Source organism: Hyla sarda, chromosome 12, assembly GCF_029499605.1.
Source record: "Hyla sarda isolate aHylSar1 chromosome 12, aHylSar1.hap1, whole genome shotgun sequence".
In the NCBI taxonomy this organism is placed as follows: Eukaryota; Metazoa; Chordata; class Amphibia; order Anura; family Hylidae; genus Hyla; species Hyla sarda.
Window position 1 is genome coordinate 58,664,186 of NC_079200.1, and position 72,089 is coordinate 58,736,274.

Here is a 72,089-nt window from a genome sequence, read left to right on the forward strand (position 1 = left end):
AAAGAATTAATCAGGTTCTTGGTGACTATTTGCGACATTTTGTTTCCTCCCACCAGGATGACTGGGCCGATCTTCTACCATGGGCCGAATTCTCGTACAATTTCAGAGTCTCTGAGTCTTCCTCTAAATCTCCATTTTTTGTGGTGTACGGCCGTCACCCTCTCCCGCCCCCCTTCCCACTTCTGGTTTGCCCGCTGTTGATGAGGTGACTCGGGACTTCTCCACCATCTGGAAAGAGACTCAAAAATCTCTCCTACAGGCCTCATCCCGGATGAAGAAACATGCCGACAAAAAAAGAAGAACTCCCCCTGTTTTTTCTCCCGGAGACAAAGTATGGCTCTCCGCCAAGTATGTCCGCTTTGTTGTCCCCAGTTATAAACTGGGACCACGTTATTTTGGTCCTTTTAAAATCAAATGCCAAATCAACCCTGTCTCCTACAAACTCCTTCTTCCTCCTTCTCTCCGTATTCCTAATGCTTTTCATGTCTCTCTCCTTAAACCACTCATCCTTAACCGCTTCTCTTCCAAGGTTGTTGCTCCTCTTCCTGTTTCCAGGTCCTCTGACATCTTCTCGGTTAAAGAAATTCTGGCATCCAAGACGGTCAGAGGTAAAAAAAAATATTCTTGTAGATTGGGAGAATTGCGGCCCAGAGGAGAGGTCATGGGAACCCGAGGACAACATCCTTGACAAGGACCTTATCCACAAATTCTTGGGTTCTAAAAAGAGGGGGAGACCCAAGGGGGTACTGTTACGCCGAGCGCTCCGGGTCCCCGCTCCTCCCCGGAGCGCTTGCAGCGTTCTCCTGTTTGCAGCGCCCCAGTCAGACCTGCTGACCGGATGCGCTGCGATAATGTCCCCAGCCGGGATGCGATTCGCGATGCGGGACGCGCCCGCTCGCGATGCGCATCCCGACCCGCTTACCAGACTCGTTCCCCGTCTGTGCTGTCCCGGCGCGCGCGGCCCCGCTCCCTAGGGCGCGCGCGCGCCGGGTCTTTGCGATTCAAAGGGCCGGTGCGCCACTGATTGGCGCATGGGTTTTTATCAGTATCTTCACCTGTGCACTTCCCTATTTATACCTCACTTCCCCTGCACTTCCTTGCCGGATCTTGTTGCCATTGTGTTAGTGAAAGCGTTTCCTTGTGTGTTCCTAGCCTGTGTTCCAGACCTCCTGCCATTGCCCCTGACTACGATCCTTGCTGCCTGCCCTGTCCTTCTGCTACGTCCGACCTTGCTCTTGTCTACTCCCTTGTACCGCGCTTATCTCAACAGTCAGAGAGGTTGAGCCGTTGCCGGTGGATACAACCTGGTTGCTACCGCCGCTGCAAGACCATCCCGCTTTGCGGCGGGCTCTGGTGAATACCAGTAGCAACTTAGAACCAGTCCACCGACACGGTCCGCGCCAATCCCTCTCTGGCACAGAGGATCCACCTCCAGCCAGCCGAATCGTGACAGTTCCAACCTAATCACGTGACCCGCAGGTCCTGCCACGCTTGAACAGGTAGGCAATTAAATATATACATGTTTATATGCTTATACTTATATTTATATTGATAAGAACTTCTATACAGTCATTGACTACTGAGGGGTGACAAATGGAGAACTACAGAAGAGGGACCCCGACGTCCTAGGGACTCTGACTATGGGGTCCTCTATAAAGGTAACGTATACAATAGGGTACCAGGACACCACAGTACTTTGGAGAGAGTTCATAGAAGAGCTACTAAAATAGTACATGGATTGCAGGATAAAACTTACCAGCAAAGGTTAAGGGATCTTAACATGTATAGCTTGGAAAAAAAGACAGGACAGAGAGGATTTGATACAAATGCAGTGAAGGAGTATAAGCATGCATAGGATAGGCATAAGGCTATCCTTCATGTAACATAGGGCCAGGGACTATTGATAGTATTCAGAATATTGGGCAGACTAGATGGGCCAAATGGTTCTTATCTGCCAACACCTTCTATGAGAGGAAAAGCAGGGCTTTGTGCACTGAGTGCAGAAAAAAAGAAACAAAAAAAGAGACTCCAGCTCATCATAAGAAAGTCCCGGAAGGAAGGTGTCATATTCCTGGGAGCACGAGAACTTATCCTTCTCGAGGTAGCCGAGCCATATCCTTGGGAGACAGCAAAACTTCATGGAAGGAACATAGGGGGTGGGGGAAACTCAGCTCCTCTTGGTGTAAAAATATAGTTTTATTAAGGTTCCATTAAAATTGAAGAAATAGGACAATAAACAAAAAACACCCGTGCATAGTGAGTTAAAAAACGCACAGACCAACGTGTTTCGGGCTGTTGCAAGCCCTTACTCAAGGTACATGTTGCTACTGACGCTGCCTTTTTATATCTGTTACAAGATAAGTAATTTACCACGTGACCAGCAGGTCACGTGAGCTCAGCACCTGGTTAATCAATGGACCCGGTGCAAGCCCTGAGAAACCAAAAAGAATATAGATAAAAAATACAAATCAAAACTTAATATATATAGGCTAAATCACTACGGAAATTCATCCCAGCCGGGAATCGGGTCTCAAGTATAAAAATCCAATAAGCTTCGCGCTTTAACAACAAACGGGACCAGTCCCCGCCTCTTCGTGGAGGATGCACCCTTTCTATGCCACACACTTCAATGCAGTCACTATTGCCTTGATGGACCTCGGCAATGTGCTTAGATAAGCCGGATAGAGAACGTGAGTTAAAAGTCGCATTATGTGAATTGTAGACATGTTCGTATATGCGTTTTTTAAGCTTTCTAGTTGTGCAGCCTACATATTGAAGCCTGCATGTTTTGCATGTAACTACATATACGACATTAGTAGTGTCACAATTCCAGAATGATTTGATGGGAAAATGTTTACCATTGGATATTGAAAAAAAATTATTTGTTTTTGTAGCAAATCTACAGAGATTGCATCTATTTCTGGCACATTTGTGAAAGCCTTTTTTTGTGTAACCAAGTACTGTTGGTAGGCGTATTCACAAAATCACTTGGTGACAACCTGTTGCCAAGGGTTTTGCCTCTTTTCGCCACTATGTTCAAACCTTTGGATAATATTTCATTGAGACTATTGTCATCATTCATAACAGGTAAATGCTTGAGTACAATGGTTTTAATTTTAGTGAACTGGTTGTTATACTGGGTTGAAAAAGTGACTTTTTCACTGTAGTGTGTATTGGTTTTTGTGGTATCACTTAGCAACAGCTCTCTATCTTTGTGTTGAGCAATTATTTTTGCTCTTGTGAGTGCAGAGCTTGAATATCCTCTATCAAGCAATCTCCTGTCAATATCCCTGCATGTTTCACTGTATGTATTACTAGATGAAGCTGCCCTTTTTGCCCTAATATATTCTCCAACTGGGAGATTATGCGTAACATGGCGGGGATGGCAACTTTTGGCATGGAGGGTGCTATTTCCCGAAGTGGGTTTTCTGAAAAGTCTAGTGCTTATTCTTTCTTAATAAGGTTCACCCCTCAGTGTAATGTCAAGGAAATTAATCTCAGTTCCTCCCCACTCAAGTGTGAATTTAAGATTGAGATTGTTGTCGTTAATGAAATTCAAAAAAAGTTTGGCTTCCTCCTTATTGCCTGACCACACCAGAAGGAGGTCATCTATATAGCGTCCGTACCAACATAACCTGTGTGCAAATGGATTGGTGTACTTTTTGATGTGGTGACTGACTGCTTTGATTGCCATGTTATGTGGTATACATGAATATAGGGTGACAAAGCCCTATATTCATGTATACCACATAACATGGCAATCCAAGCAGACCTCTCATTCCACTGTAGTTTGTCTATGGTGTTAAGTAGAGCCTTTGTATCCCTAATGTACCCCGGGGCACGGACCACTAAAGGTTGTAGTAGATGGTCCACCCACGATGCCAGTCTCTCATGCACAGAGTCAATCCCAGCCAGAAGCTACTAGAAAGCTTAAAAAACGCATATACGAACATGTCTACAATTCACATAATGCGACTTTTAACTCACGTTTTCTATCCGGCTTATCTAAGCACATTGCCGAGGTCCATCAAGGCAATAGTGACTGCATTGAAGTGTGATGCATAGAAAGGGTGCATCCTCCCCGAAGAGGCGGGGACTGGTCCCGTTTGTTGTTAAATCGCAAAGCTTATTGGATTCTTATGCTTTAGACCCGATTCCCGGCTGGGATGAATTTCCGTAGTGATTTAGCCTATATATATTAAGTTTTGATTTGTATTTTTTATCTATATTCTTTTTGGTTTCTCGGGGCTTGCACCGGGTCCATTGATTAACCAGGTGCTGAGCTCACGTGACCGGCTGGTCACGTGGTAAATTACATATCTTGTAACAGATATAAAAAGGCAGCGTCAGTAGCAACATGTACCTTGATTAAGAGCTTGCAACAGCCGGAAACGCGTCGGTCTGTGCGTTTTTTAACTCACTATGCACGGGTGTTTTTTTTTATTGTCCTATTTCTTCAATTTTAATGGAACCTTAATAAAACTATATTTTTATGCCAAGAGGAGCTGAGTTTCCCCCACCCCCTATGTTCCTTCCATGAAGTTTGTGCACTGAGGACAAGCAGGGCTCCGTACATTGAGGACAAGCAGGGCTCTGTACACTGAGGACAAGCATGGTTCTGTGTACTGAGGACAAGCAGGGTTCTGTACACTGAGGACAAGCAGGGCTCCATACACTGAGGACAAGCAGGGTTATGTGCACTGAGGACAAGCAGGGTTCTGTACACTGAGGACAAGCAGGGCTCTGTACACTGAGGACAAGCAGGGCTCTGTACACTGAGGACAAGCAGGGCTCTGTGCAGTGAGAAAAATCAGTACTCTGCGCACTGTGGATAAGCAGGGCTCTGTACACTGAGGCTCTATAACATGCTCCCCACTCACACAGCAGGATTATTGACAAGACAGGAGCCTGCCCAGAGCCCTGCTTGTCTTACCCCCACTTTTTGTATTCTGTCTCCCCACAGAGACACACAGACAATAGCTGCAGGGACAGCATTTTTCACCCAAAAATATGCACATTTATTAATCAATGTATATTACAAATATACATATAATGGTTTTATCTACATTATATAAAAAGTTTTTGCTAACGACCGGGACACTTTAACCCCACTGTATCCCAAATTGTTGGCTAGCATGTGCATAGCACCTTTTCGACTCTGCTCTAGTTTAGGATGAATTCTCAAAGCCAGGCTCTGGTTAATAGAAAGAGTGGGTAAATTAATGTAGATCAGAAAAAGACAAGGGAAAGGAGGAAAAGAAAAACTGGACAGAATGTAGAACCATCAGTTACATTTTATTGTTATAATAGAATGGGGCTACATTCCAAGTTTTGCAATGGGGCCCATGGTAACCTTATACATCTGGCCTTGCAGATTTTCCAATATTTCACCTGTGGTATTAACTACTGAGCCACCAATCTAGCTAATGGTTTTCTACTTCTGCTGTTTACTACTGCTACAGCTGTATAGCAATATCTAAAAAAAATATGGGTATCTACCCACCACATAAACAACTTCTCACAGTCACTAGAAATATAGAAGGGTAGGGGGAGTGAATAAAACTTAGCTTTTAATATCTTGCTTAAAAAATAAGTTAGACAAATTATGGAGAAGAGCTGATGTTTTCTCTCCACTACAAAGACGCAGTATCATAGACTCAACTGTTAAATGAAAATAGTGTCACAGTGTGTCATAGTAGAATGCAATTATCCCCACAATATCCAACGTGTTTCGGTCACTGTAGGTGACCTCCTCAGGGACTAATGGGATATCAGAGCAACCAAATATATCTACAGAAAAAAATCTATTCCTGCGGAAAAAACAAACACGCACTCTTAATACAAAAGAGGGATCGGTGATACACTGTCAGCCCTCATGGATATTAAACTTCAATGCCACTGTTTCCCCACATCTGGGGGTATGCTGAGAGTGGATACATGTACGCCTTTCTTCGGATCTGGTCAACCCTGCAAAGAAAAAAGGTCATATACAACATGCCATCAGGTTGGGTTCTATGTCCATCACCTTCCTGTAAAGCAAGCATGTGTAACACCCACGGTTAGGCATCTAAAATAGTCTCCGGTACGCACCCATGGTCGAAGGGAGCCGTGAGATCCTGCCGGCTACTGGACGCACATGGATAGCCGCCGCGGCTTGTGAAGTCATATCAGCCGCCAGGGTGGAGGGCGGTGCTCGGCTCATGACGCAACCTCCAGCCCACAACGCCGGCCAGGGACCGCGCCAGCCGCTCTGGATCAAAGAGCGGGATCCTGATAGCTAAATTAACCCTACCACCACCGGCACGGATAAGGTAACAGGCTGCAAATGACAGCCACTAGCAGATACATGGGGCTTTGAGACTAAGCAGTACCACAACCATGCAGAAGACCGGTATCAATCATAAAGTGACAGCTCAGAACATAAAAAATGTTAGAAAAGGGAGGTAGTCAAATGGTCAGACAGTAAAGTGCCCCCTATCTCAGTTATTGTAATTTTTTACTGCTACACTGCTACAGCTGCCAGTGCTCAGTCCATTGATGCCACTGATCACTGTTCCCCATCAGGTTACCCCTGCAACATTCTCCCTTGTGCCATCCTTGTTTTTGTGGGTATTTTAGAGCATATTGATGCTGGCAGTTACTTTTAACCCCTTAAGGACTCAGCCCATTTGGGCCTTAAGGACACAGACAATTTTATTTTTACGTTTTAATTTTTTCCTCCTCGCCTTCAAAAAGTCCTAGCTCTTTTATATTTTCATCCAGAGACTGGTATGAGGGCTTGTTTTTTTGCGCGACCAGTTTTCCATTGTAATGCCATCACTCACTTTACCATAAAATGTATGGCGCAACCAAAAAAATATTATTTGTGTGGTGAAATTAAAAAGAAAACTGCAATTTTGCTAATTTTGGAAGGTTTCGTTTTCACGCCGTACAATTTACGGTAAAAATGACATGTATTCTTTATTCTTTGGGTCAATATGATTACAATGATACCCATAATAACATACTTTTCTATTATTGTTGTGCTTAAAAAAATTCAAAAACTTTTTAACCAAATTAGTATGTTTAAAATTCCCCTATTTTGAAGACCTATAACTTTTTCATTTTTTCGTATAAGCGGTGGTATGAGGGCTCATTTTTTTGCGCTGTGATCTGTACTTTTTATTGATACCATATTTGCTTATATAAAACTTTTAATCCATTTTTTATTAATTTTTTGGGAATAAAATGTTATAAAAAAAAAAAGCATCTATTTTGGCCTTTTTTCTTTTTTACGTTCACGCCGTTCACCGTACGGAATCATTAACATTTTATTTTAATAGTTCAGATATTTACGCACGCGTCGATACCAAATATGCATATAAAATATTTTTATAACACTTTTTGGGGGTGAAATAGGGAAAATGGGACAATTTACATCTTTATTGGGGAGGGGTTTTTCAATTTTTTTTAATTAAATTTTTTTTACTTTTTTTACTTTTATTTTTACACTTTAATTGTCCCCATAGGTTACTATTTATATCAATCATTCGATTGCTAATCCTGGTCAGTGCTATGTATAGGAAATAGCACTGATCGGGGTTATCGGTCATCTTCTGTTCTGGTCTGCGGGAAGGCAGATCAGAGCAGAAGACGCCGGGAAGGTAGCGGAGCAAGGTGAGGGGACCTCTGGCTGCCATGCTGGATGATTGGATCGCCGAGGCATGGCATCTGAGGGATTAATGGCGGACATCTGCGGGATCGCGGATGTCCCCCATTACGGGCTGGTCCCTGGCTGCGATCTGCAGCCGGGTCCTGCCGCTCATGATCCGGGCATCACTCCGATGCTCGCGGTTATGCTTAGGACGTAAATGTACGTCCTGGTGCGTTAAGTACCACCTCACCAGGATGTACATTTACGTCCTGCGTCGTTAAGGGGTTAACGGACCAGTGCATGCCAGTGATCTCATCTGATCTCCTTGTACCATATAAAAAGAGGTACTCTGGATGCACTTCTTTCCTTATCAATAAGGTTTCTTATTCCACATGAACAGCAAATAGACTTCTTTTTGTGTTTCCAAGGTTTCCCAGCTTGTTTCCTGACAATTCTTTTCATTGTTGCCTGCCCTGACCTACTGCCTGTTGGCCATGACCCATGGTAACCGAACTCTGCCTATCCTGACCTACTGCCTTTTCTGACCAAATCCTGTCTGCCTTGACCTACTGACTGTGATCTGTAATAATCAGATTCTGCCTTCCTACTCTACTGCTTCTGCCTACTCCTGTCATACCACATCTGGAGACATAAGCCGCTACTTTTGTGGTACCACCGGTGATGTAGGGAAAATACCTTATCACTTTGTGACGCCAGGACACAGTTAGCCTACACACGGTCCAAGGTTGGAGACAGCTTCTCCTGGGCCAGACACGGGGAGTAAAGGAACACACCAACGTCAGGTTACAGATAACTGTATTTACTGAGATGGAATTACACAGACAGTCTGTTGTTGGATGAAAGGCATAACCCCTTGGAAGCCCTGTTGCCTCACTGAGAGTTGTGGTGCTTTCACCCAATAAATTGATACTGACTTGAGAGACTTGTAGATTGATCCTGGTAGCTAGGGTTCTGTCAAGGTCTTGTAGCTTCCTTCGCCAGAGCATGAACTTCCAAAGTGCAGGTGATCCTTGCAGAATGACCGGATAAAGTAGATTTGATCTGGGCCTTCCCTTAGAGCTTCTCCACATACAATTCACACCTTTACCACACAAGCTCAGCAGAAACTGGGGTAACTCCTCCCCCCACTACACTATATGGACAAGAATTTAGGGGTTCCCATTGGCAGGCAGGGTCACATAGGGTGCAGTGCTCCCTTAAACAAGGCACAATAACACACATAAAGGTACAGTAACACACATAAACAACATATATAGAAACAACAGGGGACATGACAATTATAAAAATATATTAAAGGGTACCTCTCATCAAATAAACTTTTGATATATTTTAGATTAATGAATGTTGAATAACTTTCCAATAGCGTGTTAATGAAAAATATGCTTCTTTCTATTGTATTTTTCCCGATCAGTCCGGTCAGCAAGCATTTCTGACTCATGCTGGAGTCCTAAACACTCAGAGCTGCCAGCCTGCTTTGTTCACAGCCAAACAGGCTGTGAACAAAGCAGGCTGGCAGCTCTGAGTGTTCTCCTTTGTGAACAAAGCAGACTGGCAGCTCGTAGTGTTTAGGACTCCAGCATGAGTCTGAAATGCTTGCTGCCAGGACTGGTAGGGAGACCCCTAGTGGTCATTTCTTCAAAGTGGAAAATTAAATAGAAAGAAGCATATTTTTTAATAACATGCAATTGTAAAGTTATTCTGCATACATTAATCTATAATATATCAAAAGTTTTTTTGATAAGAGATCAAAAGTTTTTTTGATGAGAGGTACTCTTTAACCCCTTAAGGACTCAGGGTTTTTCCGTTTTTGCACTTTCGTTTTTTCCTCCTTACCTTTTAAAAATCATAACCCTTTCAATTTTCCACCAAAAAATCCATATTATGGCTTATTTTTTGCGTCACTACTTTGCAGTGACATTACTCATTTTACCCAAAAATGCACGGCGAAACGGAAAAAAAAATCATTGTGCGACAAAATAAAATAAAAAAAAAACATTTTGTAACTTTTGGGGGCTTCCGTTTTTACGCAGTGCATATTTCGGTAAAAATTACACCTTATCATTATTCTGTAGGTCCATACGGTTAAAATGATACCCTACTTATATAGGTTTGATTTTGTCGCACTTCTGGAAAAAATCATAACTACATGCAGGAAAATTTATACGTTTAAAAATGTCCTCTTCTGACCCCTATAACTTTTTTATTTTTCCACGTACAGGGCGGTATGAGGACTAATTTTTTGCGCCGTGATCTGAAGTTTTTATCAGAATGATTTTTGTTTTGATCAGACTTTTTGATCACTTTTTATTCATTTTTTTAATGGTATAAAAAGTGACCAAAATACGCTTTTTTGGCGCGTACGCCATTGACCATGCAGTTTAATTAATGATATATTTTTATAGTTCGGACATTTACGCACGCGGCGATACCACATATGTTTATTTATTTATTTTTTTACACTGTTTTATTTTTTTTATGGGAAAAGGGGGGTGATTCTAACTTTTATTAGGGAAGGGGTTAAATGACCTTTATTAACACTTTTTTTACATTTTTTTGCAGTGTTATAGGTCCCATAGGGACCTATAATACTGCACACACTGATCTCCTATGCTGATCACTGGTGTGTATTAACACGCCTGTGATCAGCATTATGGGCGCTTGACTGCTCCTGCCTGGATCTCAGGCACGGAGCAGTCATTCGTCGATCGGACACCGAGGAGGCAGGTAAGGGCCCTCCCGGTGTCCGATCAGCTGTTCGGGACGCCGCAATTTCACCGCGGCGGTCCCGAACAGCCCGACTGAGCAGCCGGGTCACTTTCAGTTTCACTTTAGAAGCGGCGGTCAGCTTTGACCGCCGCTTCTAAAGGGTTAATACCGCACAGCAATCAGCGATCAGCGATGTGTGGTATTAGCCGCGGGTCCCGGCCGTTGATGAGCGCCGGGACCGAAGCGATATGATGCAGGATCGCGGCGCGATCCCGCATCATATCGCGGGTGCCGGCGCAGGACGTAAATATACGTACTACGTCGTTAAGGGGTTAACCTTTGGTAAAGTGCTAGAACCTAATAGGAATAACAATCAGTCTCTCAGTGGGCCCAACACCTGTGCCACTGTTCTGCTTGAGGAAGTCCGAAGCCCACAAGACAGCCTTTGGTTCTGGGACACCACACTTTCACAGACTATGTTGGAGAAATTAAGCTAGGGTTTCCCTGCAGTGAAGTCCAGATCTCCTGTACAGAAGTTTAAAGGTGAAATCTAGAGATGAGCGAATTTTTAAAAAATTCCATTTGGCTGATTCGCCAAATTTTCCCCAAAAATTTGGTTCGATCGGAATTTGTTTGCGGCGAATCACTATTAAAAATGGCTATTTCCCTCAATAGGGGTGTAGAACACGCATATGGAGTGTGCTGGGTTAGTGAAATAATACTGTTATTCACTATGACATGCAGATTGTTTTGGAAATGTCCTTCATGCCATGAGAATGCAATGACAAGAGTTACCTTCCATTCTGGACTTCTTACCTGGCTTTTATGTATAAAACGTCTTTAAACAAAGTCTGCAAACTACAAAAGTTCTCGAAAACTGAAGCCTAAATGAAACACAATAAAATGTTTTGGACACTTTCACATTATAAACACAAACCTTACTCAAATCAGCACTTTAATGAAATGATTTAATGGCTATGGTCACCTATGATGTTTTTGCAAGAATGTCTTCACATTAGTGTCACTTCTACAGCACTCTTCATATCCAAGCTATCCTACGAATCTCCCACATTCACACTCCAATCCAGACAGTTGTGTAGCTTTTTATTTATGTAAATAAGTGTTTATTTATCTATAGCCTATTAGAATGTTAAATTATGATTATTTATTAAATTTACAAGTCTCCCCCCCCCCCTTTTTTGGCTTCGGGCACCCTTGGGGAAAAAAAATAGCGGGACACCCTTACCAAATAATTTTTTAAATATGTTTCTTATGTAGATTACAGTACGGTTTTATGCAGCAGCTCACAAATGACATGTTCACTGATCAGAGTCATTCTCTTTTTTTTCTTCCCCATCTGGCACAGGACATCATAATAATCTGTTCAAGCCAAAACTCTTGGGCAGAACCTGCAACACAAACATATTAGTATTAGGCTCTGAGCTTTTCCAGCACTATCCTCCCCTTTTCCCTACAAATGACTCCAGCCTCCTCCAAACACATTGCCACCAGCCTTTTACACAAAGCACAAGGGGGGGGGAGATTTATCAAAACCTTTGCAGAGGAAAAGTTGCCCAGTTGCCCATAGCAACCAATCAGCTTGCTTCTTTAATTTTATCAAGGCATTTGCAAAATGAAATAAGAAATCTGATTGGTTGCTATGGGCAACTTTTCCTTTGCACAGGTTTTGATAAATCTCCCCCAATGTTTTCAACCACCACCCTCCCACACACACAAACAAACACAATGCCTCCTACATTACTCCACACAGTGAAAGAGGGGTGTAAATGGGTGTAGAGGGGTGTACATGGGTGACATAGGGGAATACAGGGGTGACAGAGGGGTGTAGAATGGTGTACGGGGTAACCATGGGGTGTACAGGGGTGACAGAGGGGTGTCCAGGGGTTACAGAGAGGTTAGAAAGGGTGACAGAGAGGTGTAGAGGAGTGAAAGAAGGGTGGGGGTGCACTACCTGAAGCTGAGTAGGCCTCTGTCAGCACTGCCCCTGCTCCTTCCCTCCATCCACATCTGAGTCGATCGCCTCACTCACCTCATCAGAGCTACAGCTCTGATAACAGAACATACAAGCGCAAAAAAACACAAACTTCAAAAAGCACTAAAATCTGTTATAAAAGTGCTATAAAAAAAGAGGTATTTTTATATGTGACAAGGTCATCAAGGGTGGATTTAAAAGGGGGGCAGTTTAAGTTGTAGAAATTTCTGCAACAGTCCGTGTGAGCAGGACTCTGAGGACAATGGGCTCCAGTACGCTTAATAGAGTATTTGTCTACAACACCAGCAGGTGTGTACTTTTGCCTGTCTTTTAACAGTATCTAGGCCATTAAGACTTTAACAGGAACAAAATAGTACAACACTGAGATGTACATATGTGGTATGCACTTATGAGGGGAGTACAATGTGCTCCAGTACACTTAAAACAGTATTTGTCTACAACACCAACGGATGTGTACTTTTGGATGGCCTTTCACAGTATCTATGGCCCTTAAGACTTTAACAGGAACAAAATAGTACACCACTGAGATGTACGCATCTGTTATGGACTTATGAGGGGAGGACATTGTGCTCCAGTACGCTTAAAACAGTATTTGTGTACAACACCAGCCGGTGTGTACTTTTGCCTGGCCTTTCACAGTATCTAGGCCCTTAAGACTTTAACAGGAACAAAATAGTACACCACTAATATGTACGTATGTGGTATGCACTTATGAGGAAAGGACAATGCGCTCCAGTATGCTTAAAACAGTATTTGGCTACAACATCAGCAGTTGTGTACTTTTGCCAGGCCTTTCACAGTATCTAGGCCCTTAAGACTTTAACAGAAACAAAATAGTACACCACTTAGATGTACGTATGTGGTATGCACTTATGAGGGGAGGACAATGCTCTCCAGTACACCTAAAACAGTATTTGTGTACAACATTAGCAGTACACACCAGTGCGGCAGCACACAGTTGCTGTGTACTGAACCCAAAATTGCACTTTCTCTCTCAATCTCACTCCCTTCCCTATCAGTGCTTCTAGGCTAGATTTGGGCTTGAGGTGAATCGCTGCTGTAAAAAAAAAAATTAGTGCAACACACACTGCTGTCTGTCCTTCTCTCTCTCTCTCTCTATCTCTCTATCTCTCTCTTTCTGAAATAAAAGGCTGATGTGACTGGGTGCAAGAGGGCTGCCGATAATATAGGGCTGTGACATCACAGGGGTGACTGGCTGCTGATATGCTGAATGCTGCATGTGATTCAGGGTCATCCCGCCAACCCTTGTTCCCGCCTTCCCAGGATTCCTTGCACCATGTCCTCACATGTGGATACGCCATTTTAGATGCCCTGGAGCCTGGACCGCACTAAATGGAGTTTAATGAAGCTAATCGCGCAATTGAATCGCGGCAATATTCACATTTTTTGTGAATCAAATTTTTCCTGAAATTTGAAACAAATTTGGATTTGTCATATTCGATTCGCTCATCCCTAGTGAAATCCACAGGGGATCTTAGCCAAGTTAAAGCAACCCAGTGGATTTACCACCACTGTCACGTAGACCTTGTGACAATACCCTTTGGAAAAAATGCATGTATGTCCTACTTGTAATTACTCCCTAAACAAGCCCTGTAGCAATGTATTGATACCTAGAGACATTATTAGATAAAATAGATTCAGCATTTCCAATATGAAACCTTAATAAAGATGCATTTAAAGTGGCATCTGTGTGAAAGCTCATTCATGAAGGCCTCAGCGTAGGGCCGGCTCTGCTGAATTTCCTGCACTTGACTCAGTTCAGTTTCTTTCTGCGGCTCTATGAATACATTTGATCGATTGTGTGTTAATTGATATTTGCTACAATGCATCTCACAGTATGACTCTGGGCTCAGATGTGAGAAGCCATTACAGACATCTTAAGCTTGGAGATAATTGGTCACAGTGGTGCGGTGTGGGTTAGTTAAACATACAGCCGCCTACACGTTCTTACTCTGGTAAACAAAGTGCGTTTAATCCCTGCAAAGAAAACTCGGAGGATCTGAGCCATATATTATACTAGAAGTTCGCTGGCAGCAGCCAAGGGCCCTACTGAATATTGTTGGAGGGGCTGTCCAGTATTAAATCGCTTCTCTATTCATGGTGAAAAAAGTTGCTACTGAATATAATACTCTCTTACAGTGGTCTTAAACTGTGGCCCTCCAGATGTTGCATGTTTTTCAACATCTCGAGGGTCACAGTTTGGGACCACTGCTCTAGTAAAATGTTCTTCAACCTGTGGGGCGTCCACCTGTGGCAAAATTATAACTCCTAACATTGGCCCTGATTCCCTATTATAAACATAACCTGTCTTGTTGGGTTGGGCGCCAGAATTTGGCACATTGCGGCGCAAATTATGTCTGCGCCAGAAAAATTAAAAAACCCAACCAACTCTCCATTTTACACAGAAAGCCTGAAAAAGGGACTTGGCCATCAGGGAAATGAGGCGTAGCTGCCAAAAAAGGGGGCGTGTCCCCAACATTTTCACAAAAACCCAACATATTTACTAAGGTTTCCACAGAAAATGTGGTGGATTTGAGCTGAGGAAAACCCCACTGTTCAAAATCGTTGTAAAAAAAAAGCAATATGTAAAAAGTGCAAAACATAGGGAAACATTAGTAAAGACCGTAAAAACATCCTTATAAGAAATTAACCTCTTAAGGATACAGGGCATACCTGTACGCCCTGCGTCTGCTCCTGCCATATAAAGCGAGGTCACGCGGCGACCCTGCGTCAGATCGGGTCGGTCCTGGCGGCTAACGGTAGCCCAGAACCGTGGTTAATACCGGACATCACCGATCGCAGTGATGTCCGGTATTACCCTTTAGACGCGGCGATCAAAGTTTATTGCCGTGACTAAAATGTAAAAAAATACATCCCAGCAGCTCAATTGGGCTGATCGGGACCACCAATTTGAAACCACGGTGTCCCGATCAGCTGAGGACACACGACAATGGTCCCTGCCTTCCTCCTCAGCATCCAATCGTCGATTGATTGCTCCTAGCCTGAGATCCAGGCTTGAGCAATCGACCGCCGAAAACCCTGATCAATGCAATGCTATGGCATAGCATTGATTAGTGCCTGCAATAAATGTACTGCATTTTATAGTCCCCTATGGAGGCTATAACAGTGCAAAAAAAAAAAAAAAAAAGTTAATAAAGATGATTTAACCCCATTCCTAATAAAAGTTATAGGGGTCAGAAGAGGACTTTTTTAAACGTTTAAATTTTCGTGCATGTAGTCATGATTTTTTCCAGAAGTAAGACAAAATCAAACCTATATAAGTAGGGTATCATTTTAATCGTATGGACCAATAGAATAATAAGAATGTGCCATTTTTTACCAAAAAATACACTGCGTAGAAACGGAAGCCCCCAAAATTTACAAAATGGCGTTTTTTTTTTCAATTTTGTCACACAATGATTTTTTTTTTGTTTCGCCATGGATTAAATTACTGATGTCATTGCAAAGTAGAATTGGTGGCGCAAAAAAAAGCCATCATATGAGTCTATAGGTGCTAAATTGAGTCCTTAAGGGGTTAAAACCCGACAGAGAACTACACTCCACGCTTTGTAAATTAGGCCCATTGGGTTCAGACAGTGTTCTCAAACTTCTAGCCCTTTATTTTTTGGAGGGCTTTGCTTATGTACATCCTTATCCCCATTGGAGTACACAGTCCAAAATCCAAATTAAACTTTTTTTTGAGGGTGGGAAGAAACTGGAGTTCTGGGGATAACCCATGCAAGTCTATGAGAAACATGCAAACTCTGTGTAGTTGGATTTTAACTCAGGACCCCAGCACAGCAAGGCATCAAAACTAACCACGGACCCATTGTGCTAACAGTAATAATAGATATTCACTATATAATAAAAAAAATATTATCAATAGTAAAAAAAAATATAAACACACAATACTAATAAGGTAGAAAAATAAACATGTAGAATAATCACAATAACATAACAGTAAATACATAATAGCAGTATTAGCAATAGCGTAAAGCACAAAAATCTGAAGGCAGAATAAATGTATAATCATGATAATAAGTATAATATCATATCAGTATTAGCTATAGTAAAAAGCACAATAATATAACAGTAATAAATCCTGTGAAATGATAGAAATAGTAGTAGTAATAACAACAATAATAAAAATTATCATCATAGTGTTTAATGACCATAAAATCTATCTATTGTATCCCTATCTTTTTACTATGCATCTATTTATCAATCAAGCTTGTTTATAAGTCTTCTTTATTTGCATTTTTTCTTCCACTTTTATAAAAAAAAATCCACTTTTATTTTTATCTATATTCTGTTGCTGTTAAAAATGTTTTAATACATTTTCCCACTTCTTTTGTTTTCTTTTTTTTTTCTTAATACCTATGCTTGTACCTATACTGTATTATAAATGTATTATAACTAATTTTACTGTATATTATTTGTCTTAATGTCTATTCTGCATTATAAACTTTTATATAACTTCTTCATACCTATTTTCTATTATAATTGTTTGCAATTCTTTTCTGTGAAGTCTGTATTGCACAAATAAGCTAGCAAAAGGTTTTTTACATTAGTTTTTCGAAAAAATGTTATTTCATTTTTATTTAAATTTTTTTTTGTATTTCTATTCTGTTTTATCACTTTATGATGCCATTTTCCTCATAATTCAACAATGTATGGCCTGCTGGGCCCAGATTTCTTGTACTATTGTCAATATCTTATCCCAACCCTCTAGAGTGTGAAGGCACCATCTACAGTAAGTCAATTTTAAACACAATGCCCCTCCATGCCTTGTCTGTCCTTCTCTCCTGACTTCTTCAGTGACCCAACATTTAAGTCCCGACTAGTTTAATGGGCGACAGTCAAGTGAAAACGTTCTGTCAAAGAATCACAGTTTTTCACCAAAATGGACTGGCTAGTTAATTGTTCTCTTTCAGACCTGACTCAATTTACAGTTCACACTCTTTTTTTTGCCTTTTTTGTCTTTTTTTAACAATTCAATTCAAAGCCTACAGTCGGAGGCAAAAGTTTCCCTTTGAAATCTTTCTTTTTTTCATCTTGAGATGCGGAGAGCGATGCATTTTCTGACACCCACACCACAGTGTTAGTCAGTGTCTTTTCCTCATGTGATCTTCTAATCCTGCTGAGTGAGATTTATTTAACTTGAATTGTCCATCTGGTAACAAAGAATACAAAGAAGCGACTTCTTTTGTGAAAGGGAAAAAAAAATCCTCATTGACATTTGTGTGGTATGTAAGAAATGTGAAGCTGCGTAAAGTGATGTCTCCGCATTGTTTGACGGACCTAGTCTCATAAGATGCACAGTGCTGATGTGATATTTGAAAAAAGAAGTATGTACTGGTACCATACACTATGTTTCATGGCTTATCATATTTACCATTGTGTCACTGTAGATGCAGCAGAACCAAGTTCATTTATTGCCGTGCATTGTGTTTGTCATCTGGTACATGAGACTAAGGATAGAATGATTCCATTATCTTAACTTAGAGGGTCCTGATGATGCACTAAAAATGCAGAAGCAGAATTGAAAGTGTCCCCCATTTAAATGTTCAGGCATGTGGGCTGTCCATTCATAATACTCTATGGGCCTGACAGAGATAGCTGGGCGCTGATCTCTTTTATTTTTGCCCATTCCACAGAGTTAAGTAGGGGAGCAGCGTGCATGCCTGACTAACACCACATTAAAATGGGGATACATGTAATCCATATTCTTGTGACTGTTGGGGTCCCAGTGGTGCAGCATCAAACAATCAGACACTAATCACCTTTCGTGTAGAGTCACACGACACGTATTTTATGCTGCAGATCCACCGGTGACCTGACCCTTAGTGTGCCTCCAGCTGTTCCCCCCTGCTCACAGTGGCAATCCACTGCTCCAAGCAGTCACAAACAGCGAATCACTGCGTAAGTCCCTGCGCGGATGCTCAGTGTACTCAGACATCGTCGCCACACCGCAATGTCTTTGAGTAGACTGTGAGCATGCAGGTACCTGTTTGACTGCTCAGAGTGGCGGATTGCCTCTGCGAACAGGGAGTAACAGTTGGAGGCACATTAAGGGTTGGGTCACCAGCAGATCCACAGCGTAAAATATGCTGTAAATCTGTGTTGTGTGACCCTGTGACCCTACCCTTCCTGTGGATTTCTGACTTTTATTGGTGGGAAACACCTTTAACCCCTTCCCGCCCTGTGACGTATATTTACATCATGTTGCATTTACTGTTTATGAGCCAAGTACAGTAGCTGTACTCATTTCATAATAAGTGTTGTCTGCTATCATCAGCTGACACATCAGCTGAATCAATAGCATACAGCGACGATCACGCTGATGTCTGTCATTAACACTTCAGGTGCTGTGATGCATACATGTGTTCATGGAGGAGGTGTACAGCTGCAAAGGAGCAAATAAAGGAAAATTATTACACTAAGTTAAATAATGTAAAAGCCTACCTGCAGTCTAGACAATAATATCATAGAAATATAGATTAGAGGAACAATGACTGATAATGCAGCATTTAGATCTCCAAGAATTATAAGAAAATGAGCCTAAAATCATGCCTGCATACAAACCTATGAATGGTAAAAGGAAGCAAGGCAGCTCCTGGATCATTGATATGAAAAAGGCTTTGCCTGTGGTTTCCTTGGGATAATAAGAATATTGTACTTTTACATAACATTTTTGCAATACAGTTCCTTTTTATTACCTCTAAGAAATATTTGTATACATAGTGGTGTAATGTCCAGCAACATACAGTTACATGCCCAACCAGTGTGTCAAAGTAATCTAACATTAATTTCTTGCTGGAGGTACATATCTATAAACTGGGTAAGACAGGCTCATAAAATTAGCAAAGGTTCCTCCACTGGATTTAAGCTCTGACAGAATAATAGGCCCAAAAAATCTAGCAATAGACAACCTTATTTGTAGCAGATTGCTTGCTGATAGAGTCTATTTGGTATGGATTGATTCTGACTACAAACATTGCTACTTGCCCTGACTTGTTTTTCTGTCCACTGTTCATGCATGTATGCCATCAGAGACTAGGACCACTCTCAGAAGTAGCAACCTATTGCCCACCTGCAGACAAGTCCCGATCCCCATATGGGGGTTAAAAGTTAAAAACCACAACAGTTAGATAATCGTAGCAGCATCAGCCCCCTTTAGGTAGTAAAATAAGCAGCCTCAGTTAGGTGGTAGAAATAGTATCCCCCTTTAGGCAGTACAAGAGTTAAAAAAAAAAAAAAATTCTCACCTGGCTGCTGTAGTCTGCAGCATGGCCTTATCTTTCCTCTTCTGGTCTATGCTCCGGCACATGATGATGGCAAAATTGATGTGCTCGGGCCTCTTGTAGCTGCCTGCATATTGCGGACAACCATAAGAGGGACTTCCCTGGTAGAAGAGTCAATGGCTCTTTGCTCTTTTTATCAGCTGAGCACCACATTTGACTATAGGCTCATCTGTAAGATGTGTTATAGTTAAATGCGTCCTGGACTGGCCCGGCAGAGTGGTGCATCGCCACTCACTTAGGGGGCAGGTTATGCAGCCTAACTCGCCTAATGGGAGAGCCCCCTCTGCCTGACCTCTTGAATCTGATCTGTAGTCCATGCTTCGTACCTGCTCCTACCTGCTCTGTTGTGCTATGAAATTCCAGCACTTGCCGAAATTATCCATATTTTTGAATGCCATTTAACCTTCTCACCCCATGCTGTTTTAAGGATCCCTGGAAGAGAAAAGGGAGACCATGTTGTAGCAGCATATCAGTCTGTGCAATGCATCTGACCTCACCCCAACTAATAATGGGCAGGGATTGCCACCCAGTTGCAGTTTATCTCTTTATTCTGTGAACTCCTATACTTTATTTTCTATTGTTTACCTTTTTTATACCAGTAGACAATGGGAAAAATGATTGGCAATAACATAGCAATCATCTTTTTACTTTTTAAAAATATATTATTTTAGGTTATGTTGTATGGAGTTTTCTGTTAAAGTCTTTCCCTGACTGTTTCTTGTATATGACCCAGGCAGTCACTTGCTTCTGGTAAAGGGCACGCCTCATTTTCTAATGAAATCTTATTACTTCTGGTGTCGCTCTCAGGCACATATGCAATGAATAACGTTGTAGACAAATACATGAATAATGCAATAATGCCCAGAGTCCTGATGAGCGCCCCATACATCAATCCCTTGTTATTGAAGGAATCCAGAACTTTAAGTTACTCTTTGTTTATCTGCCTGAATGTTCCATAGAGGGGACTTATCTCTCTGTTCTTGCCCATAGCAAGGTTTGCTCGTACGCTTTTGAAGTAAAACTATAATAAGCTTCAGAGCCAAAACCTAGAATACCTCTGAGGTAGAGAGAAATCATGTTACGATATAATCAGAACTCATCCTCTTCCTCAGGGAGTTGAAGGGTAGAAGGTCGACATGGGGTCACTTCATAAAAGTTTAGCATGAAGTCCCAAAAAGCCCTGTTTACTCAATTATTCAAAATATTTAAAACATAATAATATTCTAAAAAGCTTTAAAAATAATGTTTAACGGGAATAACTGTAGTACAATGAAAGTTCATCTGGGATCATTGAGGTTTTTAGAATTCAGGTAAACAGGAATTTATAGAAAGTTTTTATGTGATTTTTTTTTCTTTGTGTAAAGACATTTTGTTTCAGGATATTTTTTGGGATTCATTTATATGAAAGGTAGTCTAGGTCTGTGTTTCTAATATAAATCTTAGCTGAATATATGACACGGGATACTTATCATCTGGAAAGTTCTACAAATATGGTACAAATGCACAGCAAGCATGCAAAGTACGTACTAAGCAAACACAGTAGGTTCTAATAGAAGTCAGTTAAATAATGTAACTTGCATATACGTTGGCAAACGTGACAGGGACGTAACCTTCATAAAACCTGTGTTTCAACATTAAGAATGTTCCAGAGCAGAGCCTACTGCTAAGGCAGCCATAACTGGGTTAGTATGGAAGAGGCTTTGAAATAGAGGGAGATAGGTGCAATGCACAAACCAGAAATCTGATCACCCACCTGCACTTGTGATGGTAAACACTCTGGGAGAGGGGTGGTGTTGAGAGCTTCAGAATAGGATGTTCAACAGTGTCATTACAACCATAAGGAATCAGGTTTCAAAAGGCAGTGAATGGTGGTTCTACAATGTTATTCAATTCTGGTGCAATATCTAGTAGTGAGAGAGGACTAGGGACAATTGTGGTGCAGGCTCGCTAAGATTTGCAATCCTTAGCATTTAAATAATTTGCAAAGTTTTCAGACCCTTTCACTTTTTTTCTCATTTTGCGGCCTTGTGCTAAAATAGAAAGAAATTAAGATTTTTGCTCAGAGAACATGTTAGTCAGTGAGTTTCTCACACACTCTTAATGAAACCCTGATCCAGAGTGGGCTGAAGATTCAATTTCCAACATCATAATGGCCCTAAGCACACAGCCAAGACATCACATGAGTGACTTAGGAACAATTTGGGAATGCCCTTGAGTGGCCCAGTAAGAGCCCTGTCTTCAATCCAATGAAACATTTCTGGAGAGATTTAAAAATGGCTTCCACCAACCAACCTCATCCAATGTGACAGGGTTTAAAGGGGTACTCAGCCACAAACATCTTATCCCCTATCCCCAAGTGGCAGGACCTCTACGATCTCCAGTGCAGTACCTTGTCATTCGGCGCACAGAGTGAACTCCGCTCTGTGCCCAATGGGTGACCATGCGGCCGCAAAGCCCCCTCCATTCACTTCTATGGGAGAAGGCATGATAGCTACGTCATAGCCGTAATGCTTTCTCCCATTGACAGGAAAGGAGGGGGAGTGGCGTGACGTCACATATGCGGAAGCTGCAAACTCCCACGTACCTGACGCTGTCGCTGCTGGAACGGAGATTGCGTGGGTCCCCAGTGATAGAACTACTGCAATCTAACATCGTATCCCCTATCCTGTGGATAGGGGATAAGATGTTTGTGGGGAAGTACACCTTTAAGAGGTCCTGCAGAAAACAATAGCAGAAAATCCCCAAATCCAGGTGTGCAAACCTTGTGGCATCATCCTTGGAGGCTGTCATCACTGCCTCACGGCTTCAACTAAGTACTGAGTAAAGGGTCTGAATACTTATGTCCATGCAATATATTAGTTTTTCCCTTTCATTAAAGAGTACCTGTCATTAAATAAACTTTTCTAAACTAACTACTCAGGATATGTTCCCTAACTACCCCCCCCCCCCCTTCCTGCCCTTAAAACATTGTTAAGCTCTTTATCTTACCATTCATCTTGCTTACAAACTGCTGGCAGGAGGATCACTGAAGCCTGCTGGGGGTGACCCCTTCCGCCCTCACTTTACATCACCGAGGAGCAGCAGAGCATCGGAGTAAAAAGCTGCAGGCCAGTCGGGAGAAGGTGAGATCACTGTCACCTGTCTCCAGCCTGCGGCTTCTGATGGCTGTCACAGTGCCCACAGCTGTGAGCGGAGAGCAGGGACTGTCAGCAAACAGCGGCAGCGGCATGTGGGGAGGGGGGCTTGGAAGGTGGAGGCTTCACCTCTTCTGGATAGGGCAGTGTATGAGTGAAGCAGTTGGGGCTGGGGCAGCCACGAGCGGTCAGTGGGGGTGAGTGCAATAGCTGAGCTGCCTATTTAACAGGCAGGGAGCAGCAGTCACATGTCCCGGCTGCAGTCTGATTTCGGACTCATGCTACCAGGCCAGCATGAGTCCGAAATCAATAAGACGGGACATGTAGGGAGACCCCTAGTGGTGGGTTGTTGTGAAAATAAACATAAAAATGTAATTATTTTTCTTAATAACATACATTTAGGAACTTGTTTGTAATAGCTAACTCTTTAACATATAAAAATATAAAAACTTTTTTTCATGACAGGCAATCTTTAAATTAGCCAAGTTTTCTAACATTCTGTTTTCACTTTGTTATCATGGGGTATTGAGTGCAGAATGATAGGAGGGGGGGCATTTGAACTTTTTTTTGTTATTTAATTATTTTTTTCCCCAACATGACAAAATGTGAAAAAGTGAAAAGGTCTAAAAACTTTCCGAATGCACTGTAGACCTCTATAGTGGAAGGATCTATTGAATGTGTCACTTCTCATTTTACAATTATCCTTTTCCCTGTCCTTCCACTTTGATCACTCCATACGTCAAGTGCCAATTCATCAAGCACTGGTGCCAGCACCTTTCATTCTTTCCCATCATGGCAGATGTTGTTTCTTTGCCCTTCATACTCCATCTTTTGTTGGTACAGATGAAACTAGAGATGCCATAAATCAATCTGTACTTTCAACATTCATCCAGCAGCTGTACGGCATAGACCTGGCTATTGATAAGACTCAGAAGCTCTTAACATCTTTCCTGAAGAGATGCCACTTTGTCTCTAGTGACAGCCACTGGACTTACCTTGGCAGATCCTATTTTATGTCTCTGGCGCCCCCTTCCCCTCTTCCCGGATCCTCCGTGATGCCATTAACAGATGCAATTAAAGCGAATGGGCATCAATCATCCCAAATGGCAGCTTAATAAACAGATGTTTCTTTAATTATTTCAGCATCGCCGGCAACTTTGCAAGAAGAACGTGGAGCAATAAAACTGCCAAGTATCCAAAATAATCTCGAACAGATCAATCCTGAATTTGCTGAGCAGGGAAAGTCCATGTTAAATGCAAAGTGCCCATCATTATGTTGGTACCTCTGTGTGCCCCTTATTAAATCCTGCTGTTATAAAGCTGCATAGACTTAAATTTTAATAACAGATGCACGGCTGAATAGCAATGAATAAAATATTCAGCACATGCGGAGCCCAATGTGACGAGAAGACCAGCCCAACTGAGCGCCAATTTCATAAGGAGGTGATCAGATTTTTTTTTCTCCAGCAAAAACAGCTTAAGTGTGCTTTCACACCACGTTTTCAGCCTACGGCTGCCGGATCCGGCTTGGGAGGGGAAAACTGTGTGCTCCCGTACCCCAGCCGGACCAACGCTGAAATCCACTGACTTTAATGAGCCGTCCAGAGTCACTGTTTGACTCTGGTCTGCTCATTTTCGACCTGTAAACAGTTTTCTGACCTAAAACCGTAGAGATTGCAGGGGGTCCCAGCAGCCGTACCCACACGATCAGAAATCTTATCCCCTATACTTTGGATAGGGTATAAAATGTCTAGGGGCAGAGCACCTTTTCAAGAATGAGGCCCAGAGATAACAACCCTGCAAAGGACTCTTTAAAAATAGTGAAAGTCAGGGCTACAGTTTGGGCAATAGGGATAATTGACAAAAGGGCATATTTATAATTCTAGCAGAAATATTTATTAGTTAATAGCTGACACTCCAGAGAATTGAGTACAGATGATCAATGAAATGATGATAAATGACTAGACTGGACTGAATGAGACTTGACTCAGTTAGACATTTCTTGAGACCAAGTAGGAAACACAGACTTCAGAGAAAGGAGGTGGCTGCAGACGACAGTCTTTCACACATGGGATTCCGGGTATCTTGCTTACTGCCAGGGTGGACTTGTATGGACAGGAGTGGCTGGAGGCTTTTCACTCACTTTAGCTTTGGCTATGGGGTCTGATGGCTCAGTGGCCACAAACCTGACTTAGCCCAAAACCTTGTCGGAGGGATCCGTGTGCAAGTGGACAACTACTCTGGAAATGGTAGACTAGAAGAAACACATGGGACCTGTCCCCATTAGAGGTATGGGGCATGTATACTACAGAAATCCTTCACGTAGCTCTGACTGGACCCTACTGACGAACGCACCAACTTCTTCCTATCTAGACAGACCTGGGGGAGCAGGGCAAGAGGCCCTGATTGGCCAAAGTGCTCATGTGATTTCTCATGCATTCTCCTACACAGTTACAGTTAACACTTTGCATGACAGAAAAATATGAGTACATTAAACAATGGAAAATACATTCAGAATAAACTACATAATACCTGACATTTAAACTTGGAGCTGTGGGCCACAGCAGACACCATAAAGTGACATCCACCTGGCAGGGCAGGTAGACAAGAGTGTTCTGCACCGGGAGACCACATATATATAGTCAGTCAGGACTGCAGCCAACTGTGTGAAGTGGGGGCTTCCCAACTCTGTGCTGACAGATGATGTCAGAGTTGAGAAGGGTTCTGGGAGAGATAAGTCTCTGTCAGAGATTTCTGGTTGCAGCAGGCTACACCCCATAAACAAAACAAAGAAAATAATAATGAATGTTCAGGCGACAGTTATTTAAAGTGTATGGGCATTTCTAAACAATTCCCATCTGCATAACTACATTATTATATAATTAGTACGGTTGAAAAAAGAGACATGTCCATCCAGTTCAACAAAGGAGGGAAGAGATGCATGAAAGCAAGAGGTTATGGGTAAATGAAGGGGAGGTGATGTGATACTATATTACTACATATTTACAGCAAAGAGAAATATAGCACAGGATAAAAATGTAGCGATCATTTTATAAAAATAAACAGTCCAGGTGGTGTATTACAGAGTCACGTGTGTCACGATGCCGGCTGGCAGGAGGTGGATCCTCTGTGCCAGAGAGGGATAGCGAGGACCGTGCTAGTGGACCGGTTCTAAGACACTACAGGTTTTCACCAGAGCCCGCCGCAAAGCGGGATGGTCTTGCTGCGGCGGTAGTGACCAGGTCGTATCCACTAGCAACGGCTCACCTCTCTGGCTGCTGAAGATAGGCGAGGTACAAGGGAGTAGGCAGAAGCAAAGTCGGACGTAGCAGAAGGTCGGGGGCAGGCGGCAAGGTTCGTAGTCAGGGGAGATAGCAAAGTTCTGGTACACAGGGTATAAACACACAAAAACGCTTTCACTAGGCTCTAGGGCAACAAGATCCGGCAAGGAAGTGCAAGGGAGTAGACTAGATATAGCCAGGAAACAGATGGGAACCAATTAAGCTAATTGGGCCAGGCACCAATCATTGGTGCACTGGCCCTTTAAGTCTCAGGGAGCTGGCGCGCGCGCGCCCTAGAGAGCGGAGCCGCGCGCGCCAGCACATGACCGCAGGAGACGGGAACGGGTAAGTGACCTGGGATGCGATTCGCGAGCGGGCGCGTCCCGCTGTGCGAATCGCATCCCCAACGGCCATGACAGGGCAGCGCTCCCGGTCAGCGCTGACCGGGGAGCTGCAGGGAGAAAGGCGCCGTGAGCGCTCCGGGGAGGAGCGGGGACCCGGAGCGCTAGGCGTAACAGTACCCCCCCCCTTAGGTCTCCCCTTCTCTTTATCGGGTAACTGCCTCCCCTGGGATGAGGACACCGGGAAAGGAAGGAGGGATTCCTCAACGGCAGGCAGAACCGCAGGAGTAGGAATGGGGAGAGAGGGCAGAGGGCGAGACCTGGCACGGGGCAGTGTGACACCAGGACGAGGGCCATGAGGGGACACAGAAGCTTGCCTGGGAGGGGGGGAGGGGCATTTCCTGTGGCAGGCAGAGTCCTTAAAGACCTTAGGGGGACCGGATACAGGAGGAACCACAGAGTTACGGCAAGGGTTACTGGGAACCGGTTTTAGACAGTTCTTGGCACAAGAGGACCCCCAACTCTTGATCTCCCCAGTGGACCAATCCAGGGTTGGGGAATGAAGTTGAAGCCAGGGAAGTCCAAGGAGAATTTCCGAGGTGCAATTGGGGAGGACCAAAAGTTCAATCCTCTCGTGATGAGATCCGATGCTCATAAGAAGGGGCTCCGTGCGGAAACGTATGGTACAGTCCAACCTGGCTCCGTTGACCGCGGAGATGCGGAGTGGCTTGACAAGACGGGTCACCGGAATATGGAATTTATTCACAAAGGACTCCCGAATAAAATTCCCAGAAGCTCCAGAGTCCAGACAGGCCACGGCTGAGAGGGGAGAGCTGGCTGAAGTGGAAATCCGAACAGGCACCGTGAGACGTGGAGAAGCCGACTTGGCATCAAGAGACGCCACACCCACGAGAGCTGAGTGTGAGCGTGCGTTTCCCAGACGTGGAGGACGGATTGGGCAATCCACCAGAAAATGTTCAGTACTGGCACAGTACAAACAAAGATTCTCTTCCTTACGGCGATTCCTCTCTTCCAGGGTCAGGCGAGACCGATCCACTTGCATGGCCTCCTCGGCGGGAGGCCTAGGCGCAGATTGCAGTGGAGACTGTGGGAGAGGTGGCCAGAGATCTAAGTCTTTTTCCTGGCGGAGCTCTTGATGCCTCTCAGAAAAACGCATGTCAATGCGAGTGGCTAGATGAATGAGTTCATGCAGGCTAGCAGGAGTCTCTCGTGCGGCCAGAACATCTTTAATGTTGCTGGATAGGCCTTTTTTAAAGGTCGCGCAGAGAGCCTCATTATTCCAGGAAAGTTCAGAAGCAAGAGTACGGAATTGTATGGCGTACTCGCCAACGGAGGAATTACCCTGGACCAGGTTCAGCAGGGCAGTCTCAGCAGAAGAGGCTCGGGCAGGTTCCTCAAAGACACTTCGAATTTCCGAGAAGAAGGAGTGTACAGAGGCAGTGACGGGGTCATCACGGTCCCAGAGCGGTGTGGCCCATGACAGGGCTTTTCCAGACAGAAGGCTGACTACGAAAGCCACCTTAGACCTTTCAGTAGGAAACTGATCCGACATCATCTCCAGATGCAGGGAACATTGGGAAAGAAAGCCACGGCAAAACTTAGAGTCCCCATTAAATTTGTCCGGCAAAGACAGGCGGAGGCTAGGAGTGGCCACTCGCTGCGGAAGAGGTGCAGGAGCTGGCGGAGGAGATGGTTGCTGCTGCTGTAGCTGAGACTGAATCTGCTGTAGCTGAGACTGGAGTTGCTGAGTCATGGTGGTCAAGTACGACAGCTGGTGATCTTGTTGGGCAATCTGTCGGGCTTGCTGGGCGACCAGTGTGGGGAGGTCGGCGACAACAGGCAGAGGAACTTCAGCGGGATCCATGGCCGGATCTACTGTCACGATGCCGGCTGGCAGGAGGTGGATCCTCTGTGCCAGAGAGGGATAGCGAGGACCGTGCTAGTGGACCGGTTCTAAGACACTACAGGTTTTCACCAGAGCCCGCCGCAAAGCGGGATGGTCTTGCTGCGGCGGTAGTGACCAGGTCGTATCCACTAGCAACGGCTCACCTCTCTGGCTGCTGAAGATAGGCGAGGTACAAGGGAGTAGGCAGAAGCAAAGTCGGACGTAGCAGAAGGTCGGGGGCAGGCGGCAAGGTTCGTAGTCAGGGGAGATAGCAAAGTTCTGGTACACAGGGTATAAACACACAAAAACGCTTTCACTAGGCTCTAGGGCAACAAGATCCGGCAAGGAAGTGCAAGGGAGTAGACTAGATATAGCCAGGAAACAGATGGGAACCAATTAAGCTAATTGGGCCAGGCACCAATCATTGGTGCACTGGCCCTTTAAGTCTCAGGGAGCTGGCGCGCGCGCGCCCTAGAGAGCGGAGCCGCGCGCGCCAGCACATGACCGCAGGAGACGGGAACGGGTAAGTGACCTGGGATGCGATTCGCGAGCGGGCGCGTCCCGCTGTGCGAATCGCATCCCCAACGGCCATGACAGGGCAGCGCTCCCGGTCAGCGCTGACCGGGGAGCTGCAGGGAGAAAGGCGCCGTGAGCGCTCCGGGGAGGAGCGGGGACCCGGAGCGCTAGGCGTAACAACGTGTATCGGGTATGTACCACCCCTAGGCGGTACTCACTCGATACACTGACTCTGTAATGCACCATAAGAACTGTGAATTTATGGAACAGTCTGCCTCAGGAACTAGTCACAGCAGGAACAGTTGAGGGCTTCAAAACAGGGTTAGATACAATCCTAGAACAAAATAACACTAATGCTTATGCAGGAATATAGAATCACATCTCGTCTACTTCATACAACTGTACTTCTTCCCTTCGCCTCCTTAGTTGAACTTCATGGACATGTGTCTTTTCTTTTAACTGTACTAATTATCTAACTATGTATCCATCTGTATTGGTTTTTATGATATAAAGCGTTTACTGCCCAGCATCACCCATGACATAGGAGAGACTATGCATGGTTAAGCTGATTAACTCTATCTGCATTATTTTACTACCTATGCATTAATATTATTTTGTTCTAGGAATGTATCTAACCCTGTTTTTAAGCCTTTAATTGTCTTTGCAGTGACCAGTTCCTGAGGTAGACTGGTCAATAAGACTGCCGTGACCAGTTCCTAAGGTAGACTGGTCTTCTGATGATAAAAAAGGCTTATTGCCCCTAGAGACTGAAGCTTTTTTTCTCCAGACAGAGAAAGTGCCCCCTTGCCTTTTGAGGGGGTTTTACCTGGAACTTCTCTTCTCTAGACTAAACAAATAAATTCCCCTCAATGTCTCTTGGGGGTACCCCAGGGTTGGTTCAAGGATTTTTGCCACCCTAGGCGAAAGCTAATTTTTGACACCCCTTGACCCTGCCCCTTTATCATGGGCCCTAGGGTTGCCACCTGGATGGTATTTTACCAGCACAGCCAGTATTTTGACCACCCTGCCAGTATTTTATATAAAAAATACTGGCCATGCAATGGCTGGTATTTATCCAACTAATCCTCCAATTCCCGGAATGTTGCACCATAAACTATACCAGAGTTTCCCAACCAGAGCGCCACCAGCTGTTACAAAACTACAACTCCCAGCATGCTCGGAGAGCTGCTGGCTGTCCGGGCATGCTGGGAGTTGTAGTTTTGCAACAGCTGGAGGCACTCCTGGTTGGGAAACACTGACCTATATTATATACTAATATATAGTCCAACATGCTGGGAGTTGTACTTTTCATTTGGGATAGCTGCTGAGCCACAGGCTGCATCAGGGCATGCTGGGAGTTGTAGTTAGTAACTAACTGCAACTCCCAAATTTAATTAAAAAAAATCAATAAAAAAAATAAATCACATCAAAACAAAAATGGTACTGTTAAAAACGGCAGATCGGGGCATAAAAAAATGAACCCTCATACAGGCCCGTGTAAGGAGAAATAAAAAAGTTATAGGAGTCATAATAGGACAAAATGTCCCCCGCATATGTGTCTCCTGTGATGTCACGCATATATAATAAATTATGCAAATTAGCATGGCCGGTATTTTTTTTGTAAGAAAGGTGGCAACCCTAATCACGGCCCACCTTACTATTGGGGTGAAACACTGTAACAAACCTCCTCCTTATGTAATCACCTTACAACTAGGGTGACACACTGTAATTAACCTCCTCACCATGTAATCACCTTACTAGGGTGAAACACTGTAACAAACCCACTCCTTATGTAATCTCCTTACTACTGGGGAGACACACTGTAACAAACATTCTTCTCATGTAACCTCTTTACTACTGGCGTGACACACTGTAACAAACCTCCTCCTCATTACCTTACTACTGAGTTGACACAGTGGTGCTGGTTGGGCGGGTGCTTTGGATGAGCGTTGTCTCCGGATGCGAGCTGGCTACTAACTCCCATCAAGAGGGTGTTCTAAGTGGCTGCCTATACGCAGAACAGGCCCTGGGGTATTCACATGTGGGGGCATTTATCATTGTCTTTAGAGCTGTTTTTGTGTGTAGATTTGTCTCTATTTTGGTGCAGCGCTGCACCTCAGGATATTTTTTGTGACTTTTTGGTTTACACCATTTTTTTAACAGACCAGCTGTTAAGGGTTAGTCTTGTGCAGTGGTAATGAATTTATCAACTGCGACTGTCGCAAAAAAGTAGCAAAAATCACCAAAAAGTTGCAATTCTACACCAACCCAGACATAGCGTAGCTTTTGGTGTGTGTGAAGAGTGAAATTTCACACATAAGCCCCCCCCCCCCCCCCCTCCATTGTCCTTTCAGTCTTAGAGAGACTATATAGGGAATTAGCTTTAGTAGGGAGTGTTTGGCTTAGGAGTATTGAGAAACATGGCTTGAAATGTAATATAATTTAGAGAGGGTGTCTCATGAGATAGCAGGGGGTTCCCTGGTCAGGAAGGGGCCATTTCATTAGCCTAGGGGGAGATCAGCTAAGAAGAGCGCTGAAAAATAGCTTTTTAACCTGAAATAAACAAATCTCGAGAGCAGTTTCTGTAAGATCTTCTTTTAGGAAAACAAACATCACCGATTTCCCTCTACAATAAAAGTTATGTTATAAATTAGTTTTAGAGACTTTTCTGGAATGTTTCGCCGAGCAGTTCCATGACTTGTCTGCAGGCGGACTGTGCCATGTTCTTCAAAATTAACCTTCTGCTTATCTCAAACGTCTGCAGTGAATTTCATTTGGATTTTTCGGCATAAACTTCAGGGTTATTTAGACTGAGGGAAGGCATTCTGCAGAGAGAAAAGAAATGTATGCCATTAAATGAAATATTTGCCGGTCATTCTGTTCTTTTCATTGTGTTTCCTCAAGTTCATTGTGACTGTGGTGAAAAGTCTGCCAACTCCCCTGTCTCTTCTTACTTCCATTTAACAGGTTTGAAGCTGACAGCTCAGTACATTGCTCTGCGATTTCATCACATGGAAGCAAAAAGAAAAAGTTAGAAAGAATAGAAATATGATCTTTTCTAGCGAAGATACTGAGAGTTCTTATTAGCTCAGCCCCTTTTGCTCCCCTTACATATAAACTGTTGTGGGAATAATACCTTGTTCTCCCAGTTACATAAAGCCTATAGGTCTGTAAGTACATACACCGAAAGAACTTTCCTATTTCCAGGCTCCAAATACTATATAGCTAGAAAGGGGTTCACAAGAACCTACAAATACAATATCATCTAAAGTTGTGTGAAACACACCCAAAAATGTGAAACCCCAAGAAGAGGTAATTAAAAGTAGAAGTAGAATAAATGGTATAGTACACTTAAAATATGAGGTCTAAAGATGTTTTTTTTATTACTGTATAATTAATTTATATATATATATATATATATATATATATATATATATATATATATATAGACTGACGAACAGGGAACCTTTTGAAATTACTTTATTATTATGAACACTTGTCGGGTATATATTAGTAGATCGCACCTTAGCTGCCTATTTCTTGCCTTTAGTGTAATTACCATAAAGAGACATGTGTCTTGCTTCTGTCTTCTTGTTGTGTAATATCAGGCAGTGTTCAGACTGTGCATATATTATGCGTTGTATTGCTATGCACAGTTTTTTGCAAAAGTGGCTATGTGCAAAATTCTTCTTAACTTTCGCAATTAGTATATCAGGCAGTATTCAGACTGTGCATATATCATGCGTTATGTTGCTGTGCACAGTTATTGCAAAAGTGGCTATGTGCAAAATTCTTCTTAACTTTCGCAATTAGTATATCAGGCAGTGTTCAAACTGTGCATATATCATGCGTTATGTTGCTGTGCACAGTTAGTTGCAAAAGTAACTATGTGCAAAAATTCTTCTTAACCTTCGCAATTAGTATATCAGGCAATGTTCAGACTGAGCATATATCATGCGTTATGTTGCTGTGCACAGTTAATTGCAACAGTGGCTATGTGCAAAATTTCTTTACTATATCCATTAGTGTAGTGCTTGTTCTTGTGAGTACATTGCATATATAGCCCTCATTTACTCATAGCAATGAAGTATTCTTGCACTGTCCACAGTTTCTTATTGCACTATTAATTATTGCATATGCCACTTAGCTTATTTTCTTTTTCCTTTAGGAGATAAGGTGCGTCTTTTGGCATCCTTGGAGCTTGAATGTGCATGTTAAGCCGATCCTAAGCCGATCCTACGCGTTTCCTCTGTGCGATTCTTCAGGGACCTTGTTGCGGCTTTTTAAAAATCTTGGCTTGCATCTTTTTGTGTAAGCGGCTCCTTTTATGTGTGTGGCTCTGATGCCGGCCATACTCCATTTGATTTTCCCGCCGTGCTTTATACTCAATAACTCCTCCTTCGTTCCGCCTATTACTTTGGTCCGCCAATCTCCAGCTTGCGCATAGAACCTGCGCTCTCTATTGCCGTGGCTGGACTCTCTCAGATATGGCTGGGGGGGAGTGTCTTCTATACTCAGGTGTGCTGTTCAGCCCTCGTTCTGAGCTCTGGACAGTCAGTGGACAGGTAGCTTTTCTTGCGTTCCAGCTGTATTTTAACTCTTTAATCACTGGATTGCGTGTTCTTATTTTTCATTATTTGCATTATTTGTTTTTTTCTTTCGCATATTTATTGATGTTCTGTTGACAACTGTTATATTAGGTTTTTTGATGTTGTTTTGCTAGTATTTTTACTAGTATTTTTGTAAACAGCTGTAGGTTATATTATTTGATAAAACATGCGTAGGATATAAAGTCATTTAAACCCTCCGGTTTTACTGCTTCCAAAGTGAAGGTCCAGAAGGCTTCTCTTTGAAGGAGCATGTTATCCCAATCTCCTCCTCTATTTGGTGAGGGTATAACTTCAATGATTTGTGCCTGAAGACCTTGTAAATCACTTTGGTGATGGGAGGCAAAGTGGTTTGCTACCGGGGTGTCTCGCATGTGCACTATATCCCCTACATGTTCTTGGAGCCTTCGTCTAAAATTCCGAAAAGTTTTGCCCACATAGTTTAGTGGACATGTGCAGGTTAGGAGATAAATTACTCCTTTTGTTTCACAATTGGCAAAGTGTTTGATCTGATATTCCTTTTTTGTTACTGCACTACTAAATTTGCTTCCTTTTTTAATATATCGGCACATTGTACATTTACCACATTGGAATGTTCCGTTGGGTTTCGTTGTAAGCCATCTCTCACTTGGGATTCTCTCAAAGTTGCTATGGACTAGTTTGTCCTTTAGATTACATCCTCTTTTGTATGTGATGTGAGGTTCACTAGGGATCAGTTCTTTTAAAGTATCATCTAGCCTTAGTATGCTCCAATATTTGCTGAGGATTTGTTTTATCTCTCTAGCTTTGTCATCATATACCCCTATTATTCTGGATATTTCTTTTCCTTCTTTACAGTCTTTTTTCTTTGGGGTCAGAAGTGAGGACCTATTTGCTTTCAGTGCTCTATGATAAGCTCTCTTTATTATTTTGTTGGGGTATCCCCTATTCCTGAGTCTGGTGCGAAGCTCTCCTGCTTTGCTTATAAATTCATCCAGGGTGGAACAATTTCTCCTAATACGGAGGTACTGGCCCGTTGGGATTCCCTGCTTCAGTGGTCGTGGGTGGCAGCTATCCCACCGAAGCAGGGAATTTGTGGCTGTTTCTTTACGGAACACAGTAGTTTGTACATTTCTGTCTTTCGTAACCCAAATTTTTAAATCTAGGAATACCATACTTTCAGAACTGATGGAACTCGTGAACCTAAGTCCTAGTTGATTAACATTGAGTTCCCTCACAAAGGTCTCAAATTTTTCTTTTGTGGACGACCAAATGATCAAGATGTCGTCAATGAATCTAAGCCACAATGTTATGTGGCTAGTCCAGGACGACATCCTGTCACTAAAAACCACTTGGTCCTCCCACCAGCCGAGGTACAGGTTAGCGTAACTCGGGGCGCAGGGGCTCCCCATCGCTGTACCTCGGCTTTGGTGGAAGGACTCCCCTTCAAATTGGAAATAATTTTTTGTTAGAACAAATTTCAATAGTGCCATTACCAGTTTATTATGGGGGACATATTGATTCCCCCTTGATTTAAGGAAGAACTCCACTGCCTCCAGCCCCTTATCGTGGGGGATGGAGGAGTACAGAGCCTCAACATCCAGGGCGGCCAACAGCACCCCCTCTTCTAATTTTACATCCTCAAGTCTTTTTAATACATCGGTTGTATCGCGAACATATGAAGGCAGCGCATACACAAACGGGCGCAATACGCTGTCCACATACTGGCTTGCACCTTCTGTTATGTTCCCAATTCCAGATACTATGGGTCTCCCCCGTAACGGGGGGTACCCCTTGTGGATTTTGGGAACTGAATAGAAACACGCAATTTTTGGTGTGATAGGTTTGATGTAATCAAATTCTACTTTGCTCAGGAGCTTTGAACTTAGCCCTTTTTCCAAAATACACATAAGATCCCCTAAAAATTCTCTAGTTGGATCTATTTTAAGTTCTTTATAGCAGTCTTTGTTATTTATGATTTCAAGACACATCTTCTTATATTCCTCCCTGGTCATCAAAACAATATTTCCTCCTTTATCAGAGGGTTTGATGACCAGGGAGGAATCATCTGCCAATGTTTTTAATGCCTGTCTCTCAGCCCAGGTGAGGTTTTGGTCTTTAATTGTTTTCTGCTCTAAGATTTTTAATTCTTTTGTAACTAATCCTACAAATATATCAATGTTAGAATAATCTCCTACTGGGGGTGGTTTTTTGCTTTTTTTGTTTAATTGCGTGAATGGGCCTTCCCCTTCTATTCCTTCGCTGTTCTCCCTGGAGAGACTATCCAGGTCCCTAAAGAGTGACATGTCTTCCTGGTCAATTCCCAAGTGTTGTCCCAATCTCATATCTTTTATATGAAAGTATTTTCGCCATTTGAGCTTCCTGGCATAGAGACTTATATCTCTGGCCCATGAAAATGAACTAAATTTAACTGTGGGCACATATGACAGTCCTCTTGCCAGGAGGTTCATCTCTGCTGGGAGCATACTAAGGCTAGATGATACTTTAAAAGAACTGATCCCTAGTGAACCTCACATCACATACAAAAGAGGATGTAATCTAAAGGACAAACTAGTCCATAGCAACTTTGAGAGAATCCCAAGTGAGAGATGGCTTACAACGAAACCCAACGGAACATTCCAATGTGGTAAATGTACAATGTGCCGATATATTAAAAAAGGAAGCAAATTTAGTAGTGCAGTAACAAAAAAGGAATATCAGATCAAACACTTTGCCAATTGTGAAACAAAAGGAGTAATTTATCTCCTAACCTGCACATGTCCACTAAACTATGTGGGCAAAACTTTTCGGAATTTTAGACGAAGGCTCCAAGAACATGTAGGGGATATAGTGCACATGCGAGACACCCCGGTAGCAAACCACTTTGCCTCCCATCACCAAAGTGATTTACAAGGTCTTCAGGCACAAATCATTGAAGTTATACCCTCACCAAATAGAGGAGGAGATTGGGATAACATGCTCCTTCAAAGAGAAGCCTTCTGGACCTTCACTTTGGAAGCAGTAAAACCGGAGGGTTTAAATGACTTTATATCCTACGCATGTTTTATCAAATAATATAACCTACAGCTGTTTACAAAAATACTAGTAAAAATACTAGCAAAACAACATCAAAAAACCTAATATAACAGTTGTCAACAGAACATCAATAAATATGCGAAAGAAAAAAACAAATAATGCAAATAATGAAAAATAAGAACACGCAATCCAGTGATTAAAGAGTTAAAATACAGCTGGAACGCAAGAAAAGCTACCTGTCCACTGACTGTCCAGAGCTCAGAACGAGGGCTGAACAGCACACCTGAGTATAGAAGACACTCCCCCCCCAGCCATATCTGAGAGAGTCCAGCCACGGCAATAGAGAACGCAGGTTCTATGCGCAAGCTGGAGATTGGCGGACCAAAGTAATAGGCGGAGCGAAGGAGGAGTTATTGAGTATAAAGCACGGCGGGAAAATCAAATGGAGTATGGCCGGCATCAGAGCCACACACATAAAAGGAGCCGCTTACACAAAAAGATGCAAGCCAAGATTTTTAAAAAGCCGCAACAAGGTCCCTGAAGAATCGCACAGAGGAAACGCGTAGGATCGGCTTAGGATCGGCTTAACATGCACATTCAAGCTCCAAGGATGCCAAAAGACGCACCTTATCTCCTAAAGGAAAAAGAAAATAAGCTAAGTGGCATATGCAATAATTAATAGTGCAATAAGAAACTGTGGACAGTGCAAGAATACTTCATTGCTATGAGTAAATGAGGGCTATATATGCAATGTACTCACAAGAACAAGCACTACACTAATGGATATAGTAAAGAAATTTTGCACATAGCCACTGTTGCAATTAACTGTGCACAGCAACATAACGCATGATATATGCTCAGTCTGAACATTGCCTGATATACTAATTGCGAAGGTTAAGAAGAATTTTTGCACATAGTTACTTTTGCAACTAACTGTGCACAGCAACATAACGCATGATATATGCACAGTTTGAACACTGCCTGATATACTAATTGCGAAAGTTAAGAAGAATTTTGCACATAGCCACTTTTGCAATAACTGTGCACAGCAACATAACGCATGATATATGCACAGTCTGAATACTGCCTGATATACTAATTGCGAAAGTTAAGAAGAATTTTGCACATAGCCACTTTTGCAAAAAACTGTGCATAGCAATACAACGCATAATATATGCACAGTCTGAACACTGCCTGATATTACACAACAAGAAGACAGAAGCAAGACACATGTCTCTTTATGGTAATTACACTAAAGGCAAGAAATAGGCAGCTAAGGTGCGATCTACTAATATATACCCGACAAGTGTTCATATTAATAAAGTAATTTCAAAAGGTTCCCTGTTCGTCAGTCTATATTAAAACTTGGGAGACCTCCAAAACTTATAATAACGGGCAAACCGATCAGTGATAATATATATATATATATATATATATATATTTATATATATATACTAAAGGGGATGAGAATTTATCTCTGGGAGAGATTACCACTCCTGGTATGACGGAGCTTCATAAGGCCATTTTGCACTCTGCGGGCATTCTGGGTAGGGGAATATGCAAAGCAGCTCATTACACCCCCTTATTCAGGTAGTGTTCCCTGGTATCAGCTAAGCTCCTGTTAAGGAATATGAAAAGCTAATCGGGAGGCCAGACTACTTCCCAAAAGGAAAGTTTCTACCCATCTGCAGACAGCTGTTTTGTGGTTTTTGCCACTCGTCAGTACATATTCCTTAAAGGAGTAGTCCAGTGGTTACTCAGTGGTGAGCAACTTATCCCCTATCCTAAGGATAGGGGATAAGTTGCAGATCGCGGGGGGTCCGACCGCTGGGGCCCCCTGCGATCTCCTGTACAGAGCCCCGACAGCCCGCGGGAAGGGGGCGTGTCGACCTCCGCACGAGGCAGCGGCCCACACGCCCCCTCAATACAACTCTATGGCAGAGCCGAAGCGCTGCCTTCGGCAATCTCCGGCTCTGCCATTGAGATGTATTGAGGGGGCGTGTCGGCCGCGGCTTCGTGCGGGGGTCAACACCCGCTATCTGGGCAGAGAGCCGGGGCCCGTACAGAGAGATCGCAGGGGGCCCCAGCGGTCGAACCCCCCGCGATCTCAAACTTATCCCCTATCCTTAGGAAAGGGGATACGTTTTTCACCACTGGACTACCCCTGTAACAGCTAAGCTGATACCAGGGAACACTACCTGAATAAGGTGGTGTAATGAGCTGCTTTGCATATTCCCCTACCCAGAATGCCCGCGGAGTGCAAAATGGCCTTATGAAGCTCCGTTATACCAGGAGTGGTAATCTCTCCCTGAGATAAATACTCATCCCCTTTAGCTGCTCTCAGGCCTCTTACCCCAGCCAAGCCAGATCACCCTGCTCTGTACTGACGAGTGGCAAAAACCACGAAACAGCTGTCTCCCATCATTATGGTAGAGATTTTGCGTAGTACGATTGCAGTACTTTTCGTTCTTATTAGAACTGCAATTCTCGAGAGCATACCACCTGAAGATCATCTCCTGCCTGCCTCGGAACATCTGAAGAAGGAGAAGATCTTGAAGACTGCAGCTTCAGAAGAAGCTGACGAAGAACTTGGAAGAAGGGAATCGGCGCTGAATTCCGGAACTTCGGCGAAGACGAAGGCGGCGCAGAATCTTTTTGAAGAAGCTTGCGGCCTCTGGGGAAGATTTGCATAGCTCCTCCCACTCGGACCGGATCTGCATAGCTCCTCCCACCCAGGAAAGAAGACTTCGCGAAGAATCTCCACAAGCAAGAAAGCGGAAAAGAGCCTGCTGGAAGAAGCCATGGCCTCAACCAGCAAGTCCACCCAGGAGGCTGCAGGGCAAGGCCTGGAGGTCCAGCCCCAACCACAGCAAGCTTCAACCTCCACCACAGCAAGGCAGAAGGGCGGCAGAATCCCCAACCTGGAAGCTACAACCCTGGAGCCCTGGATGAGGCAGACTGTTGCCTTGAAGCTAAAGCCTGTGGACGGAAGAGTGCCGGACATGTCCCACGACGTGTTCTGCAAGAAGATGCTGGCGGATCAAGGCTTCTCCATGGCTGACACCCTCGAAATTGCAACTTTTCTGTCCGGAATCTTCAACATCACCTTTGCCACCATTGGAACCTGTAGAAGATACTGGGAGGCGGTGAAAACGGTGAGTCCCGAATTCCCTTTCTCTCGCTTTGTGAGCAACTGCCCTATTCAGAGAGAGGAGAGGCGGGTGACGGTCTCAATGTGGAACCCACACACCCCAGACAGGGACATCTCGACCTTCCTGAAGAGCTTCTTTACCGTGGTGCCCACCCGCATCCTGAACTCCCTCGGATACTGGACCTGCAAGTGGTCTGTGGTCGTCAGACTGAACAAGAATCTTGCTTCTCCAGATGGACTACAGCACTTGCCACCAACATTCTCCTTGGGCAACTCCACAGGACTTATCTTCTACCCGGACATGCCACAGATGTCACGATGCCGGCTGGCAGGAGGTGGATCCTCTGTGCCAGAGAGGGATTGGCGTGGACCGTGCTAGTGGACCGGTTCTAAGTCACTACTGGTTTTCACCAGAGCCCGCCGCAAAGCGGGATGGTCTTGCTGCGGCGGTAGTGACCAGGTCGTATCCACTAGCAACGGCTCAACCTCTCTGACTGCTGAAGATAGGCGCGGTACAAGGGAGTAGACAGAAGCAAGGTCGGACGTAGCAGAAGGTCGGGGCAGGCAGCAAGGATCGTAGTCAGGGGCAACGGCAGGAGGTCTGGAACACAGGCTAGGAACACACAAGGAAACTCTTTCACTGGCACAATGGCAACAAGATCCGGCGAGGGAGTGCAGGGGAAGTGAGGTATAAATAGGGAGTGCACAGGTGAACACACTATTTAGAACCACTGCGCCAATCAGCGGCGCAGTGGCCCTTTAAATCGCAGAGACCCGGCGCGCGCGCGCCCTAGGGAGCGGGGCCGCGCGCGCCGGGACAGGACCGACGGAGAGCGAGTCAGGTACGGGAGCCGGGGTGCGCATCGCGAGCGGGCGCCACCCGCATCGCGAATCGCATCCCGACTGGAGGCGGTATCGCAGCGCACCCGGTCAGTGGATCTGACCGGGGCGCTGCGGGAGTGAGAGTGTAGCGAGCGCTCCGGGGAGGAGCGGGGACCCGGAGCGCTCGGCGTAACAGTACCCCCCCCCCTTGGGTCTTCCCCTCTTCTTAGAGCCTGAGAACCTGAGGAGCAGACTTTTGTCTAGGATATTGTCCTCAGGTTCCCAGGATCTCTCTTCAGGACCACAACCCTCCCAATCGACTAAAAAAAAAGTTTTCCCTCTGACCTTCTTGGAGGCCAGTATCTCCTTTACGGAGAAGATGTCCGAGGAGCCGGAAACAGGAGTGGGAGAAACAAGTTTGGGAGAGAAACGGTTGATGATGAGTGGTTTAAGAAGAGAAACGTGAAAGGCATTAGGAATACGAAGAGAAGGAGGAAGAAGAAGTTTGTAAGAGACAGGATTAATCTGGCACAAAATTTTGAAAGGACCAAGATAGCGTGGTCCCAATTTGTAGCTAGGGACACGGAAGCGGACATATTTAGCGGAGAGCCATACCTTGTCTCCAGGAGAAAAAATGGGGGGAGCTCTTCTTTTTTTATCAGCAAACTTCTTCATGCGTGATGAAGCCTGTAAGAGAGAATTTTGGGTCTCTTTCCATATGGTGGAAAGATCACGAGATATTTCATCCACAGCGGGCAAACCAGAGGGCAAGGGAGTAGGGAGGGGGGGAAGAGGGTGACGGCCATACACCACGAAAAATGGGGATTTGGAGGAAGATTCAGAGATTCTGAAGTTATACGAGAATTCGGCCCATGGTAGAAGATCTGCCCAGTCATCCTGGCGGGAGGAAACAAAATGCCGTAAATAATCACCCAAGACCTGGTTAATTCTTTCTACTTGCCCATTGGATTGAGGATGATATGCAGAAGAAAAGTTTAATTTAATCTTGAGTTGTTTACAGAGAGCCCTCCAGAATTTTGACACGAATTGGACGCCTCTATCCGAGACGATCTGCGTGGGCAACCCGTGAAGACGAAAAATGTGTACAAAAAATTGTTTAGCCAACTGAGGCGCTGAAGGAAGACCAGGAAGAGGGATGAAATGTGCCATTTTGGAGAATCGATCAACGACCACCCAAACAACAGTGTTGCCACGGGATGGGGGTAAGTCTGTAATGAAGTCCATACCAATCAGAGACCAAGGCTGTTCGGGGACAGGCAGAGGATGAAGAAGACCAGCAGGCTTCTGGCGAGGAGTCTTATCCCGGGCACAGACAGTGCAGGCTCGCACAAAATCCACGACATCCGTCTCCAGAGTCGGCCACCAATAGAAACGAGAGATGAGTTGCACGGATTTCTTGATGCCCGCATGACCTGCGAGATGGGAGGAGTGACCCCATTTGAGGATTCCGAGGCGTTGGCGTGGAGAGACGAAGGTCTTCCCTGGAGGAGTTTGCCTGATGGAGGCTGGAGAAGTGGAGATCAGGCAGTCAGGAGGAATGATGTGTTGCGGAGAGAGCTCTACTTCCGAGGCATCCGAGGAACAAGAGAGAGCATCGGCCCTAATGTTCTTATCGGCAGGCCGAAAGTGAATTTCAAAATTAAATCGGGCAAAGAACAGAGACCACCTGGCCTGGCGAGGATTCAGCCGTTGGGCAGACTGGAGATAGGAGAGGTTCTTGTGATCGGTGTAAATAATAACTGGAAATCTTGATCCCTCCAGCAGATGCCTCCATTCCTCAAGTGCTAATTTAATGGCTAGAAGTTCTCGATCCCCGATGGAGTAGTTCCTCTCCGCCGGAGAGAAGGTCCTAGAAAAAAAACCACAAGTAACAGCATGCCCGGAAGAATTTTTTTGTAGAAGGACCGCTCCAGCTCCTACTGAGGAGGCATCACGGTCAGTTGAGACAGCTGATGGCCTTGTTGCGCTATCTGTTGTGACTGCTGGGCGACCACCGTGGTGAGGTCGGCGACAACTGGCAGAGGAACTTCAGCGGGATCCATGGCCGGATCTACTGTCACGATGCCGGCTGGCAGGAGGTGGATCCTCTGTGCCAGAGAGGGATTGGCGTGGACCGTGCTAGTGGACCGGTTCTAAGTCACTACTGGTTTTCACCAGAGCCCGCCGCAAAGCGGGATGGTCTTGCTGCGGCGGTAGTGACCAGGTCGTATCCACTAGCAACGGCCCAACCTCTCTGACTGCTGAAGATAGGCGCGGTACAAGGGAGTAGACAGAAGCAAGGTCGGACGTAGCAGAAGGTCGGGGCAGGCAGCAAGGATCGTAGTCAGGGGCAACGGCAGGAGGTCTGGAACACAGGCTAGGAACACACAAGGAAACGCTTTCACTGGCACAATGGCAACAAGATCCGGCGAGGGAGTGCAGGGGAAGTGAGGTATAAATAGGGAGTGCACAGGTGAACACACTATTTAGAACCACTGCGCCAATCAGCGGCGCAGTGGCCCTTTAAATCGCAGAGACCCGGCGCGCGCGCGCCCTAGGGAGCGGGGCCGCGCGCGCCGGGACAGGACCGACGGAGAGCGAGTCAGGTACGGGAGCCGGGGTGCGCATCGCGAGCGGGCGCCACCCGCATCGCGAATCGCATCCCGGCTGGAGGCGGTATCGCAGTGCACCCGGTCAGTGGATCTGACCGGGGCGCTGCGGGAGTGAGAGTGTAGCGAGCGCTCCGGGGAGGAGCGGGGACCCGGAGCGCTCGGCGTAACAACAGACCTGCAGGAGATGTGGCAAGATGGGCCACGAGGATGCCTGCAGGTTTTGTCGTGTGACAGGTCACATGACCAAGGATTGCCCCAAGAGCAAGACCTGCAACCTCTGCGGATTGGCGGCCCACAGCTACAAGGACTGCCCCCAGAGGGAGAGAACATGGGCATCTGTGGCAGCGAGAGCACCAAAGCCAGCCCCAGCTCCGGAGCCAGCAGCACTGATGGCCAAGCCGACCAAGGAGGGGAAGAAGGCGAAACCCACCACCCCTGCCTCGTCCTGCCCCTCCCGCCCCACCTTTGTCTAGGTCTTACAACCATCTGGCCAGGCGGTGGTCTCACGGCCCTTCCTACTGGTCTGGTGGGGGTGACATTAGGTCTGCGGGGGTGGCCATCCTGATCAGGGGAGGTAACTTTGCACTTGATTCCATTCGGGAGCTCGTCTGTGGCAGACTTCTCGTTGCAGACGGTTCCTGTGCGGGTGAGCCTGTGCGGCTCATCAATGTGTATGCCTCCCCTGAGAAGAATGTCCGACTGGAGGTTCTCCAGGCCCTGCGGGCTCATCTCGCCACCACTAGGGCAGTAGTGTTGGGTGGTGACTTCAACTGCCCCATTGAGGTGGACGGGCGCAGTTCTGGCACATCCGCCAACCTGGACGTGACGTCTAAGCTGCTGATTGAGATGGTGACAGAGGCATCCTTGCAGGACGTTGTTTGGTCCATCGGGAATGGCTCCGTAAAGTATACGTGGAGCCGCCCGATGGCTCGCTCCGTTCTCAGATAGACTTCATCTTCACTTCGAGAGCAGTCAGAAAGGTGTCGTACTCTATCGTCCCCTGCTTCTTCTCTGACCACAGGGCCATTCGATTTAGGGGGACTCTGGGCCGTGGATTCCCACCTGGCCCAGGCTCCTGGAAGTTGAATTGTGCCCTGTTGGAGCAGAGGGAGGTCATGGAGGAACTTAGGGATGCGTACCTTGTATGGCGTAATGACAAATGTCTGTTAAACTGCATCAGTGATTGGTGGGAATATGTTAAAGTCGAGTTCCGTTGTTTCTTTCAGGCAAAAGGCAGACAACAGGCGTGTGCGAAGAAGTGGGACTTCAGGAAACTGCAGCGCGAGCTGCAGTCCCTGCAGGACCTGCTCCAGTGTGGCTGGGACGTCCGGGGAGGAGCTGGAGGAGACCAAAAAGAGCTTGAAAAGGCACTTTGAGCAGGAATCCAAGCGAATCGTCTTTCGTTCCAAGGTGGAGAACCTCGAGAAGGGTGAGAAGTGTAACTCTTTCTTTTTCAGGAAGCTCCATGCTGGCCACATGCCCCTGACTGAGCTACGAGATGAGACCGGACACATGAGGAAGGGCAAGGAGGAGGTGGTGGGGGTCGTCTCCGACTTCTACAGCACCCTCTACACCCCCAAGTCATCTGACCCCGAAGCCGCCGAGAGGTTCCTGTCAGGTATCACTAACGTTGTTGATCCCGCAGGTGCGGCGGCTATGGACGATCCCTTGACGGTGGGGGAGCTGCTCTCTGCCGCTAAATCCTTTAAGCCCGGCAGGACCCCGGGCAGTGACGGTCTCCCGGCCGAGCTCTATGTAGTGCTGGGTGACCTGATCTGTCCAGACCTGTTGGAGGTGTACGAGGAGATGGTGGTGGGGGGCAGAATGCCTCCGTCGTTGAGGGAAGGGATGATCACGATCTTGTATAAGCGGAAGGGGGAGAGATGTGACCTGAAAAACTGGTGTCCCATCTCTCTCCTGAATGTGGACTACAAGATCCTCGCCAAGGTGCTGGCCAACAGGCTGAAATCTGTCATCGGGCAGATCGTCCATCCGGACCAGACCTGCGGCATTCCTGGTCGCAGGATTGCTGACAGCCTTGCCCTTGTGAGAGACATTGTCCATTACATCCAGGACCGTAGTGACCGCACCGCCCTGGTCAGTTTGGATCAGGAGAAGGCATTTGGCCGAGTCTCCCATGCATTCATGGGAAGGGCTTTGCGCAGGCTAGGTCTGGGGAAGATGTTTTGCTCTTTTGTTAACGTCATGTATTTTGATATTTACAGCATGGTGTTGGTGAACGGCTGGAAGACTAACCCCTTTTCCATCCTTTCAGGGGTTAGACAAGGCTGCCCTCTTTCACCTCTTCTTTTTGTTTGTGTTATAGAGCTCTTCGCTGAGACTATCCGGCAGAATGGAGAGATCAGAGGGATCATCGCACCAGGACCAGATCGCTACGAGGTCAAGTGCTCGCTCTACATGGACGACGTGACCGTCTTCTGCGCTGACCAGCATTCGGGGACTGCACGCGTCCAGACCTGCGAGAGCTTCGGGGCCAAAAGTCAACTGCGGGAAGTCGGAAGCCATGCTCTTCGGGGAATGGCACTTGACCTCTTCCGCCCCCTTCCCCTTTACTGTTAAGCCGGACTTCATTCAAATTCTTGGAGTCTGGTTCGGGAAGGAAGAAGCTGCCCTTAAGTGTTGGCAAGACCGACTAGGAAAGATGAACTCTAAGATCGGACTGTGGAGCTTCAGAAAGCTCAAAGTTCCTTCCAACGTGTTTCAGAAGCAATATCGGCTTCATTCGTCAGGGAATGGTCATGGTCAACTTTGAGTCTTCTTACATTCCGTAGTGACGTCACTAACAGGACACGATCTGAAACCTTAGCAACCATCAAGCTAACCGCGAAGCAGGGTGAGTACGGTTGAGACGCCACCGGCCGGGGCGTACTCCCGTTATCACCAACTGGACTCTTCACAAGAAGCATTCAGGAACAGAAAAACCGCTGCAGGAACGCATTAAAACCGCAAGTACAAACAAAACAGGAAGCAACCTATAGGCAACACTGTGCAGGTTAGGTGTGTTCTTGTAATTAACTACCGGGCACTCTTGCACGTACAGTGCCAAAAGTGTGCACCACTAATAGGTATCTCTTGATTTACAGTGCCGTTGCCGCTACCGCTAATCGCATACCACTCTACTAATATTGCCAAGATCTAATTAGTCCTCACTACAGGTCAATACAGGTATACGTACAAACCCAATACCCTTTATATACCTCTATATACCGTTATACCATTTTTACAGAAACATTCATTACTAATGGGCATTCTTTGACTTGTAGGCGCCCCTTCAACTCTATATATAGGAAAAGCAACCAAATACCATCATTGGGCATCTATAAGGATCATCTACTCTTTATTACCACCATATATAGGTATATACACCTTCTCTAACTTTTTTTATATATAATATATAATCTATTTGTGGTCCTTGTTATATCCACTTATACTTGCTTTTATCTGTAATTTGCTACTATTTATTGTTTTATAACTCATCATTTGTAGCACTAGTGCACTTTAATTATTTATATATACCTACCTATTGCTAATTACAGTGCCAGTGCACTTTACCTATTTATACTGATCTATCGCTACTTTATATATAGCACTAGTGCACTTTATTCATTTACATTTATTTTCTCATTGCAACAGCTGAATTAACCCTGCATATACCCCAACACCGCATCAACTATATCAATCCGATCAACGCAGGTATGTGTCATTCCATATATGATTAACTAAGCGCGTACTGGTATATGTAAATGTATCATACACATATATAAATTATCCATTTAAACTATTGTATTATATGAGGAACGGGTACTCATATCTCAGTATTGCAGCTAGCTATATTCACAAATTTTCAGGTTCACAGCGCTTGTCATATACAATATTTTTTAGGACCTTTCACGAATTTATAAATAAGCCACAGGTGGATTACACTAATGAGCGTACTGGCCCTTTAAATCTTAAAGCTCCAGCGCACGCACGCCCTAGGGGATGGGGACACGCATCCCGAAGCAGAGAGGCAGAGGCAGGAGAAACACCCGAAGAGTGACAGACTGGGGCTCGCATGCAGGTGCGTCCCGTTAGCAGCAGAAGGTAAGGGGACCATGCGCTCACGGCCAAAGTGTGTGGCCGGAGCACATAATGTAACATATGAGAGAAAAAACTCCTGAGAAGGTCACGGTCCAGGATATTCTCCTCAGGCTCCAAAGATCTCTCCTCAGGACCGTAACCCTCCCAGTCAACCAAAAAAATTTGTTTACCTCTCACAGTTTTTGCAGCAATAATCTGTTTAACTTTGCAGATGTCAGATGAGCCGGAGACAAGATTCTTCTTAGAGAACCGGTTTATGACAAGAGGCTTGAGGAGACGTTGAAGGAATTGGGAATATGTAACGTAGCAGGTAGACAGAGTTTGCAGGAGACAGGATTGATCTTTTTTAGATTCTGGAAGGGACCAAAGTAGAGATGACCGAGCTTGTAACAGGGGATCTTAAAGCGGATGTACTTAGATGAAAGCCACATCATGTCACCAGGAGAGTAGGATGGAGGAGGTCTTCTACCTTTATCCGCTTGTGCCTTCATGCGTGAAGAAGCCTGGGACAACAACTGTCGGGTCTGTTGCCAGATGGTGGAGAAGTCACAGACCAGCTCATCAACAGCAGGCACACCGTAGGATACTGGGAGAGGAAGAGGAGAATGGGATGGAGTCCGTAGACAACAAAAAAAAGGGGGACAACCTCGTGGACTCGGAATCCTTATGATTATATGAGAATTCAGCCCAGGGGAGAAGGTCGACCCAATCATCTTGGCGAGCTGAAACAAAATGCTGAAGATAAGTCTCAAGGATTTTATTAACCCTCTCCACCTGACCGTTGGACTGAGGGTGGTAGGCCGAGGAGAAGTCCAGATTGATGTCCAGACAGTTACAAATGGCTCGCCAGAACTTAGAGACAAACTGCACACCTTGTTCCGAAACGATATGCTGAGGAAGACCATGTAAATGAAAGACATACAACAAGAAGTACTTCGCCAGCTACAGGACAGAAGGAAGACCTGGAAGAGGAATGAAATGAGCCATCTTGGAAAACCGATCTACAACGACCCAGATGACAGTGTTATTGTGAGAAGGTGGCAAATTGGTGATGAAATCCATGGTGATATGGGACCAGGGAATCTCTGGAATGGGTAAAGGCTGTAAGAGTCCTGCAGGTCTCTGTTGAGGAGTTTTGTCACGGGCACATGTTACACAAGACCAAACAAAATCAGAAACATCACGTTCAAGATGGGGCCACCAGTAGTGCCGGGAAATAAGAAGTAGAGTCTTGTGTATTCCAGGATGTCCTGCTGTCAAGGAAGAATTACCCCATTTCAGGACCTTGCGTCTCAATCTGGCTGGCACAAAGGATTTGAATAAAGGAACTTGCTGAATCTCAGCAGGAGCGGCAGGAATCAAACGGTCAGGAGGAATAATATGCCTAGGCGTGGAGTCCAAACCAATGACATCAGAGGACCTGGAGAGAGCATCAGCCCTGATGTTCTTGTGTGCTGGACTGAAGTGAATGAAGAAGTTGAACCTAGAAAAGAACAGTGAGCATCTTGCCTGGTGGGGGTTCAAACGCTGAGCAGACTGAAGGTATAGAAGATTCTTATGATCGGAGTAGATGCTGACTGGATGAGAAGAACCTTCCAATAAATGTCACCATTCCTCCAAAGCTAGCTTGATAGCAAGGAGTTCACGATCTCCAATGGAGTAATTCCTCTCAGCAGGAGAGAATGTCTTGGAGAAAACCCACAAGTTACACTCTTGCCCTTGGCGTTTTTCTGAGTGAGAAAGCCACCGGCTCCAATAGATGAGGCATCAACCTCCAAAGCAAAGGGCCTCTCCGGATCAGGTCTTGTAAGCACGGGAGCAGAGGCAAAGGCAGACTTTAAATGGGAGAAGGCCTCTGTTACGCCGAGCGCTCCGGGTCCCTGCTCCTCCCCAGAGCGCTCGCGGCGTTCCTCTCTCTGCAGCGCCCCGGTCAGACCCGCTGACCGGGAGCGCTGCACTGACTCTGCCAGCGGGGATGCGATTCGCATAGCGGGACGCGCCCGCTCGCGAATCGCATCCCAAGTCACTCACCTGTCCCGGTCCCCGGCTGTCACGTCCTGGTGCGCGCGGCTCCGCTCCTTAGGGTGCGTGTGCGCCAGCTCTCTAAGATTTAAAGGGCCAGCGCACCAATGATTGGTGCCTGGCCCAATCAGTCTAATTAGCTTCCACCTGCTCCCTGTGTATATTACCTCACTTCCCCTTCACTTCCTTGCCGGATCTTGTTGCCTTTGTGCCAGAGAAAGCGTTACAGTGTTTGCCTTACCAGTGTACCTGACCTCTTGCTGTTGCTATTGACTACGAACCTTGCCGCCTGCCCCGACCTGCTACGTTTGACCTTGCCTCTGCCTAGTCCTTCTGTCCCACGCCTTCTCAGCAGTCAGCGAGGTTGAGCCGTTGCCGGTGGATACGACCTGGTTGCTACCGCTGCAGCAAGACCATCCCGCTTTGCGGCGGGCTCTGGTGAATACCAGTAGCAACCCTAGAACCGGTCCACCGACACGGTCCACGCCAATCCCTCACTGACACAGAGGATCCACATCCAGATAGCCGAATCATAACAGTAGATCCGGCCATGGATCCCGCTGAGGTCCCACTGCCAGTTGTCGCTGACCTTACCACGGTGGTCGCGCAGCAGTCCCAACAGATTGAGCAACTTGGACAACAGTTCACCCAACAAGAACAGCAGCTGTCGCAGTTGACCGCCATGCTACAGCAACTTCTGCCACAGCTACAGCAGCAACCATCTCCTCCGCCAGCTCCTGCATCTCCTCTGCAGTGAGTGCCCGCTCCTGGCCTCTGCTTGTCCCTGCTGGACAAATTTGATGGGGACTCTAGACTTTGCCGAGGTTTCCTGTCACAATGTTCCCTACATTTGGAGATGTTGTCGGACCAATTTCCTACAGAACGGTCGAAGGTGGCTTTCGTGGTCAGTCTCCTCTCTGGGAAGGCCCTGTCATGGGCCACACCGCTCTGGGACCGCAATGACCCTGTCACTGCCTCCGTACAGTCCTTTTTCGCTGCGATTCCAAGTGTCTTCGAGGAACCAGCCCGAGCTTCTTCTGCCGAGACTGCCTTGCTGAACCTGGTCCAGGGTAATTCTTCAGTAGGCGAGTACGCCATCCAAATTCGTACTCTCGCCTCCGAATTGTCTTGGAATAACGAGACCCTCTGCGCGACCTTTAAAAAAGGCCTATCCAGTAACATCAAAGATGTGCTGGCCGCACGAGAAATTCCTGCCAACCTGCATGAACTTATCCATTTGGCCACCCGCATTGACATGCGTTTTTCTGAAAGACGCCAGGAGCTCCGCCAGGAAAAAGACCTTGATCTCTGGGCACCTCTCTTACAGTATCCTTTGCAATCTACCCCTGTGCCTCCCGCAGAGGAGGCTATGCCAGTGGATCGGTCTCGCCTGACCCATGAAGAGAGGACTCGCCGCAGAGATAAAAATGTATGTCTGTACTGCGCCAGTACCGAACATTTCTTTGTGGATTGCCCTATTCGTCCTCCACGTCTGGGAAACGCTCGCACGCACCCAGCTCACGTGGGAGTGGCGTCTCTTGGTCTGAAGTCTGCTTCTCCACGTCTCACTGTGCCCGTACGGATTTCTCCTTCTGCCAACTCCTCCTTCTCAGCTATGGCCTTCTTGGACTCTTGTTCTGCGGGAAATTTCATCGTGGCCTCTTTTGTTAATAAGTTCAACATCCCTGTGACCCGTCTCGCCAAGCCGCTCTACATTTCCTCGGTCAACAGAGTGAAATTGGACTGCACTGTGCGTTACCGCAAAGAACCCCTGCTCATGAGCATTGGACTGCATCAAGAAAAAATTAAACTTTTTGTTTTGCCCAACTGCACCTCTGAAGTCCTCCTCGGTCTGCCATGGCTCCAACGCCACTCTCCTACCCTTGACTGGACCACCGGGGAAATCAAGTGCTGGGGTGCTTCTTGCCGCAAAAAATGCGTCTGCTCCCAGTCCCGTCAGGCAAGCCTCAGTGCCTCCTCCTACACCTGGTCTCCCCAAGGCCTATCAGGACTATGCTTTGCCTCCTCGTAGCCTCCGTCCTGGTAACACTCTGCCCCGTAACAAGCTTCACCCTCTGCCCCCCCTCCCCATTCCCACTCCTTCTGTACTGCCTGCCGTTGATATGTATACACAGGACTTCTCTGTCCTCCAGAAGGAGACTCTACAATCGCTCCCAAAGTCCTCGTCCCTGGTGGAGCGACAACCGGACAAAAGAAGGGGAGACCTAAGGGGGGGGGTACTGTTACGCCGAGCGCTCCGGGTCCCTGCTCCTCCCCGGAGCGCTCGCGGCGTTCCTCTCTCTGCAGCGCCCCGGTCAGACCCGCTGACCGGGAGCGCTGCACTGACTCTGCTAGCGGGGATGTGAATCGCATAGCGGGACGCGCCCGCTCGCGAATCGCATCCCAAGTCACTCACCTGTCCCGGTCCCCGGCTGTCACGTCCTGGTGCGCGCGGCTCCGCTCCTTAGGGCGCGCGCGCGCCAGCTCCCTAAGATTTAAAGGGCCAGTGCACCAATGATTGATGTCTGGCCCAATCAGTCTAATTAGCTTCCACCTGCTCCCTGTGTATATTACCTCACTTCCCCTTCACTTCCTTGCCGGATCTTGTTGCCTTTGTGCCAGAGAAAGCGTTACAGTGTTTGCCTTACCAGTGTACCTGACCTCTTGCTGTTGCTATTGACTACGAACCTTGCCGCCTGCCCCGACCTGCTACGTTTGACCTTGCCTCTGCCTAGTCCTTCTGTCCCACGCCTTCTCAGCAGTCAGCGAGGTTGAGCCGTTGCCGGTGGATACGACTTGGTTGCTACCGCCGCAGCAAGACCATCCCGCTTTGCGGCGGGCTCTGGTGAATATCAGTAGCAACCCTAGAACCTGTCCACCGACGCGGTCCACGCCAATCCCTAGCTGACACAGAGGATCCACATCCAGCTAGCCTCTTCAGCCTCTGGAGGCCAAGATTTAGGATTAAATGCTTTTTTAGTGAGAGCCACAATAGGAGCAACCAAGGATGAAAAATGTGGGATAAACTGGCGATAATAGTTAGCGAATCCCAGAAAGCATTGACTAGCACGTAGGCCCGATGGACGAGGCCAATCCAATACTGCAGACAACTTATCTGGATCCATCTGCAGGCCCTGATAAGAGACAATGTAGCCAAGAAACCGAAGACTAGATTTCTCGAACAGGCATTTCTCCAGTTTGGCGTACAGATGATTCTTCCAAAGTCGCTGAAGAATCAGACGAACATGAGTACGATGCTCCGCTAGGTTGGAAGAGAAGATCAGGATGTCATCTAGGTATACAACAACACAGGTGTAGAGAAGATCACAGAAGATATCATTGACGAACTCTTGAAAAATGGCTGGAGCATTGTAGAGACCAAAAGGCATTACAAGATACTCAAAATGTCCGTCACGAGTATTGAAGGCTGTTTCCATTCATCTCCCTTGTGGATACGAATGAGGTTATACGCACCGCGTAAGTCCAACTCGGAGAAGACCTTGGCACCACGTAGACAGTCAAAAAGTTCTGAGATAAGAGGTAGAGGGTAACGGTTCTTGACCGTGATTTTGTTAAGTCCCCTGTAGTCAATGCATGGATGGAGGGAGCCATCCTCCTTCCCTACAAAGAAGAAACCTGCTCCAGCAGGAGAAGAGGATTTACGGATAAATCCCTTTTGGAGATTCTGCCTGGAGTGGTAGCAGGCAGAAGATCAATAGGGCAGTCGTAAGGACGATGTGGAGGCAGATACTCAGCCTATTTCTTGCAGAAAACATCAGAGAAATCTTTGTAAGGTGGCGGCAGGCCAGGTAAAGGAGGAAGAAGAGAAACAACTTCACGCCGAACAGGTTGGAGGCAAATATTTTGACAGGATTGTCCTGACTAATTATTTCTCCAGTTCTCCAATCCAGTTGCAGAGAATGGCGTTGCAGCCAAGGAAGGCCAAGAAGAATCTCAGAAGTACAATGTGGCAGAACATAGAATTCAATCTTTTCTTTATGCGATACTCCCACTTGCATGACGAAAGATTCAGTACAGAAGTGAACCTTACAGTCCAGATTTTGTCCATTAACAGAGGAGATGAACAAAGGCTTGGCAAGCTGAGTAAGGGGAAGATGATACTTGTGGACTAAAGCCGCATCAATAAAGTCACCTGCTGATCCAGAATCCAAAAATGCTGTAGCGCTGAAGGAAAACTTGGCTGAAGCGAAGACTTGTACAGGATAGTTAAGCGTGGAGAGGTAGTATTCACACCCAGGGACGCCTCTCCCACGTACCCTAGGTGCGGGCGAAGCGGTACAGTCCTTGAGAAAGTGCTCCTGGCTAGAACAATACAAACACAAATTCCTATTACTTCGTCGGTACCTCTCCTGTTGTGTAAGACGAGAATGATCTCCTTGTGTAACCTCTTTGGCAAGAGGCGCAAGAAACTGAAGAGGTGGACGTTGAAACACGGGTGTCAGGGGGGCAGGTTCTCTCTCTAAGCACAATTCCTCCTGTCTCTCTGCAAAACGCACATCAATGCGTGTGGCCAAGTGGATAAGTTCTGTCAAAGAAGATGGAGGATCACGTGCGGCAAGGGCATCTTTAATCCTGCTTGACAGTCCATTTTTGAATGTGGCACACAAGGCCTCATCATTCCAGGCAAGTCCAGAGGCTAGAATGCGGAATTGAACCGCGTAGTCACCAACGGTAGAATTCCCTTGACAGAGGTTCAGCAATGCCGTCTCAGCTGAAGAGGCAAGTTCGGGTTCCTCAAAGACACTGCGAAATTCTGCAAAGAATGCTAAAAAATTGGAGGATACTGGATCGCCATGGTCCCAAAGGGGTGTAGCCAAAGCCAGGGCTTTTCCGGGCAGTAGACTAATGACAAAGGCCACCTTACTACGTTCTGTCGGAAACAGTTCAGACATGAGCTCCAAGTGCATGGAGCACTGTGTAACAAAGCCTCTGCACGACTTGGAATCCCCAGGGGGATTACACTAATGAGCGTACTGGCCATTTAAATCTTAAAGCTCCAGCGTGCGCGCCCTAGAGGTTGGGGACACGCATGCCGGAGCAGAGAGGCAGAGGCAGGAGAAACACCTGGAGAGTGACGGACTGGGGCTCGCATGCGGGCGCGTCCCGCAATGCAAGTCCTAGCCCGTCGGCAGCAGAAGGTAAGGGGACCATGCGCTCACTGCCAGCATGTGTGGCCGGAGCGCATAATGTAACATATCCAGGACTCTCTATCCCAGCACCCACATTGTTTTAACCCATCATATTTTTACTGTTTCTATACCCATATGAATTGATTCTGTATGCATGTATATATATTTTATACTGTAATAATAAAACATTTTTAAACCACATATTTTAAGTGTGCTATACTATTTATTCTACTTCTACTTTTAATTACCTCTTCTTGGGGTTTCAAATTTTTGGTTGTGTTTCACACACCTTTAGGTGATATTAGGTCTGTAAGAATGTAAAACATCTCCTTAGCAGAGAGGTAATTAAATGAGAACTGTAGTGGAATATATACACTGCTCAAAAAAATAAACACTAAGATAACACATCCTAGATCTGAATGAATGAACTAATCGTATGAAATACTTTCGTCTTTACATAGTTGAATGTGCTGACAACAAAATCACACAAAAATTATCAATGAAAATTAGGGCTGCACAATATGGGGAAAATGAGCGATTGCGATTATGGGCCTAAATATTGCGATTTCGATATGCGATGCAATATAATAAATAAATGGTGAAATCCTGTCATTTCATGTCCAATCTCCTCCATTTTACAACTATCCACCCATTTTATGCCCACCGCCCATTTCACATCTCCCAAATTTAATTTCTATCTCTCCCTTGTCACATTCTACCCTCATGGTCATCTTCTCCCATCACATTTTCCCCTTATGTCACAGTCTCCCCTCCCAATATCACAGTCTCCCCCCCCCATCACATTCCCCCTCTCCCCCCTGCCACATTCTCTCCCATGTCGCAAGTTTTCCCGGGGGGCCATATTGCTATATTGCAAAAAAGCAAAAATCACAATTTGATTGCTTTTGCGATATATCGTGCAGCCCTAATGGAAATTTATCAAATTTATCAACCCCTTGAGGTCTGAATATGAGTCACACTCAAAATCAAAGAGGAAAACCACACTACAGGCTGATCCAAATTTGATATAATGTCCGTAAAACAAGTCAAAATGAGGCTCAGTAGTGTGTGTGGCCTCCACGTGCCTGTATGACCTCCCTACAATGCCTGGGCATGCTCCTGTTAAGGTGGCGGATGGTCTCCTGAGGGATGTCCTCCCAGACCTGGACTAAAGCATCCGCCAACTCCTGGAAAGTTTGTGGTGCAACGTGGCTTTGGTGGATGGAGCGAGACATGATGTCCCAGATGTGCTCAGTTGGATTCAGGTCTGGGAAATGGGCGGGCCAGCTCATAGCATCAATGCCTTCCTCTTGCAGGAACTGCTGACACACTTCGGCCACATGAGGTCTAGCATTGTCTTGCATTAGGAGGAACCCAGGGCCAACCACACCAGCATATGGTCTCACAAGGGGTTTGAGGATCTCATCTAGGTACCTAATGGCAGTCAGGCTACCTCTGGCAAGCACATGGAGGGCTGTGCGGCCCCCCAAAGAAGGGCCACCCCACAGTATTACTGACGGACCACCAAACCGGTCATGCTGGAGGATGTTGCAGGCAGCAGAACGTTCTCCACAGCGTCTCCAGACTCTGTCACGTCTGTCACATGTTCTCAGTGTGAATCTGCTTTCATCTGTGAAGAGCACAGGGTGCCAGTGGTGAATTTGCCAATCATGGTGTTCTCTGGCAAATGCCAAACGTCCTGCACGGTGTTGGGCTGTAAGCACAACCCCCACATATGGATGTCGGGCCCTCATACCACCCTCATAGAGTCTGTTTCTGACCATTTGAGTGGACACATGCACATTTGTGGCCTGCTGGAGGTCATTTTGCAGGGCTCTGGCAGTGCTCCTCCTGCTCCTCCTTGCACAAAGGCAGAGTTAGCGGTCCTGCTGCTGGGTTCTTACCCTCCTATGGCCTCCTCCACGTCTCCTGATGTACTGGCCTGGCAAACTTCTTGCCACAGTTCGCATTGATGTGCCATCCTGGAGGAGCTGCACTACCTGAGCCACTTGTGTGGGTTGTAGACTCCTTCTCATGCTACCACTAGAGTTAAAGCACCGCCAGCATTCAAAAGTGACTAAAACATCAGCCAGGAAGCATAGGAACTGAGAAGTGGTCTGTGGTCACCACCTGCAGAACCACTCTTTTATTGGGGGTGTCTTGCTAATTGCCTATAATTTCCACCTGTTGTCTGTTCCATTTGCACAACAGCATGTGAAATTGATTGTCAATCAGTGTTGCTTCCTGAGTGGACAGTGTGATTTCACAGAAGTGTGATTGACTTGGAGTTACATTGGCCCTCATTTACTATTGCAAACCCGACAGATTCTGACACATTGCGCCAGAAATTCTGTCTGCGCCAGATATTGCGCCAGAATTTGCGCCAGAATTGAAAAATCCCAGAATAACTCTCCATTTTGCTAAGAAAACCCTGAAAAAGGGGCGTGATTTCCGGGGAAATGGGCATGGTCTCTTAAAAGGGGCGTGTTCCCGACATTTTCACAAAAATCCAACATATTTACTAAGGTTTCCACATAAAATGTGGTGGATTTGAACTGAGGAAAACCTGACAGATCAGAGCATGTGAAAAAAAAAGCAAAGTGTAGGGAAACCTTAGTAAATACCGTGGAAAATAAATTGTAGGGAATTAAAACCCACAAAGAAACCTACAGTCCACTATTAGTAAATGAGGGCCATTGTGTTGTTTAAGTGTTCCTTTATTTAATTTTTTTTTTAATATGAATTCTTATTAAGTTTCAAGGTCAAAGAGTAATACATACAATCAGCATGTAGCATGGATGAGAAAAAAAAAAAGGAAAAAAGGCGGGTGTCATACTCCCATACAAGTGTATATTTTTTTGAGCAGTGTATAAGTTATATATAGGTTACATAATATATAAGTTATAGATCGCGGGTGTCACGTATGGACAAGGAACAGTGAAGCCCTAACTCACCCACAGCCACTGTCCCTACCTATTGCTTATCTGCCCTAAGTGACAGATCGACAACCTCGATGACAGCGTTGTCAAAATAAACTACAAAACAGTCGGAGTCGGAGAACAGCTGGAGGCACACAAACTAACAGAGGTACACTAAGACAAACACAAAGTAAAGCAAGGTCAGACTAGCCAGGGTCAATAACAGGAGTAAGCAGAGTACCAGAACACTAAGCAGGAAAGTAGTCAAAAAGCCAAGCCAAATATCAAAAACCTGAAGTCAGAAACGCTATGACCCAGATTTATCAAACTGTGTGAGAGAATAAGTGAAGTAATTTCCCCACAGCGACCAATCACAGCTCAGCTAATGAGCTCTGGTAAAGTGAAAGCTGAGTGAAAGCTATAAGATTGACGGTTACTAAAAAATAGTGTCTTTCACTGGCAAGGACTAGAAGCACACTGCAGGTTTAAATAGCCAGCTACACAGCTGCGATCTCAGCATGGTCAGTAGACCAGCCCAGATAGCTAGGGCATAGCCAGCAACCAAACCAAAGCTCAAGAAAGTTTGACCCTTTGGGTCAGACAAGGACGAGTCATTACAGTGGGGTCCGATCGCTGAGTCTCCTGTACGGGGCCGTGGCATTCCACTATAAGGGGTAGTTCCATCCGCGCATGACGTTGTGGCCAACATGCCCCCCTCCCTATGTGTACAGGAGGGCCCCAGCGATTGGACCCTAGGCGATCAATATCTTATCCCCTTTCTTTTGGATAGGGTATAAGTTATATTCCACTACAGTATACCTTTAAGAAAGAGCTTGGGATGAGGGGTAGATGGAGGTAGGTGCCCAGGTGGATTGGGTTCTATCTAAGGTAGAGGTCTCAAACAGTGGCCCTCTAGATGTTGTAAAACTTCAACTTCCAGCATGCCCGGACAGCTAACGGCTGTCCGTGCATGCTGGGAATTGAGGTTTTGCAACATCTGGTGGTCCACAGTTTGAGACCACTACCTTAGATGGTACCCAATCCACCTAGGTCTAAATGGGTAGAGCAGAAGTATTGGAGGAAAAAAGCTGTGTTGGCGCTCCCAAGGAAGTAACCCAAGTCGTGGGTATTGATGAAAAATAATTTATTCTTAAAGCATAAGAAATCAAAGAAAATAATAAATATAAAGCAAGACGCGTTTCGGGAGTCACAGCTCCCTTTTTCAATTGCAGGTGGTTGCTTATACAGCAACCACCTGCAATTGAAAAAGGGAGCTGTGACTCCCGAAACGCGTCTTGCTTTAACTCCTTGGGGACGGAGCCCATTATAACCCTAAGGACGGGAGCATTTTTTGCAATTCTGACCACTGTCACTTTAAGCATTAATAACTCTGGGATGCTTTTACTTTTCATTCTGATTCCGAGATTATTTTTTCGTGACATATTCTACTTTATGTTAGTGGTAATTTTTTGTCGATACTTGCATAATTTCTTGTTGCAAAATTCCCAAATTTGATGAAAAAATTGAAAATTTTGCATTTTTCTAACTTTGAAGCTCTCTGCTTGTAAGGAAAATAAACATTCTAAATAAACAATATTTTGATTCACATATACAATATGTCTACTTTATATTTGCATCATAAAGTTGACATGTTTTTACTTTTGGAAAACATCAGAGGGCTTAAAAGTTCAGAAGCAATTTTCCAATTTTTCACAAAATTTTCTAAATCGGAATTTTTTAGGGGCCAGTTCAGTTTTGAAGTGGATTTGAAGGGCCTTCATATTAGAAATACCCCATAAATGACCCCATTATAAAAACTGCACCCCTCAAAGTATTTAAAATGACATTCAGTAAGTGTATTCACCCTTTAGGTGTTTCACAGGAATAGCAGCAAAGTGAAGGAGAAAATTCAAAATCTTAATTTTTTACACTCGCATGTTCTTGTAGACCCAGTTTTTGAAATTTTACAAGGGGTAAAAGCAGAAAAAGCCCCCCAAAATTTGTAACCCAATTTCTCTCGAGTATGGAAATACCTCATATGTGTATGTCAAGTGTTCGGCGGGCGCAGTAGGGGGCTCAGAAGGGAAGGAGCGACAATGGGATTTTGGAGAGTGAGTTTTGCTGAAATGGTTTTTGGGGGCATTTAGGAAGCCCCTGTGGTGCCAGAACAGTAAAAAAAAAAACACATGGCATACTATTTTGGAAACTACACCCCTCAAGGCACGTAACAAGGGGTCCGGTGAGCCTTAACACACCACAGGTGTTTGACGACTTTTCGTTAAATTCGGATGTGTAAATGAAAAAAAAAAATTTTCCACTAAAGTGCAGGTTTTTCCCCCCAAATTTACCATTTCTACAAAGGGTAATGGGAGAAAAATCCCCCCAAAATTTGTAACGCAATTTCTCCCGAGTACGGAGATACCCCATATGTGGCCCAAAACTGTTGCCTTGAAATACGACAGGGCTCTGAAGTGAGAGAGCGCCATGCGCATTTGAGGCCTAAATTAGGAATTTGCAGTAGGGGTGGACCCGGTTACAAGGATTGGGCTTGTCTCCACCAAAACCCTACAGCAGTGTCTCCCACAGGGTGCCTCCAGCTGTTGCAAGACTCCCAGCCTGCCAGGACAGTCTATGGCTGTCCGGCAACACTGGGAGTTGTGGTTCTGCAACAGCTGGAGGCGCCGTTTAGGAAACACTTCCGTATGAGACGTTTTTCCTTTTTATTGGGGGGGGGGGGACGTGGAAGGGGGTGTATGTGTAGTGTTTTACTTTTTATTATTTGTTAGTGTAGTGTATTGTTTTTAGGGTACATTCATACAGGCAGGGGTTCACAGTAAGTTTCCTTGAAGGAAACCCACTGTAAACCCGCCCGTGTGAATGTACATTCACATGGGGGGGGGGGGCGCCCGAAACCTTCAGCTGTGGCAAAATGACAACTCCGAGAATGCACTGACAGACCGTTCATGCTGGGAGTTGTAGTCTTGCAACAGCTGTAGGCACATTGGTGGGGAACCACTGAGTTAGAAAACAGACTCAGTGATTCCAACCCATGTGCCTGCAGCTGTTGCAAGACTACAACTCCCAGCATGTACGGTCTGTCAGTGCACTCTGGGAGTTGTAGTTTTGCAACAGCTGGAGGCACACGGATTGGAATCACTGAGTTAGGAAACAGACTCAGGCTCAGTGTTTCCCAACCAGTGTGCCTACAGCTGTTGAAAAACTACAATTCCCAGCATGCCCGTACAGTCAGGGATGCTGGGCGTGTAGTTCTGCAATATCTGGCCCTTCAGATGTTGCAGAACTACAACTCCCAGCATGCCTGGACAGTCTGGGCATGCTAGGAGTTGTAGTTATGCAACAACTGGGGAAGAACAGTGGCCTCCAAACTGTAGCCCTCCACATGTTGCAAAACTACAACTCCAAGCATGCCCAGACTGTCCAGGCATGCTGGGAGTTTAAGTTCTGCAACATCTGAAGGGCCAGATATTGCACAACTACACGCCCAGCATCCCTGACTGTCTGGGCATGCTGGGAGTTGTAATTTTGCAACATCTGGAGGGCTACAGTTTGGAGACCACCATATAGTGGTCTCCAAACTGTGACACTTCAGATGTTGCAAAACTACAACTCCCAGCATGCCCAGACAGTCAGTGCATGCTGGGAGTTGTGGTTTTGCAACATCTGGAGGACCACAGTTTAGAGACCACTACGCAGTGGTCTCCAAACTGTGACCCTCCAGATGTTGCAAAACTACAACTCCCAGCATGCCCAGACAGCCTTTGGCTGTGTGGGCATGCTGGGAGTTGTAGTTTTGCAGCTTTTAGAAGGCCACAGTGAAGATCACTTATCACGATCTTCACTGCAGCCTTCTCAGCCGCACTTTCCGGCCGCCGCTCTTCCTCCAGCCCTCCCTGCTCCGGGATGCCGCCGCCTCCGCAGGTCCGGGTAAGCCGGGCCATGTCCCCCCCCCCCTCGCCGCCCGTGTTCCCCCCCGCTCTGCACCGACTTCGATCGGTGCGCAGAGCGGGGGGAAATGAACTGTAACCCCCCGCCCCCCTCCTGCCATTGGTGGTCAGCCTGACCGACCAATGGCAGGGATTAGGAGGGGGTGGCAACATTGCCACCTCGCTCCTATGCTTTAGGCTGGTCGGAGCTGTCTCTGACAGCTCTGATCAGTCTTATTTTCCGGGAGATCGGGTCACCATTGACCTGAATTGACCTGCGATTTGCTGCGATCGCCGATATGGGGGGGTCTCAGGACCCCCCTAGGCATTGCCACGGGATGCCTGCTGATAGATATCAGCAGGCATCCCGGTCCGATCACCGCCCGGTGAGATGCAGTGATCGGAAATGCCGAGGGCGTATGGATGCACCCTCCGTCCTTAAGTGACGGGACGCGAGGGCGTATGCATACGCCCTTCGTCCCCAAGGAGTTATATTTATTATTTTCTTTGATTTCTTATGCTGTAAGAATAAATTATTTTGCATCAATACCCACAACTTGGGTTACTTCCTTGGGAGTGCCAACGCAGCTTTTTTCCTCCAATACTTCTGCATTACTCTACGGACTCTCCTCTGGGCTCCGTCCTCATGCTGCTGGCCTGCATACCAAGCTACCATCACTGGCAAGGAACACGCTACCCCCACCTGAGTACCTACCTATACCGGATAAAGACCTACACCGCACCCGGCGCTACCTCCGCTTTTTTCCTTCATTTTATTGCGCTAAATGGGTAGAGGAGAGTAAGCAACTGGTGGCTAATCACAACTGAGACCACTGACCTTAGGTGTATAGGTAAGGTTGCCACCTTTCTTGCAAAAAAATAACAGCCATGCTAATGTGCATAATTATGCGTGACATCATAGAAAGTTTTGCCCATGTCCAGACATGTCGTGTCACGTACCAGTTAAAGGAAAACTATCAGCCTGTTCACCCACACTAAACACGATACACTGGATTATAGTGTGGGCAGGGCTGGTTTTAGACTAAGTGTGGCCCTGGGCCCCTGAAATGTGCTGCATCCACAGCGAGTAAATGAGACTGTGCTGCAAACCACAAATGGCTGTGACTACAACATGAGAAACGTAATAATTCCATCCAGGATGAATTTGTGGCTGTGGTAATTAGGGGGTCACCACGTGACCCCATATATAGATCAGCTCAGCTCCCCCCTTTGCAAGAGTGAAGCGCACGGACAGCTGTGGAGCAACAGCAACTTGTAAGGACACGTAGAGAAATCCAGCACAAAACGGCATCATAAAATGTATGGTCATAGGAAACCACAGGGTCACAGAAAGCCATACATTTTATGATGCTCTTTTAAGGGTTTAATAAACCCCCCAAAGAGCAAGAACTGATTTGTGCCGGATTTCTCTGTGTGACCACATTTACTTACATTAGTTGAGATTCAGCACAATTCAAGGAGAACGACATGGTGCTCTATGACTGTGCGACCCATTTTTGCCATGTAGCCTTAACCTTATATTGTAACCTTGTTCTCTATACAGTAATAGTCACCGCTCACAAATAAACAGTGATCTCAATGCTACCTATCAGTAATAGCGCCCACATATAATATAAGGCTAAGTTCACAGACAGAATGTCCACATGGGGAATCTCAGTGCAGATATTCCACAAACTGCAGGACACCGACATAATATGCCGGCACTAGGACTGCACAGGAATGCGCCGTCTCATAGACAGCCATGCATTCTGCGCGGACACAGAAAATGGAATTTCCGTGCCAGAAACATCTGTGGATCTGCCGGTGACCCGACCCATTTTGTGCCTCCAGCTGTTGCCACCCCCTTCCCCTGCCTCACCCGCCCCTGGCCTGCTGAAAATGTTCAGAACGCTGGGGCAGTGGACTACCCCTTTAAGTACACAGCATAGTTCCCCCCCCATATTAAGTTTACAGCACAGCCCCCCCCCCCCCACATTGGCAGTATAGTTCCCCACATTAGTTTGGCAGTATAGTTCCCCCCCAACATTAGGTTGGCAGTATATTCCCCCTATTAAGTTAGCAGTATAGTTCCCCCACCTTATGTTGGCAGTATAGTTCCCCCACATTAGGTTGGCAGTATAGTTCCCCCACATTAGGTAGGCAGTATAGTTCCCCCACCTTAGGTGGGCAGTATAGTTCCCCCACCTTAGGTTGGCAGTATAGTTCCCCCACCTTAGGTGGGCAGTATAGTTCCCCCACCTTAGCTAGGCAGTATAGTTCCCCCACCTTAGGTTGGCAGTATATTCCCCCACAGAGATACAGCCTACAACCATATACAGTGTATGGTTGGAGGCTGTATTTCTATGTATTGCCCTGCTTCAGTGCTCCGACCACTGCTCCTCCTGGCTTATAGGCCATAGCAGTAGGTCCCAGGACCGGAGGAGCAGTGGTCGGAGCACTGAAGATGACGTGCTGCTGGCAACTTACCATGCTGGCCAGCGGACTTCCTCCTGCTTGATGCTCTGCGCCTCCGTTCCTATGGGCACACGCAACCCTAGGCATAAGCTAATTTTGTCACTCCTTCACTCCCACCTTACTACTGGCGTGACACACTGTTACAAGCCCCCTTCACATATAATAAGCATACTACTGGGATGACACACTGTAACAAACTTCCTCCTCATTTAATTTCCTTACTAATGGGGTGACACACTGTAACAAATCCCCTCCTCATGTAATCTCTTTACTACTCTGGTGACACACTGTAACAAACCTCCTCCTCATGTAATCTCCTTACTACTGGGGAGACACACTGTAATAAACCTCCTCCTCATGTAATCTCCTTACTACTGGGGTGACACACTAACAAACCCACTCCTCATGTAATCTCCTTACTACTAGGGTGACACACTGTAACAAACCTCCTCCTCATGAAATCTCCTTACTACTGGGGTGACACACTGTAACAAACCTCCTCCTCATGTAATCTCCTTACCACTGGGGTGACACACTGCAATAAACCTCCTCCTCATGTAATCTCCTTACTACTGGGGTGACACACTGTAACAAACCTCCTCCTCATGTAATCTCCTTACTAATGGGGTGACACACTGTAACAAAACTCCTCCTCATGTAATCTCCTTACTACTGTGGTGACACACGGTAACAAACCTTCTCATGTAATTGCCATACTACTGGGGTGACACACTGTAACAAACCTCCTCCTCATGTAATCTCCTTACTAATGGGGAGACACACTGTAATAAACCTCCTCCTCATGTAATCTCCTTACTACTGGGGTGACACACTAACAAACCCACTGTTACGCCGAGCGCTCCGGGTCCCTGATCCTCCCCGGAGCACTCGCGGCGTTCACCATCTTGCAGCACCCCGGTCAGACCCGCTGACCGGGAGCACTGCATTAATGTTACCGGCGGAGATGCGACCCGCGAAGCGGGACGCGCCCGCTGGCGGCTCGCATCCCGGTCTCCTCAACCGTCTTGTTCCCCGACGGCTCAGTCCCGGCGCGCGCGACCCCGCTCCCTAGGGCGCGCGTGCGGGCTCTCTGCGATTTAAAGGGCCAGTGCGCCACTGATTGGCGCCTGGCTCAATTAGTGCTCACACCTGTGCACTCTCTATATAACCTCACTTCCCCTTCCCAGTAATGCCGGATCTTGTTGCCTTTTGTCAGTGAAAGCGTTTCCTTGTATGTCCCAAGCCAGTGTCCAGACCCTCTGCCGTTGCCCCTGACTACGATCCTTGCTGCCTGCCCTGACCTTCTGCTACGTCCGACCTTGCTCTTGTCTAATCCCTTGTACCGCGCCTGTCTCAGCCGTCAGTTGGGGTTGAGTCGCTATCGGGTGGAACAACCTGGGGGTTACCTGCCACTGCAAGTCCATCCCGCTTTGCGGCGGGCTCTGGTGAAAACCAGTAACCCCTTAGACTCCGTTCCCCTGGTACGGCCCATGTCATCACCCCACTGACACAGAGGATCCCCCACCAGTATCCTCACAGTATCCGGATCATGACACCCACTCCTCATGTAATCTCCTTACTACTGGAGTGACACACTGTAACAAAACTCCTCATGTAATCTCCTTACTACTGTGGTGACACACGGTAACAAACCTTCTCATGTAATTGCCCTACTACTGGGGTGACACACTGTAACAAACCTCCTCCTCATGTAATCTCCTTACTACTGGGGAGACACACTGTAATAAACCTCCTCCTCATGTAATCTCCTTACTACTGGGGTTACACACTGTAATAAGCCTCCTCCTCATGTAATCTCCTTACTACTGGGGTGACACACTGTAACAAACCTTCTCATGTAATTGCCCTACTACTGGGTGACACACTGTAACAAACCCCCTCCTCATGTAATCTCCTTACTACTGGGGTGACACACTGTAACAAACTCATACACACATCATACATACATACATACATCATAGATATACATCTAACACACATACACAGATCATACATACACTTAAATCTATCATGCACACATAATATTTATATACACACATCATACAAAATCTTACACATACACACATACAATACACATACATATATACAATAGCCTCACCTTAGCCCCAGGAGGTGATTGCTGGAGATCGGGTTGGCTGAGGCTGCCTTGTTTCTGCGCCAGGGTCATGACAGCAGGGGCTCCCAGCAGCCCCTGGCCTCCTCAGCCCTGCAGGGCCTCACATAGTAGAAGGGGGGGGGGGAAAAAAGTGCTGGCAGTGATCGCCCGGGACCCTGAGCAGTGGAGCGTGAGCAGGATGTGAGGGGTCCGAACTTGGTGACGTCTGATAAGTGGAGCGCAAGCAGCGCTCCTCCAGAATGGTCAGGACAGGGGGAGGAGTTAGTGCCTTAGGCCCTGAATACTGCATTTTGCACAAAATTGCAGTAAAATCGCGGCAAAAGACACTGCGATTTTACCGCAATTTTGCGCAAAATGGAGTATTGTTAGTAATGCCCTAAAGCTTTTAAGGGGCCCCCTTTTGGATGGGGGCCCAAGGCAATTGCCCAGGATGCCCCGCCCTAATGCCGGCCCTGAGTGTGGGTGAACAGGAGTCCAACAAGGTGTCACTTACCTAAATATGTCCAGTAGGTCCTGAGATATGTCCCCCATAAGATCCTCTACTGAATTCAGAAAATTGCGCTTAGGAGGTGGGGCTCCACCGGCTCAATTTACATATATGTGTCTGTGACTCCACGTCCTCCTGAGCGCAATTCACTGAATTTAGCAGAGAACTCTGAACCTACTGGACATATTTAAAGGGGTACTCCAGTGAAAAACTATTTTTTTTTTAATAAACTGGTGCCAGAACTTTAACCCGATAACGACCATGGTCGTCTATGCTCGTCCAATGTCCATTAACGGGGTATGATGCGGGCTCCCGACTCGAGCCCGCGTCATACCGGCCGGCCCCCAGCTGATTCCTGTGGCTGGGGGCCAGCATTAATAGCCGAAATGCGGCGACTGCCGCGGCCAGCTATTAACCCTTTAGATCGCCGAGGAGGAGCAATGCACTACTGAGGTAGCCTGAGGATTTAAATCTCCTGCTGCGGCGGCTCCGGTGCTCAGAATGATAAAGCCTGGTATGTAATCCCATTGATCTGTATGAGGAATCAAATGATTCCTCCTAAAAGTCCCCTAAGGGGACTAAAAGTGTCCGATCGGACCGGCCGGTCAGTCCGCCCCTGGATAGAGACTCAAGTTGGAGGCTTGATTCGGGTGTGCCCAGACACACCAGGCACACCCCGTGCGCACGCCTGTGGTTTTGAAACAGTGGAAGAGGCACAATCGAACAAGAGTAATGCAAACTGTATAATGTGCAGATTGATGACAGAAATGCAAGCTGTGGCTCACAAGCTGTTTTGCAACTACTACTCATATCATGCTAGGGCAGTCTTTGACTGTCATAGCATAATGGAAGTAGTAGTTTTGCCAAAGCTTTAGAGCCACTGATTGTCAAACTTTTTCTGGTAATGCTGCTCACTGAAATAAAGAAATGTCAGGGACATAATAAAGTTGGAGTGTGTGCTCCAGCTCTGATCTCTGCCCTCCTCCTCCCTGTGCAGATTGAACAATGGAAACACAGGAGGCAGCGTCGGCCGATCTGCTGCAGTCCCTGCTCACTACAGAAACTCTGCTGTCAATAAAACAAATGTGGGAATGGAAGCTCCCAAACAGCAAGGGCAATAATGTTATCACTGCTAGGCCACACCATAATATACAGTATATCTGTTGTAAGAAGCACCAGCAGACAGCTCAGCAGTGACCAAACATCTATGTGCTGTGTTCTGTGCTCCTCCGACACTCAGCAGGAAGAGAGAAAGACCCGTCAGGACATCACTAGGGCCAGTACCTTCTGCCTGTGCCCAGCACGTCTGCACCCAAAAGCAGCAGCGGTGGCATTACTTTGATTCTTGTTTCGGGCGTCAGGCGCCAGACCCGGGGCTTCAGCCCCTGAGCTCTATCCTAAAATATAACGGCATTTGCATGCCCGGTATTTTGGCTGCAAATTTACCGGCAGAGGGAGTAAAATACTGGCTGGGTGGCAACCCTATGTATAGGGTGTTCAAAGGTAGCAGAGGTACTCAGGGCCTAGTGCCAATGATGGAGCCAAAAGGCCTTTCTACCTCAGAAGAAGACATCCTTATTATAAATGGCACATAGGTGGGAGCCCAGTAACAGATTTTGCACTGGGGGGCTCAGGAGATAATACTGACCTGTATGGTATAACACAAAGCTGTCAGGCAAAGCCAAACACAAGCTTGGCATAGATTAAACAGACACATTTGATCCTTCAACTACTGCAATTCATAACAAAAGCATGTGTGAATAGGCTCTGAAACAGTGCCGATGGCAGTAACCAGGCAATAAATGGTCTGTGTACATACAGTGATTGTATGTAGCGCCTCATAAATGAATGCACCTTTTCACCGTAATTCTCCTCTGAAAGCCTGTCCTAAATCCTATATTCAAGGCAACTATCCCGTATTTTGAAGACTCAGCTTTACACAGTTCACAACCACAATGTTTTACCCCCCCCCCCCCCTTTGTACACTGCTCAAAAAAATAAAGGGAACACTAAGATAACAAATCCTAGATCTGAATGAATGAACTAATCGTATGAAATACTTTCGTCTTTACATAGTTGAATGTGCTGACAACAAAATCACACAAAAATCATCAATAGAAATCAAATTTATCAACCCATGGAGGTCTGGATATGGAGTCACATTCAAAATCAAAGTGGAAAACCACACTACAGGCTGATCCAACTTTATGTAATGTCCTTAAAACAAGTCACAATGAGGCTCAGTAGTGTGTGTGGCCTCCACTTGCCCGTATGACCTCCCTACAACACCTGTGCATGCTCCTGATTAGGTCTAGACCTGGACTAAAGCATCTGCCAACTCCTGGACAGTCTGTGGTGCAACGTTGTGTTGGTGGAGCGGACACATGCACATTTGTAGCCTGCTGGAGGTCATTTTGCAGGGTTCTGGCAGTGCTCCTCCTGCTCCTCCTTGCACAAAGGCAAAGGTAGCAGTCCTGCTGCTGGGTTGTTGCCCTCTTACGGCCTCCTCCACGTCTCCTGATGTACTGACCTGTCTCCTGGTAGCGCCTCCCTGCTCTAGACACTACGCTGACAGACACAGCAAGCCTTCTTGCCACAGCTCGCATTGATGTGCCATCCTGGATGAGCTGCACTACCTGAGCCACTTATGTAGGTTGTAGACTCCGTCTCATGCTACCACTAGAGTGAAAGCACCGCCAGCATTCAATAGTGACCAAAAAACAAAAGTGTTGCTTCCTGAGTGGACAGTGTGATTTCACAGAAGTGTGATTGACTTGGAGTTACATTGTATTATTTAAGTGTTCCCTTTATTTTTTTGAGCAGTGTATATTATATTACCACTTCTTGGTAAGTTGAACGCAATGTCTCCATTAAAATCCCTGAATGAATGAAAAGGTAATAATAGTGAGAGGTATTATTCAATGTGCACTTACTGGTTAAACCAAAAGACAAAGAGGCATTGGCGACGCACTGAAAACGATCAATGCTTCAGGATTAAGATGAAAGTTTCAAGTGGATTTCTACCCGTGATCGCTGTTTTGGGTGATTTTTTATAAATTGAAACCCTGTCGGGGAAACAATCCACGCTGATTAATTTTATAATATAACCTAATAGCGGTGGGAGCTCTGTTTTTCTAATGTGTTCCTTGCATAAACATAGAGTTAACTCCTTAGTGACCAGCATGTTTTCGGCCTCATTGACCAGCAAAAGTTTTGCACTTTTTTGTTTTTGTCCGTCAGATTGGCTATTTGACAGCTTGTTTTTTCCAAGACCATTATGGGGTACATATAACTTTTTTAATACTTTTATTATTTTTGAATGGGAAAGAACAGATTTGTAAAATACTTCTACAAAAATATCTTAATCTTTCCAGTACTTATCAGCTGCTGTATACTACAGAGGAAGTTGAGTTGTTCTTTTCTGTCTGACCACAGTGCTCTCTGCTTACACCTCTGTCCATTTTAGGAACTGTCCAGAGCAGGATAGGTTTGCTATGGTGATCTGCTATGGACAGCTCCTAAAATGGACAAAGGTGTAAGCAGAGAGCACTGTGGTCAGACAAAAAGGAAATATAAATGTGGTATGCCTCGGGGGTTGTAGGGTATATGGGGTGTTGTGGTTCTGTATAATAAAGGGCGCTGTTAACCCTTGTCACTGGTGATGCCAGGGTGGGGGTTAAAACTCTGTAGTGATGATGGGCCTATCGCCACCCTTCCCAAGAGCGTTAGGTGAGTGTAAAATAAATGGATTGTCCACAGCAGTGCTGAACTTAACCCCTTAAGGACCACGGGTTTTTCCGTTTTTTGCACTTTAATTTTTTCCTCCTCACCTTTTAAAAATCATAACCCTTTCAACTTTGCACCTAAAAATCCATATGATGGCTTATTTTTTGCGCCACCAATTCTACTTTGCAGTGACATCAGTCATTTTACCCATAAATCGGGCTTCCGTTTCTACACAGTAAATTTTTCGGTAAAAATGACACCTTATCTTTATTCTGTAGGTCCATACGGTTAAAATGATACCCTACTTATATAGGTTTGATTTTGTCGTACTTCTGTAAAAAATCAAAACTACATGCAGGAAAATTTATATGTTTAAAATTGTCATATTCTGACCCCTATAACTTTTTTATTTTTCCACATATGGGGCGGTATGAGGGCTCATTTTTTGCGCCGTGATCTGAAGTTTTTTAGCGGTACCATTATTGTATTGATCGAACTTTTGGATCGCCTTTTATTCATTTTTTCATGATAAAAAAAGCAACCAAAAATATGTTATTTTGGACTTTGGAACTTTTTTGCGCATACGCCATTGACCGTGCGGTTTAATTAATGATATATTTTTATAGTTCGGACATTTACGTACGCGGCGATACCACATATTTTATATTTATTTTTATTTACATGGTGGTTTTTTTTTTTATGGGAAAAGGGGGGTGATTTGAACTTTAATTAAGGAAAGGGTTAAATCACATTTATTAACTTTTTTTTACACTTTTTTTTTGTAGTGTTATAGGTTAACACTGCATACACTGATCTTTTACCCTGATCCCTGCAAAGCCATAGCTTTGCAGTGATCAGGGTTATCGGCGGTCGATTGCTCAAGCCTGAATCTCAGGCTTGGAGCAATCGCCGAGGTGACACGCCGGAGGCAGGTAAGAGGACCTCCGCTCGTGTCCCAGCTGATCGGGACACCGCATTTTCAATGCGGTGGTCCCGATCAGCCTGCTGAGCAGCCGGGAAGGTTTTACTTTCGGTTTAGACGCGGCGTTCAACTTTGAACGCCACGTCTAAAGGGTTAATAGCGCTCGGTACAACGATCACTGCCGCGCGCTATTAGCCCCGGGTCCCGGCATCTGATGCCGGGACCGACCCGATATGACGCGGTGTCACCGTGTGACCCCGCGTTATATCGCGGGAGCTGGCAAAGGACGTAAATATATGTCCCTGGTCGTTAAGGGGTTAAAACTTGTAGGAACTTTACTGAAGATTTTCTGTACATGCAGTATCGGTAACAGTCCAGATAACAGAGTCTATATAGACAGCACAGCAGTGACTGACAGTTGCTTAGGATCGGAAAGTTCTCTGAAGATTAGGAGGATTGTACATGCGATACAGCTACTTGGTAACCACGCCCAGGGGCGGGGCGTTGTGCAGCACGGGCCTTTTTCGTACGCTTCTCTGGTTAACTCTTCTTGTGCTGACCGGACCGGAGGATCGTAGCATGTATTCATTTTGCAGTTTACACATTCTTGCTGCGCATGAATTTTTGCCTCCCCCCTTACTTTTCGCGTGGCCCCCTTGTAATGTACACCACACGCACCACTCTTGTACACAATAATGCGGGTTAAAACTCTGTAGTGATGATGGGCCTATCGCCACCCTTCCCAAGAGCGATAGGTGAATGTAAAATAAATGGATTGTCCACAGCAGTGAACTTAAAACTTGCAGGAAATTTACTGAAAATTTTCTGTACATGCAGTATCAGTAACAGTCCAGATAACAGAGTCTATATAGACAGCACAGCAGTGATTGACAGATGCTTACGACCGGAAAGTTCTCTGAAGATTAGGAGGATTGTACTTGCATAGATCCGCTGGATTTAGGGGTTAGATGAGGTCCAGAGATCTTGAGGAGATAGCGGGGAATTGTAAGAACTATCCGTCTCTAGCGCAGGCCTAGGCCGCAAGGCTTTGGCCTAATAATTGTCTTGTAAGCTGCGGAGGTCCTACCTCGTTCAGACACCACATAAAAAGAAAAGAACTTCC